Below are 72,089 nucleotides of genomic sequence, written 5' to 3'. Positions count from 1 at the left end.
CATTCTTACACACGGGAATAGACTACGCTGGGCCAGTAACACTGAAGACATTTCAAGGTCGAGGTGCGAAAACCTATAAAGGTTGGATCGCTGTTTTTGTATGTCTCGCTACATCCGCTATACACATTGAAATTGTCACCGACTATTCTACTGACGCTTTCGTCGCAGCATTCAGAAGATTTACTAGTAGGAGAGGCGCCTGCAGTACCCTATACTCGGACTGTGGTACAAATTTTGTAGGAGCAGACGCTACGCTAAAGAGAGAATTCGCAGCAGGATCGAGACAGCTACGGGAACTTCAGTATTTACTCGCTACAGATGGCACAGACTGGAAGTTCAACCCACCAAGTGCTCCCCACTTTGGTGGCAAGTGGGAAGCAGCCGTCAAGTCAATCAAGTTCCATCTCATTCGAACCATTGGTGAATCGCTATTGACTTACGACCAACTCGCTACAGTTTTAACGCAGATTGAGGCTGTATTAAACTCAAGACCGATCGCTCCGCTATCCGAAGATCCTGCAGACTTAACCGCTTTGACTCCTGGACACTTTCTCATCGGTGAACCTCTAATCGCTGTGCCAGGACCTTCGCTACTGGAAAACAATACCGCTACGTTGTCACGCTGGCAACAATTACAACAAATGTTCCAGACATTTTGGACAAGATGGTCGTCTGAGTACTTACAACGACACCAATCAATATCAAAGTGGCATCATCCATCTAATATCATCAAAGTGGGCTCATTAGTCCTGCTGACTGATGAGAGGTTCCCACCATCAAAATGGCCACTCGCTAGAGTACTCGCATTAAATCCAGGACGAGATGGGTTGACTCGAGTAGTCACCCTGAAGACCGCTACAACTGAACTTGTTCGACCAATCGCTAAACTGTGCGTGCTGCCAGTTCACTCTCCAGATGACAATCCTGTCGACACCGTCGCCAGCGCTGGGGAGAATGTTCAGTCAAGACCCAATTCGCTACCACCTGAGAACGCCGAGCCTCACCAATAGGTCGGCAGCACTATCGCCGTTTGAATAAACGCGCGAGATCTTGGACAATGAGAGAATTCCATCATTTGAATAATTAGTTCCAACTTTGAATAAAAGAGTTGCGACATGAAACGCACTCATTGGCTCAAGATCTCAACGAGCTACGTGGATTTTCGCTATTGGCTGAAATTTCGTCAGCGTCGGCTATTAATTTTCTTATTGGTCTACCGCTCTGACGTCACAAAGAAACCGTTGTGAGCTTTCACTTTACGACGTTTCCTCATTAATTCACAACGTGCTCTTCAAAAGTTCACCTCGTGCTTAAAACCGCTTCGCATTTATAAACGTTTTATTGAGTAATTAAATAAATCTTGTGCTGAATTATATTCAATAATTAGTCAGTATATCAAGGCTGCTATTTGTTGAATATAAATAAATTGTCATCCGCGGATAATTAATTGTAAATTAATTTCCGGGAAGTAACCGCTATCAACCACGTGTTGAGTCTTAATACGTGCTTATTACGTTGCATTCGCTCTCGCGTATTAATTAAGTTGAATTCGCTAATAATAATAATTATTTCTCACAATAATTCTGTACAAAGTGTAAATAAATAGTTAATTTATTTTACCTAAAAAGTGTTTAATTTTTAGTTGTTAAAATTACCATCACCTACACCAGATCCAATTAGTTTATCCTCTTATTTAACATTAATTATTTAAACAGTGTGACTATTAACACGCAATTTTATTCATAAATTGATTTGTAACATTGAATTTTTCAGGCCATGGATTATCGGCCAAAACGTCATCAGTTGCTATAAATTTTTACAAAGACGATGAAATGAGCAGTCTTATGCCAGGGAAAACAGATTTTGTTTCATTGAGTGACGATGATGGTACAAAAGTTCAAATTCAAAAACGTTTAGTACTTTGTAATTCGAAAGAGTTGCATAAGATATTTAAATCAAGATTTCCCCAAATTGAAATTTGATTTTCTTCGTTTGCATCTTTACGCCCAAAACACTGTATTCTAGCTGGTGGATCTGGTCTCACAGTGTGCGTTTGCTTTATTCATCAGATTATTAAACTTATAATTTCAGGCGGAAAGTTACTTCGATTAACTGAAGGCTCAAATTTGCCATTGGTAACTTATAGCGACTGTTTAAATGCAAATGTATGTGAAAATCCAATGACTGAGTGCTACTTTAATACATGTCCTTATTGTCCTGTCGTTGAAAATATAAAACAATTATTACTTACGGAAATGGATAATGATGCGATTGGTGAAGTTAGGTATAAACAATGGGTGTCCACTCCTAAAGTAACTCTTGAAACAACCATTAAATGTACTTCGTATTTTTTGAATACTTCTGTGAAAAACTCGTTGCTCTATTACCATATAATTTCATTGCAAAAAACAAGCGGCTAATTCGAGAGCTCTCAAAGAATCTATAACAGAAAACGAATTTATAGTGATTGTTGACTTTGCTGAAAATTATGCATATGTTGTTCAAGATGCTGCTCCGGGATTTCACTGGTATAACGATCAAGCAACAGTTTATACGGACATTATTTATTATAAGGTGAATAATCAACTTACTGATCAGAGTATGGTTATCATTTTGAATTGCCTGAACCATGATTCTATTGCTGTCCATGTTTATTCTGGGATTATTTTCGATTTTATTGAAATTCTCTCTTCCACGATTGCTAACGTTTATTTTTTTTCGCATGGTGCACCTCAGCAGTATAAAAATTACAAACATTTCAGTAATTTATCACATTATTGTGAAGAGTTCGGTGTAACAGTTGATTGGAATTTTTTCGCAACAGCCCATGGCAAATGGCCTTGTGACGGAGTAGGTGGGACAATTAAAAAAAAGGTCTCGCCAGCAAGATTGCAGTTACCACCTGATCAGCAAATATTAACCTATACAATTGTTTGAATGGGCGTCCAAACTTTGGCAAAGACAAATGTTCGATTCTCAAAAACTGAAGACTACAATTTTATGAAATAAAAATTAGAAGATCGTTTCGAAAATGCAAAAACAATACCAGCAACACAAAAAATACATGAAATTTCGCCGTTAGAAGATTGTATAGTGGAAGTTAGGTCACTTTCTTCTTCAGAAAGTGCGTAAATTACAGTACAGTGAAGAAAAAAAGACAGTCTTCAAGTAAAAATAAATAAAAATAAACATTTAATTTTGAATATTAGAATCAAAGAAAACTGAAATGTTTAATATAAAATAAATTGACTTAAACAGATACAAAGAAATTATTTTTCATTTATTTAGAGGTATTAGGTTAGAACTATGAATTTATTTTAGAGTGCAGATCGTCCTTCTCTTTGTTCCTTACTTATTTAAAAGAATAAAACAATTTTTCGGACGATAACCACTTAAAATTTTCGAATACAATTTTATTTTTCAACTTCTGAAGTTTTACGAAGAAGCCAATAAAATTTCATAATAAATTCACATAAAATAAGCTAAATTCGAAAAAACTTTTTTTTTAACACGGTTTATCAAATATTTTTGGCTGAGTTTTTTCCGCAAACGAAATCTCTAATTACAAAATACAGGCTGTACATCGATGTATTACTGTCTAATCTAGCAAAGTGCGCTTCATTTATTTGATAATATTCGTTTGTTGAAGAGAAAAACCCGGCCAAAGTTTCCATTTATTGCACAAGTGCAACAAAGATAGTACTGTTCGTGGACTTGAGTGTAACAGAGAGATAAGTGCGAACCCCAGTTAATTAAAAACAAAATTAGAAGCGATCGTCGGCACATCTTGAAACTAGCGCAGATTTCTGCAGAATTAGTTGAAGTTTTTTTTGAGTAAAAAAATAAATAAAAGGGGTCGGACTTCGAGAAAATGACGGTTGTTTCGAAAAAATTGAAATATTTCATAGATCCGGACTTCTGAAATTTTTTTCGTATTTTTTTTCTCAAACTACAATAAACAACAAAAATTTTCAATTTGGTGTGGTTCCAATCGGTCAATTTTTGAAAAAGTTCTAGCGATTTAAAAAAAAAGAGCGGTTTTTTCAAAAAATCGTACCATTCTTTAAGTTGGGTAACAAAATTTGAAATAATTTCTACAAATGTCTTTTAGGGGGTAGAAAAAGATAGAAAACAGTGAGCAAAATCGAAGGGGTTCGTGTAAAAAATTTGTCGATGTCGCATGAAATGACCCGTATGATAAACACAAAATCGAACGATCGCGTAGACACTCCAAGCTCTGTAGACCTCTTCTTCCGATATGCCGGAAAAGGTATAATCTGGTGACTGAGGACTTCGGGTGCGTGCTCCGATTCATATTCATGACTGTGCGTGTCTTGATATCGAGGTTTCTAAGCTCTTTTCGGATCCATTAGAGGACACCGAATGAGTAGAGTACTTCGGGGACAGACTTTTCGGAAAGTTCTGATGACCAGATTTTCCGGAGTCTCCGGACATACTCGCTACAGAGAGTCGTTTTAATTTTAGAGACGTCCTGCATAGGACTCTCGTCAATACCTAGATATTTGTACGACCCTCCGGCGTCAAGACGATCAGTGACGCTCCCATCTACTAACTCGATATTTTCACGCAAATCAGAACACTAACCCTTCACCAGATCACCGACCGCGCATTTATCCAACCCAAAAGCCATGCTGACATCCCGTGTATACTCCCCCACAATGTTCAAGGCTATCTGAAGGTGATCCTCATCAGGAGCATATTCCTTCAGATCATCCATGTAGAGTCAGTGGGTGATCGAATACTTTCGATCAGTCGGTGGGTTCACTGAGTATCCACCAGTATAGTGTAGTGCAACAGATATTGGCAGCAGTGAGATGCAAAACAACACAGGGCTCAAAGAATCTCCCTGAACGACTCCTCTTTTGAACTGTACAACTTCAGTCTCACGTTTGTCGATGTCACATAAAATGTGGAACAGTGTTCGCTAAAGCTGCATCGTACACTGTATGCGTCCCACTGTATCACGATTGACCCCAAGGTATTTAAGCAAAAAGAAAATAAGCTCATAAGGTGTTGAGTCAAATGCATTACGGTAGTCGATCCAGGCCTTTCACAGGTTCCGCTGATAGTGGCTCACGTCTTGAATGACACAACGATCCACTAACAGATTCTCTTTGCAACCTGTCAAGCCTCTTTTGCTGCTACGTTGTTCGTATACCTGCTGCCACACAGGTTCTATCATTTCCAAAATGCAATTATTTAAGATTTTAGAGAAAATCTTATGAACCGCATTCAAACAGGTGATAGGCCCGCAGTCCTTTGGGTCAGACAAATCACCTTTCTTGGAGATGAGCACGGTTCACCCTTTTACAAGCCAGCATGGAATGAGCCTTTTTCCTGAGAGTAGTACAGCGAACGTGTCACGAGAGGCAGCACTCGTAGTAGGGACAAACATAAAATATTTTCATTTAAGACAGTGTTATTTACGCTATATTATTTTATTATCTAAAAATAATATTTAAACACAAAAAAATTTTTTTAATAACCACTATGCCAACAAAACATTGTAGTTTTGCGAGGTGTACGTTGGATAACCGTTATCCAGAGGAAAATGTGTTTTTTATACCATTTGTGAAACCTCATATTGACAAGGTTAGATGCAATAAATGGATACATGCGTCAAGGAGAGTGGATTTAACACTGAACTTGGAATCATCAATTACATGTTTTTAAAATTATTTTTGAAATTAAATTAATGAATAAAAAATGAATAGCAAATTTTTTTCACAGTTATATTGGATATAAATCAGAATGACATATAACCTCTATCTGTTACTTAGTCGTATTCATTCATTATATTATTTATTTACTACCATTCATATTTCATTCATGTTTCACTCTGAAATAGATCTTAAATTTATAATTATTTTCAATTTTTCTTGTTACAGTTTGAATTTACCGCTATTTTTTTACCAGAATTTGTATACTAACCTGTCCATTAATTCATTTTTTTCCGGTAACTTTTAAGTTACGGCACGCAAGCCAACGTTTTAATGTGACAACATTATTGTCTTTTACGGTTGAAAATTTTAATTTTGCTCCAGGTACGTCGTCTTCGGTCAAAAACATGTTTTTTATAAGTCCACTTTACTATGTGTTTAAATGGAGCTCTGACAGTGTTTGTCCCTACCGAACTACTAGCGCTGCTAGTGAGTAATTTTTCGTACTTCAGGAAAAAGGATCATTGGTTCGTTGCCTCTGATAAGCGCTGTAAATATCTAGGCCAGATGACTATGTGTGGAAGTTAGTTTCTTCAACCAAAATATGTTTATGCCATCAGGATCTGAAGCAACACAGTTCTTACCATTATTCAGAGCTGAACGAACTTCTTTCACGCTGACTTTAGGGCTATCTTCATCAGCATTGTCGTTTCGGTGTTCTCGACAAAATGCTTCGATGTCGTTGAGAGCTGGAGTGTCACGGTTCACATTCGGTTGATCACCAATCAGCTCGGACTAGGAAGCTTCTACTCGCTCGATGGATGGGGGATCACTAGATACAAATGTCTTAGGTGTCAGAAAGCGTGAAGGACTCAACCGAAACAGAGAGTTATGGGTAAGTCGCTTCCGCTCTTTCTCTCGTGACCTTTTAGCAGTCACTATAGCCTGCCACCTGTTAAGGTAATCTTCTTTAATAATGAGAAGATTTTCCTTATTAAGTGTATGATGCTGATTTCTTAGTTCAGCCGCAATACGGTGGACTTTAGACATAAACGCTTTACGAGCATTTACATATTCAATCACACACTAACTGTGGAAGACATGTTTCCGAAGATCATCAATCGTCATTGAAAGCTGCCCAATGCGCCCTCTCATCTTAGCCTAAGGAGATGAAGTATTTCTCCTTGCTTGAGGTAAGAGTGAGGACGCAGCATCGTGGACAGCTTGATTGATGATGAGTAGAATAGAATATCCGTGAATCCGCGCAGATAGTTCTTGGTTCTCCGTGTCAAGTAGATATTTTGGGTAGTGTATCTTTTTTGAGATACATACTTGCCGTGCGTCAAAATCATTGTCAGCGCCTTCGGAAGAACAACGTCTCTTCTGAAACAGCTATGCTAGAAATGACAGACGGTGAGATAGCATGTTTGTTAACAGTGATCTTCGTGTTCACTGGAGATGAGAGGCATAATCGAAAAGATGTTGGTGTGAAAAATGGCCATGGTGAGGCTGCATATCGCTTCAGAAAGCATGCATCCTGGCCATGTAGCCTCGCCACTCCGGATCACTGTTATAATAGCACATCAAGAGATCAGCTCGTAATTCCACCATCCACCTTAATGCAGTCCGTTGTTCGCCAAGGTCGTCATCATTTGGAATCTCGGTGCTCCGCCCAGCTAATGGGTAGCCCTCATCCAAGAAGGGCTGGTTGTGGGGAGCACTTCCTGGTTCAGCATGATCTTGAGCTCAGTTTTACTTTACATTACGGAGTTAACCTAATGCAAAGGTTGTTGTGCGATTGGTAGTTCAGCAGGTGGAAGGCTGACCTACACTGCCCACGGTGCGCCACGGGGTAACCAGAATCCCCGTTGGCTGCACAACATGCACAACCGCATTGTTATTATTATTATTAGTAGATTTCATATAAATCTAACTATTGCATTTGTCCTCATGATGAAATTTTCGGAAAATTTTGCTACCTCTAAACTCAGCTCGACGAGCTGAGTCAGGATATACATTTGGTTCAAAAGTTTATACATGTATTTGTATATATATATATATATATATATATATATATATATGGGGCATTCCACGCCAAATCAACACTTTTGAATTCGACCCCTTTAATTTGGCTGAAAATTTTTTCTCTTTTTCTACCCTATCAAAAACATTTCACATAATTTTTTCAAATTTTTTCACCCAACCGAAAAAAAGTTATAAATTTTTGAAAAAAATGGCTTTTTTATTTTAAATAGCTATAACTTTTTCAAAATTCGACTGATTGGAACGTTTTTTTTTTTTTTAAATTTTTGTTTTTAAATGTCCTTTTTGAAAAAAAATACAAAAAAATTATTGCAACCTATTTTCATTGTTTTTTTGTAGATTTTTAGAAAAAATCCAACAACCGATTATATGTGCGAGTTACGACAGATGTACTAATGTCTAGACAATCCCCAACTTCTTGGTAAGTGTACCCTTTCACTAGAGTTACTACCTGAGCGGCTTGTGGCGCGGATAAATGCCGCCTAGGCATTATAAAAAATTTAAAAAAACTAACGTTTGCAAAAACTCACAGTGAATTTGTTTTAGTCAGAATTCAAAAATACGGTAGTTTTGAGAAAAACTGTCGATCGGTTCGATTACCAGAAAGCAGGATAGTTTCAAGGAGAACTGTTTTTTTTCAGACACCTTTTAGCTTCGCATAAAAAATAACTGTCCCAATATTCGTAGACCGAATATTCGATTTGCCATGGGGGTACCAACTTTTAATTTATTCAATTAATTTGTGACTAGGGAAATTAAAGTGCGGAAGAGAAAAGTCGGTGAGAAAGTGAGTCACTATATTTTTTTAATTTTCAGCCAATTAAAGAAAAATTTAGAAAAAAAAAAAATTTTACTCTAATTTTCGAATTTTTTTTTTGTAATTGTCGATTTTTTTTTTAAATTCACCAAGTTACTGTTACAGAATTGATGAAAAAATTAAAAAAAAATTTTTTCTTTCATTTTTAATAACAATTATGAACTTTTCGGAGCGAAATTCTTGCTTCTTTAATTTTTTCAAAAATTCAATCAAGTAGGACAAAAAAAACGGTTGGCTGGATTAAATTGAAACTGTGTAAGGTTTTTGTGGGAATATTGAACAGTAAATGGCAGACTTACCATTAGTGGTTTCCGCAATATTTTCGAGTAGGCGCTTGATTTTCCAAAAAACCACGAGAAGCCCTTTTTTGGTTGCTTTTCGAAATTCATGTAATGATTGAAAAAATTTTTTTTTCAAAAAATCACTAGCTAATCCTTGTAGAGAGTTTATTTAAGTTTTCGAAACCAACCTTAAATTTTCTGTGCGATCATCGGTTGCTGAGATATTAATTATCAACGACAAAATGATCTTTTTCCATTTGAACACCGATATCTCAGCGAGAAATGCTCGTATCGAAATCTTTAAAAAAAGCAAATTAAAGCTTGTCACGATATTTAAATATCGCGGCATCTTCGCATTAGGTCGGAGAAGGGCAACAGGTGGCAGCACACGCTGCTCAGCATGTCTCATATATTATTATTATTATCTTACTATTATTATTATTATTTATGTATTATCTTATTTTATTTACTGTGTGTTTATTATTTGTTTAATTTCCTAGGCGAAAATTGCGGCTACATCAGTAAAAATTACTGCATTTTATAGCCGCCGGGATAAATAATTGCGTATTTAGTTATTTTATTATATGATTATTATTATTATTATTATTTTGGTTGGTTGACGCATGCGCGTCAACGCAACAGTTGGCATCGGTAAATTTATTTATTTAAAATAAATTTACTATTTTTATAAATAAACCAAGGCGAAATTTACCTGTAAAATGTATGCATAATTGGCTCTGAAATATGGGAATGGTCATTCAATGTCGGGAATATACAAATTACATGCCAAACAAGTCATGCATCATGTTGGTGTCGATGAGTAAATTAACATGCGACAGGTATATTGCTCCATTGGTTGAAATGAGAAAACATTATAAGATGACGCCGGCCGAGGTGCCGGCATGGGACTCACGTGCTGCCATGGTCAGACGTGGATAATCTCTTGTGAGAGTAAGGTGTGCTGTTATTGCTGTTGCCGCAAAATTTTATAAATTGAGACGCCATTTGGAATTGCCAAGCGTTACAAAGTTGTATTGGCTGTTATAAAGTGCTTGAGACACTTAACAATTATTATTGAAAATACTTCTGGCATTGTTTAATATTATATTGGAAATTCAAACCAATAGAGCCCATCAGCGTGTTATATTACAACGATGACTGTGAGTACCTTTGTGTGTAATACATTGGCGAGTAATTTGTCCCGCGTTGGTGGCCATTCGGGTATATCTCACGTGTGAGTGAGAGAGAGCGTCCAATATATAGATATATTTGCGTACTTAGTTGTCCTGGCGACAAACTTGAATCCAAAACTTGGAGGTAAATCTATGCTATTCTTATTAATAATTATTGGTGACCGTATATGTTGTTGACGGTAAATAATTATTAATATTCACGTTGTTATATTATAAATAATTATTGGTGACCGTGTATATGATTGACGGTAAATAATTGGTGATATTTACAGTTATTGTCTTATATTATTTAATAATTATTGGTGACCGTTCATGTGCTGTTGGCGGTAAATAATTATTAATATTTACAATTATTATTTTACATTTTTAATAATTATTGGCGACCGCCTGTATGTTTTGTCGGTAAATAATTATTACCATTTACGTTTATCATATTTTATTAACTAATTATTGGTGACCGTTTGAGTGGATTGACGGTAAATAATTATTGATATTTACAAGTATTATAGTATATTAGTTAATAATTATTGGTGACCGTGTATATGATTGACGGTAAATAATTACTGATATTTACAATTATTGTTTGTTATTGGTTAATAATTATTGGTAACCGTTCATATGTTTTGTCGGTAATTAATTATAAACATTTATGTTAGTTAGTTATCATATTTTGGGTGCTTTATTATTTTGCGATAACGATTTAATTTATTATCAGTGCTAATTTATTTTGATTTTAATGATTAATATGGGAAAAAAATTGTATGTGTGCGCATAATAATTATGATTTATAATTATTATATTGGCTATCACGTGCGAGTGATAGCAAGCCGGATATTGTTCATTATTTGCGTTATTTGACTATTGGTCAATAATTTATATTGTGAAGTGACTATTATTTTTTTATATTATTGTTTATTGTTTATTATACCCGCAGTAACATAATAATTTAAAATATATCGGGTTAAATGGCTACCAACCCGGGATTTATTTAAATTTTATTATTTATTTATTGCATACTATCTCTTTCTTGCTTTCCTTTTCCAACACCTGAAACTGCTCTCTGTAGTTTCTTTTATTATTTCTTTTTCATTTTCATTTTTCTTGTTTATTATTTATTTTGTTATTTTGTTCGTGGGGTACACGAACTGGCGCCCGATTCGGTTATCTAACCCAGCCTGAGACGAGCTGTGTATCCAGTGGAGATCGTGGGGATCTCCAAGGGATATTTTTTGGTTTTGTTTTATTATTTTTATTTTCAGTTTTACCATCGGTGGGCCATAACGGCTATTCTGCACACACCACACTCCGCCGTGGGTTGTGACAAATAGTAGGAAACGTTATAAGCTGTCTAAATGAGTTATTCGGTACATATAGAGGTTAAGTCAAAATAATTTCTCCAAGTCCGTAGGATACAAATAAAAAACAACAAAATTTCGAAAATTTTTTTAACTTCCCGCTGAGAAAATCGACGATTTTCAAAAAATTCGGGAAGTTATTGGTTTCACCCCGATTTTCAAAAACCGGGTTTTTATCATATGACGACATTTGAAGGTGCTAGGATGCTCTTCTGAATTTTCAGAGCGATGTCTGTATGTATGCATGTATGTGTGTGTGTGTGTGTGTGTGTGTGTGTGTGTGTGTGTGTGTGTGTGTGTGTGTGTGTGTGTGTGTGTGTGTGTGTGTGTGTGTGTGTGTGTGTGTGTGTGTGTGTGTGTGTGTGTGTGTGTGTGTGTGTGTGTGTGTGTGTGTGTGTGTGTGTGTGTGTGTGTGTGTGTGTGTGTGTGTGTGTGTGTGTGTGTGTGTGTGTGTGTGTGTGTGTGTGTGTGTGTGTGTGTGTGTGTGTGTGTGTGTGTGTGTGTGTGTGTGTGTGTGTGTGTGTGTGTGTGTGTGTGTGTGTGTGTGTGTGTGTGTGTGTGTGTGTGTGTGTGTGTGTGTGTGTGTGTGTGTGTGTGTGTGTGTGTGTGTGTGTGTGTGTGTGTGTGTGTGTGTGTGTGTGTGTGTGTGTGTGTGTGTGTGTGTGTGTGTGTGTGTGTGTGTGTGTGTGTGTGTGTGTGTGTGTGTGTGTGTGTGTGTGTGTGTGTGTGTGTGTGTGTGTGTGTGTGTGTGTGTGTGTGTGTGTGTGTGTGTGTGTGTGTGTGTGTGTGTGTGTGTGTGTGTGTGTGTGTGTGTGTGTGTGTGTGTGTGTGTGTGTGTTTCTTATTTTTTTTCTTATATTTATAAGTTTACACGACACAAAGGTTACACGCACTTCTGACACCAAATTGTAGTGGTTGGCATCTTTAATTAAAATCACTTATACACTACAATGATAACACACTTATATTAGAAATAATAACATCACAATTAACAGCAGTAAAAGAAAGCAAGGGCAATATATAGTTTATTGAGATACAATGTTTGCTGTTTAACTGTCAATATAAGACTGACTGACTTTAATCGCGCATCTATAAAACAAGAGAAGAAGGCATTCGTTTTCTAGCTATTCAAAAATTTAAAAGATCAGTTTCACATTCGTTACAATATTAATAAGCGAAAATGAAAAATCGATATCTTTAACTTCATACGAGCTAAATTTGTCATTATTAACAGATTATGATTTTAAACAATTATTTCTTATGAATGTATGTAAAGGGAGCTCGTAATTATTCCGTAGTCAATATAAATGTTCAAGTATAAAAAACCTAACTTCTCTATGTATTAGTAATTTTTTTTATAATTAATATGTTCTGAAATTTCCCTTCGGAACGAAATTCACTCCGGGAGATTAAAGAAATAGAAAATCATTCACTCCACGTTTACTCCGTATTTATTCCGCAAATTTTTTTACAGTGTGGGCATAGTAATTAATCATCTAAGAAAAACGAGTTACATATGCCTATCCATGGTCATATATAGAGCCTATATACTTTTTAAACGATTTTATATATAATTATACACTGTAAAAAGAGCGGTGTTAAAAATGGACTCGTTTTAATTCCGCCCGGTGTAAAAATGAAATTACACCGGGGTAGGAAGAGTAATACACCGGTGTTAAAAATACCGGTGTTAAAGCGGGGTAACCGGTGTGGAAGCGGAGTAAAACCGGTGCAAAAGCGGGGTGACCAGGTAAAAGCGGAGTAATACCGGTGTAAAAGCGGGGTAAATTGCGTCCGCTTGGAGTATTAACTTCAAAGATTATAAAACACAAAAAATGTCAGTTCTTTATGAAAATTAATAAAAAATATCATTTATTAACAAGTATAGTGATCGAATAAGTAAAAATATTCACAAAGTAAAATATTTTAACACCAGTAAAGAATATTTACACCGGCGGCGGCGTTATTTTAACACCGGTCTAGAATATTTACACCGGTGGCGGCGTTATTTTAACACCGGCACTGAATATTTAAACTGGTGGTGGCGTTATTTTTACACCGCTTTCGGGGGTAAATTTAACACCGATAATTTTAACACCTACACCGCTTGGACTTACCCCGGTGATTTTTTACAGTGTATAACCAAAATCACACATATCACAATTCCTTACATATAGGATTTTACAGCGCACGAAAAAAAAAATAAGAAATTTTTTTGTTATTACACTGTAAAAAATCACCGGGGTAAGTCCAAGCGGTGTAGGTGTTAAAATTATCGGTGTTAAAATTACCCCCGAAAGCGGTGTGAAAATAACGCCGCCACCGGTGTGAATATTCTGTACCGGTGTTTAAATAACGCCGCCACCGGTGTAGATATTCTTTACCGGTGTTAAAATATTTTATTTTGTGAATATTTTTACTTACTCGATCACTATACTAGTTGATAAACGATATTTTTTATTAATTATCATAAAGAACTGACATTTTTTGTGTTTTATAATCTTTAAAGTTAATACTCCAATTGACCCCGCTTTTACACCGGCATTAGTCCGCTTTTACACCTGTTACCCCGCTTTTACACCGATATTACTCCGCTTCTACTCCGGTTACCCCGCTTTAACACCGGTATTTTTAACACCGGTGTATTACTCTTCCTACACCGGTGTAATTTCATTTTTACACCGGGCGGAGTTAAAACGAGTCCATTTTTAACACCACTCTTTTTACAGTGTACTAATAATAGATTTTTAATTATATTTTGCTGTTTTAAAAGTGATGTATTCTTTAAATCTCATATAGCACAAGTAAACATAGTAGTCATTGTCGGTAGCGTTTTTTTTTTTTTAATTTAGTTGAAATTACTATACATAGCTATGTATATATTGGAAATTTTAATATATGGTCATATATAATTTACTTTTCCCGGACAATTAAATAACTATTTGATAAATACAATTATTTCTATTCTATTCAATCAAATAGAATAATAATAATAGTAATAATAATAATAATAATAATAATAATAATAATAATAATAATAATAATAATAATAATAGTCCATATCCTCGTGTCTAAGGTCAACCATTTTCAAGCTTCGTTGTCGGCCTTTTCTCGGCCCAGCGAGTTTCGGCCTTATGTTCACTACCTGGGCCTCTTTTTGGCCGAGAAAAAAAATTATTTTTTTTTCAGTTTGAAATATTTTCACCCGAAGCAAGCATGAGAAATTACTAATGAATAAATATTATTATATGAATATTCAATAAATATTACTAATTATGTTAAATGTCATAAAGACTATGTCAATTATAAAAAGTTTCCTTATTACATTTACTTACGTCAGTGAATTTCGCTTTATTTTTTAAAATATGTAACACAATTTGATAATTTGTTATTTATTGTATTAGTTAAAATTCTGTAGTCGATGATTATAGTTCAGAATAAACTAATTCGAATTCACAATAAGGAACTTCGAATTTCAGTAAAATGTTGGTACAGTAGTTTAGCATTTTTAACTTCCCGCTGAGAAAATCGACGATTTTCAAAAAATTCGGGAAGTTATTGGTTTCACCCCGATTTTCAAAAATCGGGTTTTCATCATATGTCGACGTTTGAAGGTGCTAAGATGCTATTCTGAAATTTTTAGAGCGGTGTGTGTGTGTGTGTGTGTGTGTGTGTGTGTGTGGATGTAAACCTCTCATATCTTTTCGATAAATGATCCGATTTAGATGGGTCTTGCGGCATTCGAAAGATACCTTCTGAACTTAGATTTTCAAAAGAATTTTAGACCATTTAGTCAAATAGACTCTGAGATATTTAAGAAATACGAAAAAAAAAAAAATTTTTTTTTTTTTTTTTTTGATATTTTGAAAACTGTGGAATTGATCAATTCCAAAATCTTATCAGCTCTAGAACTTGATAAAACGCGTCGATTGCCGCCTCAACCATCAAAATCGGATAATTCGTTCGCGAGATATCGTGGGAGAAAGAAATGCCAAAAAATGGTTTTTTATAAAACAATGGCATACAAAAGTATTTTCGAGCTCGAAAATGTATACACAATAATGTTTTCGAGCTCAAGGAGCTCGGAAACAGCTGGAAGTTTTAGGGCTGGCCCGCAGGGTTAACCGATAGACCGATTTTTTTGGTGGTTTTCTTAAGATTACTCAAAAAAAATGTTGAAACAAATTTTTCAAACTCAGTTCCGAAGACTAGACACTTAGAGCTACAATTTGGTTTTTTTAATTTGCTGTACGAGCATTTTTCTACAAGTTACAGCCTGTTGAACATCCCCAAAAAATTTGAATTTTCTTCTTGCTTCCTTAATTTTTGTGAGGAGTGTATCTCATGTTTCGACCTACCTTTGGACTGACTCATCCACCCCACTAGCCTGGGTTACTAGTGAAACTACAAGATGGAAGGAATTTGTCTAAAATCGAGTTGAAGCGATTCAGCAACATTCTCCAGAAGCTCAGTGGAGATACATCTGAGGGAAGCAATACCCTGCTGACTGAGCTTCCCGGGGCCTCACCGCGTCTCAACTTATCAATCATCAGCTGTGGTGGTCAGGACCCAGCTGGCTAGCTGATCCTCCTACTCAATGGCCATCTCATCAAGTTCTTAGCTCGATACCAGTTGAAACCGAGCAAGTAAACTCAGAAATGAGACCTTGCAAGTCTCACTTGCTGGTTCGAAAATCAGCATCTCACCCCTCTCTCCTGCTGAACTACAAGCAGCTCTTGTCTACTGGATAAAAACTACTCATCAGCAACTTTTCTTATCAGAAATCTCATCACTATCTTAAGATAAAGCTCTTAAGAAATCTCATTTTTTCACACCACTCACGGCATTCATCGACCAAGCTGGTCTCATCAGAGTCGAAGGACGTCTCCAGAACTCTACTTTGGATTCTGACAGCAAACATCCAGCGATCCTTCCCAAGAATCGTACACTCTCACGTCTCATCATCGCAGACTCTTATATATGCACTTTCCATGGAGGTAACCAGCTCACACTGTCTTATGTTCGCAAAAAGTGCTGGATCCTGGGTGAAAGAGCACCTATCAAGAACTTTATTAATCGCTGTCTTACATGCGCGCGCATGCGGGGAGTCAGATCTCGACAGCTTATGGGTTAACTTCCATCTCATCGGGTCTCACCATCTCTCGTCTTCGAGAACACTGGAGTCGATTACGCAGGTCCAGTGTCTCTGAAGTTTTACCAAGGCCGCGGTACCCGATGCTGCAAGGGCTGGATCGCTGTCTTTGTGTGTCTCGCAACATCAGCCGTTCATCTAGAGGTTGTCAGTGACTACTCCGCTGAAGGTATTCTCAAGGCGTTCCGCCGTTTCACCAGTCAACGGAGAATTCGCCGCACACTTTGAAGTGATTGTAGAACAAACTTCAAGGGTGCTGATTTACTTCTCAAGCAACTTCTCACCGGCGCTCTCAAAGAATCATCTCCTCTATAGCAACATCTTGCCAATGACAACACTGAACAGTATAACGTACTACTACTTGCAATTCAACCGCTCAACTTACGTTAAAATATTCTCAATAATTAGCTAGTACATCAAGGCTACTATTTCTTGAAAATATAAAATTTGTTGCTTGCGTATAGTTCATAATATATTAATTAACGTGTTCTGACCAGCTACCGATCACGAGTCGAGTTTTCATCCGTGACATTCGTATAGTTGCATTCGCTATCACGCATAATTGACAGTCGCATTCGCTATAAATATTATATCTTGCGCTTTTTCAGTGTAAATATTGTAAGTAAAGCAGCTAATTTATTCATCTTTGTTTTTGTGTTAATCTTTTATTATTGAATTAACCACACTTATACCAGAATCTTTTTATTCATTCGCTCGTTTTCTTTCACCTTAAAACTTCTCCACCTAAAATATCTCTATCGCAAAATGAAACTATTCTTGAAATTATTTATTCCGAAACATCTCTACTCAGAACAAGTTTCCTCGGGTTAAACTCAAAACTGCAAAACTTTCATATTCAATGACATGACTATCCGAAATAACACTATCCATTATCGACTTAGCCAAACCATAACTGATGAATAATGAAACGCGATTATTATCATGTGTCGACATATAAAAGGATAAAGCGATGAAGATGATAATAAATCTCACTGGAATTATCTTTTTCAATTATAACATGGCGAACAATTCAAATTTTCAAAGGTTTAGTTTTATTTATAGCGCTAAAATGTAAAGTCGATTAATTTTAATTTTTCATTGGTTAAGATTTAAGTGGAATTCAAAACTACGAATCGGATGTATTTAGCTTAATACGACTTCAAAATAAATTTAAAACAAGTAAATTATTAAATAAAAATGTTGAAACTTTAAAAACAGATTTTAATAATTATACTCTAGTTCTTGTCTTGATAGATTTATTATTATGTTTGTGACTCGCATCGTGTACAGACGTGTAAAAAAAAATGGTCAGGGACAAGCAACTGTGAATTAAACCCACAGGTATATTTAATTAACAATAAATAATCCTACGATTCAGTTTTATTATTATAATAAATATTATTTTTCATCACATGTACATAAATTATACTGACAAACAACAATTTGTTTAATTTAGATCATAACAAACAATAAAGATTTTTTATGATTAATATTAATTAATCATAACAATATGAAAAAATTTTTTTTTTCTGCAACCTACCAATCGAATACATGCAGCTCAACTTGACTTTAGGAATAAAATGAAAGAAAAAAAAATATAAATGAATAGAAATGTTGGCACTTGGAAAGTAAATTTCAATAATTTTACTCAAGATATCGTTTTGATAGATTTATAATCATGACTGGTACATCAAATACAAAGTTAAGAAAAAAAGTCATTAGTGACAAGTAACTGCGAATTAAAATTAATTGAAAATAAAAATCATTACGATTGGATTGTACCATTGATCATGTGTATGTAAATTAATTTTAGCAACCACAATAAGTTTAATTGATAACATAATGACCAGTATAAATTTAGAAGGATTTATTATTATTAATAATAATAAAATCGTAAAGTCTGCCAATTTTAATTTTTAACTTCCCGCTAAGAAAATTGCAAATTTTCAAAAAAGGAAAGTTATTGGTTTCGGTCCGATTTTCGAAAATCGAGTTTTCATCAGATGTCGACGTTTTGAGGTCCTAGGAAACTATTCTGACTATTCCCTGGTGGACGTCCTAGGTGTGTGTGTGTGTGTGTGTGTGTGTGCGTGTGTGTGTGTGTGTGTGTGTGTGTGTGTGTGTGTGTGTGTGTGTGTGTGCGTGTGTGTGTGTGTGTGTGTGTGTGTGTGTGTGTGTGTGTGCGTGTGTGTGTGTGTGTGTGTGTGTGTGTGTGTGTGTGTGTGTGTGTGTGTGTGTGTGTGTGTGTGTGTGTGTGTGTGAACTTCTTTTTGTCCGACGATATCTTTGGAACGGATAAACCGATTTGAACATACTTGGTGGCGATCGAAAGAGCTCACCAAAACTTAGCCTTGATTAGATTTTGGGGTAAATCGGTCATGTAGTTTACAAGTTATACTAAAAATAAGAATTAAAATTTTTTTTTTTATTTTAGTTTTTTATTGATTTCTCAGAAACGACTTATACGATCAACTTCAAAATCTAATCAGCTCTAGAACTCAATAAAACACGTCGATTGCCGCCTCAATCATCAAAATCAGATAATTCGTTCGAGAGTTATCACGGGAGAAAGAAATGGTAAAAAACAGTTTTTTGCGAATATCTTCGAAACAACTGAACCAAACAATTTCAAAATTTTATCAGTTCTAGAACCCAATAAAATACGCCGATTGCCGCCGCAACCATCAAAATCGGTCGATTCATTCCTGAGATATCAAGGGAGAAAGAAATGCTAAAATCGGTTTTTTTTTAAACAATGGCACACTAAAGTATTTTCGAGCCCGAGGAGCTCGAAAACAGCGGGAAGTTTTGGGGCTGGCCCGCAGGGTCAACCGATAGACAGATTTTTTAATTAGTTACGGAATTTTGAGTAGATCGTGAACTACAAGTCGAAGGTATCTGAAGTTATTCAATTTCAAAATCAAAAAACAAAAAATTGAGCACGTAACAATTAGATTTTAATAATCGTACTTAACTAATCGTATATAAAGATTCATATACGATTTATAATCATATGACTACTGCACGCATGAAACTTAAAATATAAAGAAAAAATTTTCAGTGACAAGTAATTGCAAATTAAACTTAATTAAAAATTAAAATTATTACAACTCAATCGTATCATTCATCATGTGTACGTAAATTAAACTCAGAAACCACAATAGGATTAATCTATAATATGATTACCAGTATAATAATAAAATAAAAAAGTTAATCAATTTTAATTTTTAATTAGTTGTGAATTTTATGTAGTTTGTAAACTTTAAATCAAATGCATACAAAATTATTCAACTTTAAAATTAAAAAAAATAATATAATTTCAGCACTCAATATTTCTATTTTAATAATCATACTTAACTAATCGTATATAAAAAAGATGCATAATTCTCATTGTAGTTATTTAATTGTAGATTATAAAAAATGTTCAGTACTATTTATAGATACAATCAAACTATACTGTCAGAAGTTACCTTACATAGTGAACATTTTAACGAGTAAAACAACGGGTTTCAATTAAAATTATTAATTAAACATTAAATATAAGCCGAATTAATTATGACAAATCATTTTAAATACCAGACAATCAGAACTTAGATGAATAAGTGATTTGTTATCAATTATACATCACCACATTGATAATTTCAAATAAACAGTTACCCCTTTTTGCTCGGTTTAGCTCGCCGGAGTCCAAGGTTCAAAAGGGGTTTTTAATTTATAGACAGTTTTATAAATAAACAAATAATTAAAACTTTATTTAAACAAGAAACAAAACAAAACCTTTTCACATGAGCTCCGATGCTCAGTTCTACTACCCTTACAATAAATAATATCCATAATTTTTAACGCGGGTTAATAACAAAATGTCGCTGGTTATTAATATTCCCACGCGGTCCCGTAACACACAAAATACACACACACACACATCCTTTACCAAAATTTACGCGGCCTAACATCGCGGTCTACCTCTTCCCGGTTGCTTCAGGGGAGTCTGGTCGACTACCCCATCGGCCCTACACAAGTTCCTTTCCCCCCCATGAGGGTAAGTGGTCTCCAACAGACCCTCACCTACTCGCCTCACCAATACCTACCACCCCTTGGCAGAAGGCCTCAGGGTGGAGTCCCTCAACCCTCCATGAGAAATAAAAACTGCACTTACCTGGTCCGGTCAGACGCCTGGTACGAGAATTTCCGTTTGTTGTCCGGGAATGGTCTTCTCAGACAACGTCTCTGGAGAACTAGGTTGCCTCTACGGGCTTAAATGCGCGGTTTTATCATTATATCTATCCGCTGTAACTGTGGACGGGAATAAATTCCATCGCCCTCGTTTGTTGACATCGAGAGTATATTGTTTGTGAAATTTTTCTAAGTCCCGAGTTATAAAGTCAAAGGAAATCGAGTAAAAATAATTTTATCAAATGTAAAAATTGAATTTAAAGGAAAAGAATTCGTTTAAGATGTTAAGTAAACACTAACTACCGAGAACTTAGCCGTGCGAGCGACGGTAATCCGGGCGGACGGATAGAAAATGAAAGAATGAACGATTGAAATATTAGAGTTTGATTCATTTTCAGCTAATATTTCTCGTATTTCAGTTTATTTTATAATTCTTTCAATCTCTTGAATCTTTTAAACGATTCATTTGAAATCTCTATAAGCGTTTTTATTTTATTTCCTTTGATTTTGCCTGCTCAGGACTTAGAATAATTTTCGCTCGGGCGCGCATTCACATACTTATATAGTACATCCATATACTTTTATACCTCGCTACATTCATCCAACTTAAACTTTAAAAACACAGCCATATAAGTATAAATAATAATAATAACTTATTGCTAAAGGAAAATAATGATGTTTATAATAAGAAAAATAAACCCAATAGCGTATAAAAAATAATACAAGAAATTAGGCGTAAACAAAGTATGAGTTTTAATAATAATAGTATAAGAAAATTAATAGTCATATAAATAAGAAATAGTATTTAAGTCAGAATAGTAATAAGAAATAGTAATAGTAAAGTAGTAATTAGTTTGTTTAAGCAAAAACACATATAGTATTAGAATTTTAGTCCTAGTTTTAAGTATAGTAATCATACTAGTTTTTAAGTAATTATAGTAACAATAAGCATAGTAACATATAAACGATAAGTAGTCATATTAATAAGAATATTAGATTAAGCACAAATTATCACAATCACAAATCACAGGTGCCCTCAAATACTGGTCATCTCCATCCCACCATCACAACATTCATATTTTAATGTCGGATGTGTTCTGCGATTGTGTATCATTCTTAGTTTAACTTCAGCTTTGCAATAACTGCAGATACAAACATGCCTGCAGGTTGAATAGGCTGATTTCGGCGTATTTGATTGGCAAGTAAGGCAAGGTGTTTTACCCACTTCAGCAGGAACGTCTCCAAAATTTCTTGTACTTAATTCAGTATCATCAAAAGGTTCATCACTTTCAGACTCTGATAAGAGCCCAATTTCTCCAGCTGAGAAGAAAAAAAAACTAATTAATCGTAGGTATTAACAATTTTCTTTCCGTAAATAAAATTATATTAAAGATATTTGAAATTGACGTCACAACCATAATATACTATCTCATCGTCAGGCGATGAAGTATGAAGAGTTAAAATATTTCTGACGTTCACAGCAATTAAATCTACATGAGAACTACCTCTGTCAAGTAGTTCATTGACTGAAGCTATAATAATAATAAATGAAATAATTTTTAGTTCGTACAAAAAAACTTTTTTAAAATTGAATCGAGATTGGAAGAATATAAAAGTAGTACCAATCAAGCACCCGTTAACAGTAGTACACCCAGAGGCCCGGGAATGGGGGACTCGGTCCTTCGTCAAACATGTCGAGATGATTCATTACTTGTAGTTATTGAACTTGATGGATTAAATTCTGGTACACGATGATTTAAATCATCTAGTTCATCGTCACCATTTTCGTACTCATTATAACGTTATATTTCAGGTAGATGAGCTGCAATGTCAGGATCCTGAAGATCTGCTGAACGGGAAGCGTCTTGTTGTGTATGGTCATCATTGTTGGCTAAAAAAGAAAAAATCAAATTTTCCAGTATAATCAAAGTAAAATAATAACCAAGGCCATGATTGTTTCATGTGTAATTTTCGATAATAATACTTACGTTGTGGCCGAGTGACAGCAATCACAATCAGCTCATGAAAATAATCATCAACAGCTGAGTCTATAAATTCTCTTAACGTGTACCTGTAAGTTATTGACATAAAAAATAACTCTTCACCTTACTCTTTATCAGACTACGCTGTTCAAATTTTTTTTTTAATTTTCAAGAAATATTGTCATGGAAGTTGAATAAAATTCATCGATTTCACACACAATGTGATTATTTCAACGTACGTATTCTATATAATTTATCAAGATATTGAGTTAGATTTGAATTTGAAAAATTTTTGAAATACTGCACTCACTTTTTTAGGTAGATTTTTTTAAAAATCTAAATATCGTATTTGTCCTCATGGTCAATTTTTCAAGGAATTTCGTCATAAACTATCATAATTAGTTGAGTAGAGTTTAAAAATACCATTCGTTAAAAAATTTATATATGTATGTTGTGACGTTATTTTTCGTCAAATCAAAGTAGGCGTCACAGACACTATCGAGTTTTATTGTATTTACGAGCATGGTAACTCAAGACTTATAATTTAGCTTACAGTAATTCATGATTTTGATGCAGATTTTTGATTTAAGTTACAGTTTAAGAATTTAATATGGAGCAACGTCTGGCTACAGTTATGGGTTTTTGTAAGAAAAATTATAATAAAGAATTAGAATCAGAGTTATGGAAATCGAATATGGAATATAAGTTGCGATTAAAGTTTCGGAAATGATAAATGTTGGGTTTTGGATTTGGTATTTTGAGTATGTGGACGAGTCAGTGTTACCGTAGAGCGGGACTTTAATTAGTCACCTGGTATCATCCGGTGATAGAACCTAGTTCTATGCCTCTGAGACTTCTTGGCTGATTGCAGAAGTCTAGCTGAGATGCTAGCGCTCCAGTATATACGGAATTTGACGGATGCAGAATGGGATCAGTTTTGGAGTTTTAGTTTGGCAGGCCTCAACAGCAATTTTGTGACCGTTGCTGTTGTGGAAGCCGTTTGGTCATTCTTGAATTATTTAGTTTGACAGGCCTCAGAAGACAAGCCATGACCACTTGTACCGCTGAGAAAGTCATAGGTCACTTAGTTTAAGTTTTATGATCCCAGCTGAAAAGGATATCCATACTCAGAATGGGTTTAGTGAGTACGTTTGGTGAGGACTTGAGCCTCCAGTTACCGATATAGTTAAGATTGAGTTTGATTTAGGAATTTAGAATATAGAGGTCAGTTATTGATAACGATAAGATCGAGTTTGGGGTTATGAATTTGGAATTGAGAGAGAGAAGTCGAAGGGAGACCTTCGAATAGTACGGACGTGAGCAATCGACTCTAGTCGCTTGAAGCGAGTTACGTGTGCAGTAATGGCGCTATAGTTCAGGGCATTGCGGAAAGCTACAGATTAAGATTATTGTTACAGGAGTATTATTTGAACAGTGTAAGACGTTACTTGATATTTATTCATCAGTAATCAGGTATGAAATAATTATTATAATTAATTAATCGAGTTTGAGCCGAAGTCTTGAGGTATTATGCTACTGTTTTGATTAAAGAAAATGTTTAACATCTGAGAGAATTATGAGAATATTGTTACAATTTAGAGTCATGTCCACGATTCATTGTTACTATTGTTTTTATTAATAATCATAAGAAATGTGTTCAGTTATTAAACTAATTATTGACTAATTAACATCAAAATGAGACCCGTGAACGTTAGTTTTACGATTTAGTTAAAGAAAATGTTCTAGAGTATCGAATCCATAATTATTGTTCTAGCTTACCAAATATTATTTGATTATCGTTTAGTTCTAGTTAATTAAATAATTTATTTATAAAATATCGACACATATCATTTAGATGTCAATTTACTTTTTATTAAGATTAATTTTATTAGAGTCAGCATTTGTTATAGAGTGAAATTATTTGTATTAAGCTACAGTATTTTGTTTATTGTTAAATAGAGTTTTGAAATTATTGTTGTTAAATAAAAAATTGCAAATTCACGAATAATCTACATGACTTTAGAATGATGTGACCCGGACCACTCCCTCTCTCCATAAACCTACACACTGAGCGACACCATGGCATACCGTAACTCTGTTTTTAGTTGTCCGATCTCTGTTTTGTTTTTGCTTAAAAGTCTGAGCATTTAGTTAAGTTTTAGTTTTAATTATGCGTGGCTTTGGTGATAACTCCACAGATCAAAAAAATTTGGAAAATCCAAAAGTGCACGACTTGTAATGCTCATTTATTATGAAATAATAAATAACAATCAAAAAATTGCGGGAAGTGCAAATAAATTTAAAATATATACAATTCTCTTTCATTAAAATTTGTTATGTTTTTTTTTTTTTTTTTTTTTTTTTATATTAGTATTTTTTTATAATTATGAAAGAACTTATTTGAAATATCTCGATTAATAACAAGAAAAAAATATATGTAAATAAAAAAAAAAATAAAAAAAAATCGAATTGAAAAAATTCAGGCTTACCAATTAGCAAAAAAAAACAGCTGTACTAGGAAGGTAATGTGCAAGCGCCCCTGGTGCAATAAATGTACTTATAATGTATAGATATATCACCATTCATGTTAATTTTACATAGATATATATAGATATAGTTATCCAACCTTTTTAATTCTTTTATTAATTGTAATTAAACGACATTGAGTTACCTAGTCATTCGCAATTGGGGACCTACAAATCGTTCAAAGAATTGCAAAAAAAAAAAAAAATGATTAAATTACTGAATTTTTTTGCAAGTTATCATGTATATGGAATCCGTACTTGACAGGAAATTTTTTGAAACTATTTTGATGTTTTTTCCGGTTTTATTGAACTAAATCAATTTTTGAAAAGTATGGAACTAATCTCCATTAAATTATCTTTAAAGTAGTATGCAAAATGTCTTAATTCCGTGAACTAACAAGGGTATAATAATTGAAATAGTCGCCGAAGTGAGGCGAAAAAAATTTTTCGATTGTAAAGCACGAGTCGTGCAATTATGCAGTTTTATTTATGCGTGGTTTTGAGATAATTCCACAGATCAAAAATTTATCTAATTCCATGATTTACTGGTTTGGTGATTCCAGTGATAAAAATGACCTGGCGCCCTGTCAGTATTGAGGTTGGGGGCTAAAGGCAGAGAACGAAGTTGTAACGCAGAAATCAGCGTCTAGTTTTTGTGTTATAATGTATATTATATATTATTATATATAGTATATAGTGTAGATGTACATCTTATGGTGATCCAAAAAATAACAAATTTATTTAACTTCCCGCTGAGAAAATCGACGATTTTCCAAAAATTCGGGAAGTTATTGGTTTCACCCCGATTTTCAAAAACCGGGTTTTCATCATGTCGACATTTGAAGGTTCTAGGATGCTATTCTGACATTTTCAGAGCGATGTGTGTGTGTGTGTGTGTGTGTGTGTGTGTGTGTGTGTGTGTGTGTGTGTGTGTGTGTGTGTGTGTGTGTGTGTGTGTGTGTGTGTGTGTGTGTGTGGATGTGTGTGTGTGGATGTAATCCTCTCATATCTTTTTGATGAATGAACCGATTTAGATGGTTCTTGCAGCATTCGAATGATATCTTCTGAACTTAGATTTTCAAAAAAAATTAGGACCATTTAGTCTAATAAACTCTGAGATATTTAAGAAATACGAAAAAAAAAAACTTTTTTTTTCGATTCTTTTGGATATTGTGAAAACTGTTAGATCGGTTACGTAACAAATGATTCAAAGACATATGATCCGACGACGTTTGGTCCACATGACATTTGGTCTGCACGACATTATATCCACGGACAAATAAACCTTAAGACATTTTATCCAAAGATAACTCATACATGTAAATTAACAATAGATTACCAATAAACATTGATAATAATAATAATAATAATATAAATAATCAAATCTTACTTCATCACAATAATTTTATGAAAATATTTATTCACATTTATTAACATTAATTAACACAAATGATTTGATTATTAATGACAAAACATTTGATAATAATACCTATTTAATTGAGATCACAGGAACATATAATTTTTACCTTATCGTTAGATCCAATGTAAAAAATAATTAATTAATATTTTGTTACGTCCAGCTAAAATGCTGAACGCTGTATTTTATTAATAATTTCTGTTTTATTTTGTAAAATTGAGCCGACGACCAGATTTTATTTTTTTTATTATCATTTTTATGTTTCGATAATATTTAGTGATAAGACATGACGAATGTAAAATGCTCTTAAGGGATTTAGACTTGTTTGCTTTGACATTTTTTTTGAAATGCTAGAGCAAACACCTAAATGTAATTACAATGACCCCTCAGGCAATTGTAAAGGCCCAAAGGCCAGCTGAAAACACTTTTCGTAGAAACCCAAAAATATTTTTATCAAAAAAGTGTACGTGGAATATATTTTTAGTTATAAAAAAAAATAATCTTAATCCCTCACTTTATCTTTGAGTGCACTTTTGTCGAGACATCTTGGCATCATGAAACAAATAGAAAAATTAAATTTTGACGACGAAATAGTCATGACATAAAATATAAAAAAATATTCAAATAAACAATTTAAAAGAATAAATAACAATCGAACAAATAATTTTTGAAACGTAATATCCAAATAATAAAATTCTAAAAAAAATAATTAATAACCAAATAAATAATTTCTAAAACGTAATATTTCTTAGATTCAAATATTAAAAGAATAACTAATAATCAAATAAATAGAGTCGGCTGCTAGCCACCTATTTTAAATTCAAATTAGGATTTAATTGATTAACAAAAATAGTAGAAAACTTATAACAATAAATAAATAAAATAGGCTCAACGCCAATCAAAAAAATGTAATGTTAATTAAAATGAATATTTTAAGTTAACAAATCATAATATTACAAAGAATAATAAATAAATTTAAACATTTAAATTTAAAATATTGTTATAAGTAAAAATTTGTACATGTGGATGGATGTGTGGGTGCGCACGCACATAGGCCCACATAGGGGTGTGCCCTTACCGCTTTCCTAAGGTGAAAATCTTAGAGAAAGGGAAAGGACCCATAGGAACTGTGTTCCGATTGGACACAGTTTCCCCCAAACAATAGACGAAATAGGATCCGATAAGAAATTATAAAAACGGTCGTAAAACAAAAAAAAAAGGCCATTCGGCAGCCGAAATGGAAGGTAGATTTTCCAATTAATCTATATAAAAAGTTTCATACATACATATCTTGTGATACATGTTAGTGTATAATAGCCATGATATGAAATTAGGCTCGTTTTCTAAGAGTGAGAGTAAAAAAAGACAACGACTATTTTCGATAGAGAACTTCAGATAGTTGATTTGACAAAACATTATATAGGTAATGTACTAAACTAACCTTCACGTAAACAAAGTATAGAAATTTTAATTAGTATGAGATCATAATTGTAATTACTATTACGATGGCAAGATCAGTTATAATTATCGGACGTACAGGTACGATTGAAACAGCATAAATAATAAAAAAAATACTTTTGAAATATAAAATAGCAGTGAAATTTACAGGTTATTTTCTTCACACTATAATACAACTGACAAAATTGTATTATAATGGGAAATGCATAAGTTATGTGAAATGAAAACCATATTTTCAACATTTTTTGATTCCATTAAAATTTTTAAGGCTATCAAATTATTGGAAGAAATGGTCAAAACATTAAGTTTAAGGTATTTAATTAAAGCTTATTAGACAAGCTTTCAAATACTTTTTACTGAAATTGTCTATCAGTTTTAGTTTTAATGTTATATGAACTTCAACAGTGAATAAAAACTGATTTTTTCGAAAATTCGTGGAAATTTCAAACAGCCATAACTTCACAACTATTCGAACGATTCAGCCCATCTTTGAACTTGATCAAGATAATCGCCTATAGAATAAGTGTGGAAAATTTCATTGAGATCCGATAAGAACTGTAGGTGCTATCGTAATGACAAGACCAGTTATAATCATACGTCGTAGAGGTACATTTGATACATCATAAGTAATAAAAGAAATACTTTTAAAATATAAAATAGCTGTGAAATTTACAGGTTATTTTGTGAACAATAAAATACAACTGACGAAATTTGATTATAATGGGAAATGCATAAATGATGTTGAATGAAAACCATATTTTCAACATTTTTTGATTCCATTAAAATTTTCAAGGCTATCAAATTATTTGAAGAAATGGTCAAAACATCAAGTTTAAGGTCACAAATTAAAGCTTATTAGACAAGCTTTCGAATACTTTTTACGGAAATTATCTATGAGTTTTAGTTTTAAAGTTATATGAACTTGAAAGTGGATAAAATTTTTTTTTTTGAAAAATCGTGGGAATTTGAAAGAGCTATATCTTCTAAACTAATCGAACGATTTAGCCCATCTTCGAACTTAACCGTGGTAATCGCCCATAGAATAAGTGTAAAAAATTTCATTAGGATCCGATAAGGATTCTAGGCGCAATCGTGTTCTCAAAACTTGGTTCTATTACATATATACATATATATATATATATATATATATATATATATATATATATATATATATATACATACATATATAAATTTTTCAACGAATGGTATTTTCGAACTCTACTCAACTAATTATGGTAGGTTGTGACAAAATTCCTTGAAAAATCGACCATGAGGACAAATACAATACCTAGATTTTTAAAAAAATCTACCTAATAGTTAGTCCCAGACAAGAGGTCCATTGAGGCAGTGAAGTTCAAGTCACAGTGTCTTCACAAAATTTAAGTTACACTAGTTCCGTACTAGTTCAGCTTTATACAAGTGTTCTCACACTTAAATTTTATTTACGCTAGTTCCGTACTAGTTCAGTTCTATATACAGCGTCCTCACGCTTCCACACTTGTTCCGTACTAGTTTATATTATACAAGTGTCCGCACACTTACATTATTAAGAATTTTCTTTAAATTAGTGGTTTTATAAGTTTGAATTCAACTGTTAAAGTAAATTGTTAGCAAAGGTAATACCTAGAGTCAGTGAAAATTACGATCGTACAAACATCCAGTTGCTGCGACTACAGGTACTGTAAATTTTAAGTTTATGTTGAATTAAAATCAAGAACATTTCCAACACACGGAAATACCGAAAAAATGTATTGTATTCAAAATTCTGTAGTCCTCTCTAGTTATTAGAACGAATCTTATTGTAAATTAGAGTCGGCTGACTAGCCACCTAATACTTTCAGAAAATAATATCAAGTTTATTGTATTCATATTATCGAATTTTTCAATTTTATAATATATAGTAATTTAATTTGTACATCAAACATCTTTTATTTCAACACACCTCCCAGATAATTACACTCAGTGTGATCCCGGTGTATTGGTCGAAAGACTAGGGCCGAAAATAATAAAAATAATAAATTATGTCCAAAATCACGATACACACCACATTTTGGACGTAACAATTTATCAATATAAATTATATAGTAATTAATCATAAAATTATAGAATTGCAAAGTAAACAACATATGATTCTTAGTATTTATAAAATATCAATAATTATGTCAATGAAACCACAGAAGCGAAATTTTTTAAATATTTCAATTTATGCTTAAAATCACATTGTTCAACCATTTTTTTCAGCCGTTCATCTTTATCAGCATATATTTTACGACGTTTTGTGATGACATTTGCTCCAGTATTAATTTGTAATATATTTGTTTCCGTAATAACCTGTTCAGCTTTTATTACACGAATCAACGCACTGAAAATTTCATGATTGACGCCGACTTTTTTATTAAACGAATGGTGCCAACCCTCAACACCGTTGTTCGAACGCAAATCATCTTCAATGACTACTTGATAGTAATTCCACGTGGTTATTGAGAATAATGGCTTCTTACGATTATTACCATTACGTCGAAGTTCACCGATCCATGTTCGCTAAAAATATACCATGAAATCATTTAATACATCGTCATTATCATCAAAAAATTTAGTTGCAGTAATTTCTTCGTATCCAGCAATTACATTATCTGGAGGCAAAAATGCTAATGACATGAGCATTTTAATATTCAATGAAAATTTCAGGTCAGCATTGTAATTTACTTTTTAACCACACGATTGTATGTGTCTCCATACACATTGTGTGAAATGAAATAGACATCCAGATATCTTACAATTAGGAAAATTTTTTTCAACTGCTAGCATAAAAGCACGCTCGAAATCAATTAAAATCCGTTGTGGATTTAAATTTGGGTTACGATCTTTCAACACTGACAACGCTGCATCATACATTTTTGTGATTTATTTGGCGCTAAAATGTACACCAACGGTAACAATTTACCTTGGTACATACCATGTATCGTATAGAGCTGTGTAAATAGTAATGGCACAGCATTAAAAGTCCCATCACAACACCATTGCGCACAATCCTCCAACAACTCTAAATTTTCAGCTGTACTGTATATGAGAAAACGATCACGACCTCTACCACTATCATGTAATAAAAAAGATTTTCCACTTTCAGTTAACTTATACTCTTCAGGAATGATTAATTCTTCAATAGAATTTGGATTCACTTCAACGATATTATCATTTTTTTTCGCTCGCTGAACTGTCCGTGTCATAGATTTAATAGATGGTAATTTAGCTTTTACAGGTGATGATATTTTAGACAGTACATTAGCAATCGTGATTGAATTACAAGTATTACTTCGAGTAGCTTTTTTTTTAATGTTTCCTCGACTTTTTTTCCAGCAACTTCAGCAACATCGACAGCATGAGTATGTTTAGGAATATCACTATAGATTTCACCTATAATGTTTCGAAGTTAAATACTATTTATTGCGAATACTATTTATAGTAATGATATTTATACAAATAATAATAATAACAACATTAATAATAATATGAATAACAAAATTAAATTACCGGTGCGCTTCTCGCTTGTTGTGTGTGTAATGGCTGAACATGACAAACGCCGGTATTCGTAACAACGCCAAGTCACGGTTGTTTTATTTGTACTTTTTTTGTGTACAAATATCCTTCATGTATGAGCATCGGTACACCACGCTGTGATCGTACAAATTTAAGGACCATTTCAATAAATAAATACTAATATTAATTAGAAATAGTTAGGAATAATATCAACTTCTTCAATGTACAACTAGGAACACGTGTATACGTTAATAATTCAATTGCACAAATTAACATGTTTATGATTAGATGTGTGGGGCCTCCGGCGGGATATATTTTCACTTGGATCAATTGTCGCAAGGATCAATTGTCGGCAGATCAATTATCGACGGATCAAATGTCGCACGGATAGAATGTCGCGGATCATTTGTCGTCGGATCATCGGTCGTGTCACCGTTGGATCGATCAATTCCAAAATCTAATCAGCTCTAGACCTCAATAGAACGCGCCGATTGCCACCTCAACCGTCTCAATCGGATAATCCGTTCGAGAGATATCGTCGACGAAAGAATGAAAAGAAATCGTTTTTTTTTCGTTTTTCGTGAATATTTCGGAAACTATCGAATCAATCGATTAAAAGATCTTATCAGCTCCAGAACTCGATAAAAGCATCCAATTGCTGCCAAAAACGTCTCAATGAGATAATCAATGCGAGAGATATCGTCAACGAAATAATAAATGTAAAATCTACATCAGCTATTTTCATTGAATAACATTACAATCACTGAACAAGATTACTCAAAACTAATATATTCTGTTCTATGTAAAGATGTGGCGAGAAAGCTGAATTTAGTTGAGCTTTTCTTGCCGGGTTATATCAGCGTCAAAGTCACTTGAACAATTACATCGATTATAACCCTGGTGAAAATTTTTCGGACTTCTGTCTCAAAAACTCAATTCTAGAGTCATAAAGACTTTTTTAGACAAAAGTCCGAAAAATTTTCACCAGGGAATCAATCTTTTCAAAACAACAATCAGCTGTTACTTTTTGATTTCATAAATGTAGCGAGTGCAAACATTAATATTGAGAAATATCAGATAGGTTTTTGTTTTACGTTACCAGTTATAATATCGACTGTTTCTTTGATTTTTTGACTCTTGATTGCCAAGTTGGCCGCAACTTGGCGACAATCAATCTACTGCCGCAACCTGTCACCAAGTTGACATTTCCATAAGTTGATGGCAACTTGCTGCGAAAGTTGTCAACAGCTTTCACCTTTTGTTACCGTTGACTGCAAGTAGACTACAAGTTTCTCATAAAGTTTTCGACAGATTGCAGCGGTAGATTGTCGCCAAATTTCTGGTAGACTTGGAGTTTATTTGCAGTCAACAGTTACAAAAGCTGAAAGTTGTCGACAACTCATCGTCAAGTTGATTGCAACTCATCTACACCAACTTTCTGATCAGAAACTCTCGTTATCGAGGGAAATATTTACAATGGGTTTTGAAGTAAATATCAATTATAAGGTACAAAGATAATACGTCAACTTTGTAGTATAGTACCATATAAAAGACTTGACATCGATACATCAACTATCGATATTCGTGTTTTATTCATCGCTCAAATTTGACGGTAAATGCGGCAGGTATCCGACCTAGCCATAAGCAACCCTACCAAAAATAAAACCCTTCCCAATTAAAGTCAGCCGCATCATACCTACCTAGAAAATTCCCGCTCCATTAAAATATTCTACCATCTCAAAATCTCTACCAATGTAAAAATCTACCACGATATCACTACCAGAAAGAAACTCTACCGCATTGCATTTATGAATAAACTCTACCGTTTGAAAATCCCTACCATCAACTTTAAAACGTATATTTACAAACAATAAATTTATTTTTAATTAATTGAGAATCATTTAGGAAGATTTAGGAGTATAATTTTATAATTCAGCACTAATTAATTGAAAGGTAATTATTCAATATTGTTTGAGCGTTTAGTGCACATGTTAGAAAATATAATTAACACGATTTTTTCGTTAGTTAATAGAAAACTATTTGGGAAGAAAGTTATGAATTGTTTTGATTTTAAAATCCCAGATGCTAATTATTCATTAATAATTTAATTAGTCCTAAATAATAAAGTCATATTCCTAAATCTTCCCAAATGATTCCCAATTAATTAAAAATAAATTTGATGTCTGTAAAATATACATTCTAAAGTTGATGGTATGGATTTTAAACGGTAAAGTGTATTCATTAATGCAACTTGGTAGTATTTTTCTTTCTAGCAGTGATTATATCATGGCAGATTTTTAGGTAGATATTTCTAAAATCTAACAATTGTATTTGTCCTCATAATCACTTTTTCAAGGAATTTTGTCACAATCATAATGAGTTGAGTAGGGCTCGAAAATACTATCCGTTAAAAAATTTATATATGTATGTACATACAGGGTGATTCAGGATGAGCTTCACAGCGGAAAAATTTGAATAGAGGAGACGATTCTAAGCATAAAGTTCTTTAGCCATTTTTCAAAATTCTCAATAGTTTTTGAGTTATTGAAAATCTAGATTGACCAATCACAGACATGCTTTGAGATTTAAAAAAAATAAAAAAGAATAATAAATAAGTTTGGCAACGCCGCAACAGTAAACTTCAAGTTATACACTATTTATTTAATTTAAAAAGTTCGATTTGTCACAGAAGAGAAACAAAACACACAATTACAAGATAGAATATATTCGTATATTTTGTTTTATCTTTTCTCTTTTTATAGAAAGAATTATTAATGGAAAATAATGCTTTCATTGAAAATAAAGCTTTTGTAAATTCGACAAAAAAAACATTACAGATTTTTAATTATATGATGAGCAACCCAGATTAAAATCTTTTATTTCGCTTGCTCTGTCTCGTTCAAGACTTTACTAAGCGCTCATTGTACGTCATACTAAACATATTAGTAAAGATCTCGCGGATTGTCTTGTTAAAGATCTTCCAAGTGATCTTTCTCGATGATTAGCTATCTGACTATCTCGCTAATGGTCTTGCTGGTGATCTTTCTTAGAATTTTGCTGGTCATCTTGCTGATGGTCTTGATTGTGATTTTGCGGATGGTCTTGCAGGTCATTTTTTACAACATTTTGCTGGTTGCCCCGCGGGACATTTCGCTGGAAGTCTGGATTATTGGCTCAGTGAACATCTCGTTAGGTATTTGTTAGACATGCTTGCAAGTTTGTCAACCTAAAAAGAAAATTGCGAAAGAAGCAAGCAAACCTTTGCCTGACTTAGCCAGTATATTGCTTTATACGAACAGGATACAGCAAGAGGCAATTCTTGCTTAGAATCCACTATTTTCTCGTATTGTACAGATCCGATATTTGAGCTGAACACTCCGGACGAGAAGTTGTTACGAAGTTGCCTCGTGCGCCTCCGCCATCATGTGACCCCAGGTAATGTCACGTGAGACAGTGCGTCGGCACGACTATATAAACGGAGCGCAATCAATCAAAATCAGTTTTAAAGGTTTGGACACCTAGAATCCTTGTAATATTCTAACGTGTTCTTATCAGTCAATCCAGCAGTACTGTATTACATTTAGTTAATCAGTAATAAAGTTAACATTTAGTTTAACTTTATCTCAGATTGATCCAATTTACACTTAGTTAAATTGCGTAAACTCCCGTTATTAATTACGGTTATTATTTAAATATACCGATAAGTGTGTGTGAAGTGGCGTTAATTAAGCTTTTCCCTTAATAAAATCTTAATTAACAATTGATACCAGTGTTTGAGTGAATTCACCTGCTATCCTGCCCACCTTTAGTGTTAAGGTGTTATAATCACATATTCATCAGGTCCAGTCAGTCCAAGGTCATCAGGGACATCACCATCTCACCGAACTACGATCTAGGCTAAGTACTAGAGTTAGTTTAGATTTGTAAGGCCAGTTCGGGTATATTCCTAAAAAGAATATAAAATAAGAGTCTCATGGGTCTGAGTTAACTAGGGTAACCCACGAAAAGGCTGTTCCACCATCTCGTACAGTTTTGAACGGCAACCTACCGTTTCAAAGTGTATTGAAAAAGTTTTTTTATGCCAAGAAGAACAAGATTGCATCAAACGAACGACCACTAAGAAGCTATGAATTTTTAATACACTAGTATGATTGTAGAATCGTAGATAAATATAAAAATATTTAGTATTGAGTTTTAAAAATTATTGGCAGTGATCTTTCTGGTAGTCTTTCTGGTGGTCTTGCTGAAGGTCTTGCTGGTGGTCTTGCTGGAGGTCTTGCTGGTGGTCTTGCTGGAGTTCTTGCTAGTGATCTTGCTTGTGGTCTTGCTGATGGTCTTGTTGAAGGTCTTGTTGGTGGTCTTGCTGAAGGTCTTGCTTGTGGTCTTGCTGGTGGTCTCGCTGGTGGACTTGCTGGTGGTCTTGCTGGTGGTCTTGCTGGAGGTCTTGCTAGTGATCTTGCTTGTGGTCTTGCTGGTGGTCTTGTTGAAGGTCTTGTTGGTGGTCTTGCTGAAGGTCTTGCTTGTGGTCTTGCTGGTGGTCTCGCTGGTGGACTTGCTGGTGGTCTTGCTGAAGGTCTTGCCTGTGATTTTGCTGAAGATCTTGCTGGTGGTCTCGCTGGTGATCTTTCTGATGGTCTTGCTGAAGGTCTTGCTGGCGATAAATAAATGGCTTGTTGAAAATGTTATCCTCAATTTTAGCTTGCTAAGCAGTCCTAATGACCTAGGTCTAGCTAGGAACAACGTACGCGCATATTTTGGTTGGAACTGTTAATTTCGTTGCCTATCAAATCAACTTTGATAACTGAATTTTTCTCGCCCAACCCCCTAAGAGTAATCGTTGGTTCTCTTTTATAGCAAAAAATTAGCCGATCTAAATTGAGTAGAGATGTTTTTAACTTGCTGGTAACAGAATGATGGGAACCGCAACTCACTTTTAGACCAATCTAAAAACGTAACATCTTTGTATTTTTCTTTAGCCAATTTTTTCCTCTCCAATTCCCCCTCAATTATATAGGACAGAGCAATCATGCTAGAAATTTTGACATTGAACCGTGTGTTTATAATAAAATTGTTTTTATCAAGATTAATTTGCAACTTTTTCTGGGTCATTGTTGAGTAAAAACAGTCCTTCTATATCAGGGATGGGCAAAATAGGATTTAGTAAATACTGAGTATTTCATTAAAATTAGACTTGAAACCCAAATTAATTCTTGGTACGTGTCTAAAAAATACATCCTCAAAAACAGAAAAAGTACTAAATAGTTTGTAACTTAGTATTTTTGACGATTTATCTATACTAAATACATTGTTCTTGGTACTTGAAAGTTGTAGTAACCCAGGTAGGAATCGCCAAGGCTGACTATAGGCCGAGCCTTGGCCCTGTTGTCACTTGCCAAGCTTCGGCAGTTGACCACTGGCCTAAGCCTCAACCAGGGCTTGGCCCAATGGTTTGATTACGTTAAGCCAAGTCTTGGCAGCTACCTATTGGCCCAAGTCTAGGCCGAGGCTTGGCCCAATGGTTTCATTAAATTAAGTCGAGCCTTGGGTAGTGACTATTGGCCCGAGCCTCAAGACTGGGTTAAATTTTTATTTAATATCAAAATTAGCAACTTTACATGTATCTATACATATATGTATATAGAGAACACCAGGGCATAACGGTCCACCGAGTATACGATTAATATCTAGAGTTGAAATTTTTTTAAAAGTAACATTATTTGATATACAATAATTTTTATTTAATTAGTTATTGCTATGTACATAACTTTATAGTAGTGCAACTTGATCTTACTCTTAATTTATTCATTTCTATCAAATCATAAAATTACAAATTAATAAATGTATGTCATTACCCATGAGACAATTTTAAGTTCATCAAATAAAACTACATTTCACCTCATCTTTACGATCTAATATTTCTGAATTAAATTGTATTTAAACAATTAACAAGCAAAAAAATCATTATTACATGAACATCAGATTTAGCGCAGTGGATAGCGTCCTGGCCTAGTAACTAGAAGGATCTCAGTTCAAACTCAGGTAGCCGCAAAATAATGTTATTCGTTATTTCCCATTAATTCAGTAATCAGTTAATTACACTCCAATGTAATGTCGATAAAAGTGTGATCAAAATTTTTGTTTCATTATATTCATTAATTTAAATAGTAATATTTTTCATCGAGCATTGGGTAAGCCTTACAGATTTTTTGCTCCCCGAGGTTTGGCCGATGCTTGATTTTTTGTTTCCCAAGCTTTGGAACATGGACATCATCCAAGGCTTGGACCAATGCTCACCCAATGGTTCAGCCAAGACTTGACCAAGGCTTGGAACTCGGTTTCGTCACTCGTAATCCGAAGACATTAAATCCGTGACAAAATATCCGAAGACATTTTATACGATAGACAAAATATCCCCGGACTAAACACTCGACAGATAAAACATCCTCGACAAAATATCTTATAATATAAATAGTACGGTACTCTTTCATCAGAAATGTTTAATATATTTTCACATAAAATTTGAGTGTGTGATATTAAAAATAGATCAACACATATGCTTGAAATCGTATTGTGCCCTTTTTTCACAGATTTTCGGTGGCTATGATTTTGAAAATAGGTCAACACATATGCCTGGTATGGTACTGTATCCATTTATCGAAAACCATTAATTATTTTTTCACTGAAAATATATTTTTCTGAATAAGATTTATCGACAGGATATTTTGTCACGGATTTTTTGTCTCTTGAATATTGAGTCCAAGGACATTTTGTCTATCGGATAAAATATCTTCGGCTTTCATGTCGCGAATTTTACGTCGCGGATCGATTATGATTTGTGTTAACATGGAACTCTGGCATGACGACTGGCCAATGCCTGGTCCAAGCTCTGTCCAAAGGTCCCTTCCTACCAGGGTAAGTACTAAAGACTATTGTACTTTTTACTTAAATTTGATGTAAGCACTATAATTGTAATTAGGACTTAAAATTGAACAAGTCCTATTATTAAAAATTAAAGCAAAAAATTAAAGGAGCAGAAAAATCTTATAAATTTTTTAGTGATTTTTGGAAGGCTGTAACTTGGTGAACAATAATCGTATTAAGATTTTAAAAAAAGCATTTCATAGATTAAAATCTCTAGTTTTAGTGCATTTTTTCCGAAATTTTTTAAAAGCTCCGGTTATTGTGCAAACATGAAAAATACCGCGAGACAAAAAATTTATAAAAATTTTTTGTTCCGAAGAGCCCACGGACCGCCGAAAAATTCTTTCAACTAAACGAATGCATAGCTCGTTTAGCAAATTTATTCAGCTTCAATTTTGATTTTTTTCTTAACCTTGATCATCGATATTTCAGGTAACAATGATCGCACAAAAAGTTGAAGGGCGGCGTTGAAAACTTGAATAAATTCCCTACAAGACCCTGTCATCATTTTTTCGAAAAAAAAGTTTTTTTTTATTTTTAACATTCATTAGAAGTAAGCACAACAAAATGACTTTTTTTTGGTTTTTTAGTAAATCAACCGCTACTCTGCAAATATGGATAAAAAAAATAATGTTGCCAGGGGCTTTTTTAGCTTAATGTACCCTCAAGACCCCTGTAAATTTTTAAATTGATCTGTTGAACCGTTTTTTGGGAATCATCGATCAAAGTTTTGCTAAACAATTAAAGGAGCAAGTTTTGTTCCTTTAATTGTGTAATCACAATCAAAATGAAAAAATTATTTTTTTTGGACTTTTCGAAAATTTTTGCGTTGGTGACTCAGCAAATGCAAAAAAATGACAAAAAAAAAAATTTCCAAAAAATGTAAAAAAAAATTTAGAACACAAAAAAAAAGTTTCAAATTTTTTTTTCTTATATTTTTTTTATTAATTTACTAGATTTATTAACATTTGAATTCAACTGTTTAATACCAGTTGTTTCGATATTAGTACGTAGCGATCACATGTTTTTCTGTCATTAGTGTTGACGCTTTACATTAAAAGTTATCTCTTTAATCTCAAGCTCTCTTTCTGTTTTCTGCTGCGATGTTCGCTCTAATTTTTTTTCCTCGGGACCAATCCACTGGTGTTATATCCTCCAAGTTAATCCGGAGAAGATTGGATTTCAATCGTGTGACCGTTAGATAGAAGAGAAAATTTGTGTTTGCTTTTATCATCTCTGAAAATGGTAAGCTTCGTATTTTATTATTTTTCTAATCGTTTTTATTTTCTTTGACTTATTATTATTTTTTAATGTGTAGAAGACGTCAATTGGTTGGAAAGTTTCATGGTAAATACTGATGGCATAATTATTGGGTACGAGAAGACCACGGAAACTGCCCCTGCTGCAAATACTACGACTACTGCGGATGATGATTCTGATGCCGCTGCTGATGATGACATTTGTCACGCTGGTGCTGTTGCTGCTGTTAGTGCTACGTCTGGTGCTAGTGCTTATGGTACTCCTGGTGCCGCTGCTGCTGCTGCTAATGCTACTCCTGATGCCACTGCTGCTACTTCTGCTGCTGGTGCCGCTGCTGCTGTCGCGGATCCCGGAGCTGTCGCTGGTACTGTTGCCGATGTAGAAGTTGTCGACGAAATAATAGCAATTTCTGGGAATGTTGCCAGTACTTGTAATAGTGATAATATTGGTTCAACTGTTGGTGCTGGCATTGATAGTACTGTTGATGCTGGAGTCGCTGATGCTGGTACGGGTTCAGGTGCTGCTGTGGGTGTCACGTTCGGCGCTAGTGCTGCTGCTGCTGGTGCTACAATGGGTGCTGTTGCTGATGCTGGTGCTAATGCTACTCCTAGTGCAGCTGCTGTAGCTGAAATTGATGATGGTGGAGCTGTCGTTGGTGCTTTTGCTGCTACGGGTACTGCTGTTGGTGCTGTTACTGATGCTGTTGGTGCTAGTGCTGGTGCTACTGCGGGTGCAGCTGCTGCTGCTAGTGTTGATGATGGTGGAGCTATCACTGGTGCTGTTGCTGATGCTAGTACTGCTATGGGTGCTGCTGCAGGTGCTGTTGCTGATGCTGCTGTTGGTGCCACGTTTGGCGCTGGTGCCGATGCCACTCCGAGTGCAGCTGAGGAACCTTTTAATGTTAATATTAAGAGCTCTAATTTTCACAGGCGTCTTTTTTTACGTATATGAAACTTTAGAACCTGTTTGCGAGATAGAAAAAAAAGTTTCTTATTTTTTGGATCACCCTAATATGTATATATATATATATATATATATATATATTGTGACGTTATTTTTCGTATGGGGGTCAAATCAAAGTGAACGTCACAAACACCAACGAATTTTATTGTATTTACGAGCATGGTAATTCAAGACTTATAATTTAGCTTACAGTAATTTACGATTTTTATACAGATTTTTTGATTAAGTTATAGTTTAAGAATTAAATATGGAGTAACGTCTGGCTACAGTTATGGATTTTTGGGATAAAGAAAATAAGAATTAGAATCAGAATTATGGGAAATTATTATGGGATATGATTTGAGATTAAAGTTTTGGAAAATGATTGTTTGAGTTTTGGATTTTTAGTATTTTGAGCATGTTGACGAGTCAGTGTTACCGTGGAGCGGGACTTAAATAAGTCGCCCGGTATCATCTGATGATAGAACCTAGTTCTATCCTTCGGAGACTTCTTGGTTGATTGCAGAGGTCTAGCTGAGATGCTAGTGCTCCAGTATATAAGGAATTTGAAGGATGCAGAATGGGATCAGTTTTAGAGTTTTGGTTTGGCAGGCCTCAACAGTAATTTTGTGACCGTTGCTGTTGTGGAAGCCGTTCGGTCATTTTTAAATTATTAGTCTGACAGGCCTCAGAGGACAAGTCATGACCACTTGTACCGCTGAGGAAGTCATAGGTCACTTAGTTTATAAGTTTTATGATCCCAGCTGAAGTCTGTTCCAGGAGAGCAACTGCCAAGGATATCCATACTCAGAATGGGTTAGTGAGTACGTTTGGTGAGGACTTGAGCCTCCAGTTACCGTTATAGTAAAGATTGAGTTGGATTTGAGAATTTAGAATATAGAGGTCAGATATTGATAACGATAAGATTGAGTTGGGGTTTAGAATTGAGAATTGAGAGAGAGAAGTCGTAGGGAGACCTTCGAGGAGTACGGACGTGGGCATTCGACTCTAGTCGCTTGACGCGAGTAGACGTGTGCAGTAATGGCGCTACAGTTCAAGGCATTGCGGAAAGCTACAGGTTAAGATTATTGCTACAGAAGTATTGTTTAAAACAGTGTAAGACGTTACTTGATATTTATTTACCAGACATCAGGTATGAAGTAATTATTATAAATAATTAATCGAGTTCGAATCAAAAGTCTTGAGGTATTATGCTCCTGTTTTAGTTAAGTTGTTAAGAAAAAATTCAATATCTGAGAGAATTATGAGAATAATGTTACATTTTTTAGAGTCACGATCATGTTCCATTGTTAATATTATTTTATAAAAGAATTATAAGAAATATGTTTGATTGTTAAACCAATTAGTGTCTAATTAACATCGAAATGAGACCCATGTACGTTAGTTTTACGATTTTGCTAAAGAGAATGTTCTAAAGTATCGAGTCTATAATTATCGTTCTAGTTTACCCAATTATTATTTGATTATAATCTAGTTCTAGTTAATTAATTGATTTATTTGTAAGATGTCGATACGTATCATTTAGATGTCAATTCACCTTCTGTTAAGATTAATTTTATTATATTCAGCATTCGTTATAGAGAAACATATTATTTGTACTGAGCTACCGTATTTTATTTATTGAATAGAGTTTTGAGATTATTTGTTGTTAAATAAAAGTTGCAAATTTAAAATGAATCTACATGACTTTGGGGAATGATGTAACCCGGACCACTCCCTCTCTCCATAAACCTACACACTGAGCGACACCATGGCATACCGTAACTCTGTTTTTAGTTTTCCAGTCTCCGTTTTGTTTTGCTAATAAGTTCTGAGCATTTTGTTAAGTTTTAATTCTAGTTTTGTTTATGCGTGGTTTTGGTGATAATTCCACAGATCAAAAATTATCCAAAATTTCATGATTTACTGGTTTGGTGATTCCAGTGATAAAAATTACCTGGCGCCCTCTCGTATTGAGACTGGATGCTAAAGGCAGAGAACGAAGTTATAGCGCAGAAATTAGCGTCCAGTTTTTGTGTTATAATATATATAGCGCAGTTAATGTGAAGATTGAGTTTATCGAGCTTAATAGAATACAATTTTACTATAATTTTACACGGCACCGTACACGTGAATTAATATAATTATATAGAGCGCAGTAATGAATAAAATTATTAACAATTAATAATTCACAAATTTCACAAATATTCCAGTATAATTTTTAAGTCACAAGTAATTTTATTACGCGACATGTAGAGTACGAGTAAGAACCGAGTAATCTGGTTAGATGCGTCGAGAGCCGAGTCTGAACGTACATTATACCTTTGCAGTCACAAATAAAATTTGATATTTATTTTAGAGATTAAGTATGACTGGATGACTGAATAATGACATCAGTCACACCAGTTGGCATCGAGTACGAGTAAATAATTAAGCAATGAGTAATGAATGGAGACTGTATTAGAAAGTAAATTGTAAAATTGATATAAATTATTTGTGGCTGCAAAGTCACGTGATGGCGAGTATGTGTATAGATATAGCCCGCAGGTTAGTTTAACACGTGGTCACCACAAAAATGATCACAGAGTTTATATATTAAAATAAAGATATAATTGAAAAATATAGATGATAAAAAATATATGATGAATCAGCGAGTTACAATTAGAATGATGTAATTGATAACGTAGAGTAATTAGCACGATGTAATTGAATTATAATAAAGGCTGGTAGCACGTGGTGTTCTATAACAAGTGATGTAAAATAATGGCAGTTGCCGTGTAGCTGGCTATCGAGTTGAAATTCCGAGTATCAGAGGGCGCGTCGATAGCAGCACCTCTGGTATAGTAGAGCGTAGAGTAATCAAGTGTTCTGGCGCGAACATTTAATATTTACGCAACGAGTACCCAAAGATTTGATTCCTTTTTATCATCAATAACTGAAATATGCTTTGATGCTTAGTGCATCACCGAGAACTCAGCACATTACATTCGAACCATTGCACATGACAAGAATTCAAAGGTAAGTGGGCCCTGGCTAGTCTTTTATTCCTGCCGTCTATGCAGTTAAAGATAACGATAAATTATAAAAAAAATTGCACTTGTAGTTTTATTAATTTTCTCCAAGTGCTTTTTTTTGTAATTGATTTGCTGAAAAAAAAATTTGAAATTTATTAATTGTCTGTTAACTTGAGGATCATGAAAAAATTTGTTTGAAATAAACAATTAAATTTAAAAAAATGCGTGTACTGATTTTTCAAATATTTAAATGCGCATTGTTAAATTTATTCTACTTAAATTTTATTTGTTTATTTAAAAATTACAAAAATTTTCAATTGTCAGCCACATTTACACTCATCTTTAAGTTTCGTTCTCATGTATAACGATCTTCAGTTTCATGAATTTTACCCCTCGTAATTTTATCGTTATGTCCTGTGAGGTTACTAGGATCGGAGCTGACGCCACCTCCCGGACAGTGAGCAGTTCGTTGTCACGCGGGACCAATTTTGAATTCGATAACAGTGATAGATCTAATGTTGACTATGATGATGATGATTATGATTATAATTTAATGGAATTATGGATAAGGATAGATGTAATTGATAAAACAACTTTTATCTGAAGCATGAGTTTTATTATAAAGTATAGATACGATTTGATCAGCAATAACAGTTGTGCTCGTTAATAGTTCTCGGAGAGAATTGAAGTTACATCAGATGGCAGAAAGATCTCTGACTCGCCACTCTTCGACTTCTCCCACCATTCTCATACTCACACATATACTTTAGGGTGTGTCATTTTAATGCTATATTTTTTTTTTTACTGCTATACCAGAAAATCTGGTAGTATATAGAAAATAAGAAATTATGCCGCTGGACTAAAGGGTTTAAGTCCAATAGCGGCTTAGCTCATCAAAAAATTCGATTTCCCATTCAAATAACAAGGGAATTTTTTTTTTTAACTTTAAGTATTTTTAACTCGTGAACAAATCAATAGATCAAATTGACTAATACATATTTTTGTAGGAAATTGAACGCTCTACAAAAAAGGTCTCTTATCATTTTTCGATCAATCCATCTTGTTGTAATAATAATTAAATAAAGACATGCCAGGACTGGTTGGTGGTTGGGATGTTTGAAAAATACGCATATTTAGAAATATAACAATATTTTTATTTGTCACAGCACAAAATATCACTGGGTTGCAAATTGAATAGTTTATTTAATTTATAAATACTGTTAAATGTCTGAGCTCATGAATACGTGAATAATTGAATACAAATTATTGAGTTGAGCTCGAGTAAATAATGAATTAAAAATAATCAAGTTGAGTTTAATTGAACACTGAGTTGAATGCAAAAATGTCATGATAATAAGTAACATGATGTCAGAGGTTACTGAGCGAAGTGAACACATTAATTACTATTTTTAATAGCACTGAATACATAAATATTTTTGTTATTGAGTTTTAATAGTGATGATCACTTAATTGAATTGAATTTAATGAGCTCATGATAAATTACACTGATTTTAATTTATTTGTTGAACACGTGGTAGCATGATAGCAGAGGCTACTGAGCGAAATATAACTTTTAAATTAATTAAGAAATTGAGCATAATAATAATTAAATAAATAATAAAACTGAGTCTTTTAAATTAATTGAGCACTGATAGCAAGTAAATGTTTAATAAATAATGCACCTGTTGCTTTCTCGATGATATAACCTCGTCAGGAACAGGTTGTAGAACGCTGGATTTCTTGAAGTTGTTTTATATTTATTTTTTGAGCTCTGAGCTCGCAATTATAAAAATAATTATATTTTTTGATATAGTTATGAACCCTTAACGTAGTTTATTGACTACTTTTAATGATTTACTCGAGATGAGCGCAATTTTAATAGATTATACAAAACACGTGGTGACACTTGAAATTGTATAAACGAATAGATAATGGCGTCGGTCTTCTTGCCACGAGGCAGGAAAAATCCATGCGCATGCGTCGCACAGCGCAAGTCAAGTTCTCATAGATGGACACTAGGCCCCAGTAGGTGCTGCCTCTATTTGCCGGAAGTTCAACTACATTTAAATTTGAATGTAGTTGTGATTACGCAACATTCCGCCCGCCATCAGCAACAGAGTTGATGATTGATGAGTTCTTGAGTACTTGATCTTTTTGGTGAGCATGTCATTGAACCAGTGAAGTTATTCTTCGTCATCTTCTTGTGGTTCTGGTTCAATTGGTAGGAGTGCAAGCTTCGTGATTGGACGAGTGAGTGTTGAGTTCACTGTTTTAAGCGTAGCAACCCTGGTCAATCCATCTTTACCAGGGTGGAGTGCGATAATGCGAGCGAGAGGCCACCTGGTTGGTGGAAACCTTTCGTCGGTGAGTAATACAAGTGACCCAACTTGAATTTGATGAGTTGGACGTTGCCACTTGGTAATTGCCAGTTGTCTTTGGAGATAACTTGCAGACCAATGATTCCAGAACTGTTGAACACGTTGTTGTAGAAATTGCCATCTGGACAATCGAGAACTATTTGTATCGATGAGTGCTGGTTCAGGAATCATGTTGAGTGCTCGTCCAATTAAGAAGTGACCAGGAGTGAGTGCATTCATGTCATCTGGATCTTCCGTGAGTGGCTCCAATGGTCTTGAATTCAATATAGCTTCAATTTGCGTAAGAAGAGTCGTAAATTCTTCAAACGTAAATGAAGACTCTCCCACTGCTCGAGTAAGATGATGTTTGAGTGATTTGACAGCAGCTTCCCACTTTCCACCCATATGTGGAGCTGCTGGTGGATTGAAATGCCAGGTAATACTGTTCACAGTGATGTGATCCAGTATTTCTCTTGACTCTTGAGTTCCTTGAGTGAACAGACGGTTGAGATCAGTTTCAGCGCCTTTGAACGTCGTTCCACAATCGCTGTAGAGTGCTGTGCAGATGCCTCGTCGGCTGATAAATCTGCGGAGTGCTGCGATGAACCCACTAGAGCTGTAGTCGCTGACTACCTCTAGATGTACTGCTGACGTAGAAAGGCAGACAAAAACACAAATCCAGCCTTTGTATGTTTTTGCTCCTCTGCGTCTCCAATTTTTGAGTGTTATTGGACCAGCATAGTCAACTCCAGTGTGAGTGAATGCAGATGATGGAGTGACTCGTGATACTGGTAGCTGACCCATGAGTTGTTGAGCTCTATCAGCACGATGTCGTGCACATTTTATACATTTAAGTATAATTGAGCGTACTGGTTGTCTACCGCCAATGATCCAGTACTTTTGTCGTATGAATGCCAGAGTAAGTTGAGTACCACCATGCACGGTACGCTGATGAGCATCAGAGATGATGAGTTTTGTGAGTGCCGCATTCCGTGGTAGAATAGCAGGATGCTTGCTTTGGTCTTGATTTGGAGAATTTTCCAACCGTCCACCTACTCGAATGATGCCGTCGGTGTCAATGAATGCAACCAATCGAGCAAATGGATGACCATTAGGCCATGGTGCGTGTTTGGAGTGCATGTTGATCTCGTTTGAAAAATGAATGCGTTGAGTTTCTTTGATACAGAAGTTGAGTGCAGAAATTACTTCGTCAGAAGTAATTGGAGTCTTGAGTGATGAGTTTGGTGATTTCTTGATCATGTCACGAAGTCTAAAGCAGATTGCAGTAGCTCGTAACATGCGTAGGAGTGGTATTGGCCGCTCCATGATAGGCCAATTTGATTTCAGCGATGAATTCGATGAGAACCGGGCCAGTCCAGGCCGTTCTTTTGCTTGAGCTCCTGTATCATCGATTGATGGACTTTTAGGCCAGGACGATGAACTCTTGAGTAACCATGGTGGGTTAGTCCACCATAGTTGATGATAACGGAGTTGAGAAGGTGTCAACCCTCGTGTTGCGCAGTCTGCTGGATTTTGTGTGCCCGGAATGAAATTCCAGTGGCCATCTGGAAGTAGATCTTGAATATGTGACACCCTATTCCGAGCAAACTCCTTCCAGCGAGACGGATGAGATTTAATCCACGTGAGTGTAATTGTTGAGTCCGTCCACAAGTATATTGGCGATTGAGTGAGATTTAGAGTGCTCTGGCAGTGTTTTGTGAGTTTTGCCAACATGTGAGCTGCGGTGAGTTCTAACCTTGGTATCGTTAGTCGTTTTAACGGAGCTACCTTGGTTTCGGAGCAGAGCAGCGTAACTCTGACTCCATGAGCAGGTGTGTGGACTTTGATGAACACGGCAGCTGCCATTGCCAATTGAAAGGCGTCCGAGAATCCATGGATTTCGGTGGTTGAGCACGTGGATGAGTGGATCCATCTTGGAATTTTGATTTCAGAGATAAGTTTGAGTTCATTTTTGAAGTTTCTTCATTTATGCCGTTGATTGGCTGCCAACGGAGTGTCCCAGCTGAGCTTTTCGAGCCAAAGCTCCTGCATGAATACCTTGGCTCGAATGAGTGGTGCGAGAAATCCAAGAGGATCAAAGATTTGAGCAATCTCTGATAAAATGATCCTTTTCGTAAATTTTTGAGTTGAGCATGGTGGTGAGTACGTAAAATAGAACTGATCTGAGTGTGAGGACCAGTACATGCCCAGAATCTTGGTGCTGGAGTCTGAATCCTCGAATTCATGAGTCTTGATTGCTTCCAAATGATTGATTTATTGTAATCTTGGGATGATTGCTTGCCCATTTAGCAAGAAGGAATCCGCCCGCCTTGCAGAGTGCTTCAATTTGTCAGAAACTTGTTGTAATGAGTTCATCTAACACGTGTGCGATGATGAATGAATCGTTTGAATGCTCAGATGAGAGTTTGATTGCGAATTGACATTTAGCTTTACCAGCATTGGATACACCGATACCAATGATCTGAATAGATGAGTGTGTGCGTTAGAGATTAAGTGAGTGCACCAAGGAATCTGAAACAAAAGATGATTCAGAACCTGGATCCAGCAATATACATACTGGATGAGTACTTTACTGATGATAAGGGCAAGTAGGCAAGTTGCGAGTGAAATTGCTGAGCGATAAGTACTAGTATGATGAATGCCGGACGTGTTTACAGACAAGTGCAGTAGATGAGTGCGTGGCTGGAGATGAGTCTGTAACAGCTGCAGCAGCATATGAAGCTGTTTTAGTGGATGAGCGCGGTGGTTTGGACGAAGACGCCTGTTCCACTCGTTCTTGAGCACGAGCACGACTGACCAAGAACTCAGTGAGTACTTTGAGGGTTGGGTATTCCGTGGAAGCACCCATATTGTTTTACCAGAGCTCCAGGTTGTGTGAGTCCAGTTTAGATATGATCAACTGCGTAAGCAGCGGATTCAAATCTGAGTTTAATTGTACCCCGAGTGCGTTGAGTGCGTTGATTACCTCTGAAACAGTGTTCAGAAGGTAATTGAGCTGCTCAGATGAGCGTGAAGTGAGCGCATGCATGTTCAGGAGCTTGTCCAATTGAGCACCGATGAGTAGGCGAGGGTTGTTGTACCTCTCCTTGAGCTGGTTCCACGCAGGTACAAATTGGTCGTCGCACATTTGTACACTGGCGAGGCTGAGTGCGGCTTGTCCTTGCAGACAGCTCTTCAGGTACTGAAGACGTTGAACTGGAGCAAGTTCTTGAGCATTGATCACCAATGAGGTGAATGAGTCCCTGAATTCAGGCCAGTTCTCGTAACGCCCACCGAACTTGGGAATTGCGAGTGCTGGCAGATGAGTTGGAGCCCGGGTTGAGTGCACGACAGCTGGAACAGCAGCTGGAACTGGGATGGAGTTAATGAGTGCGATTAGTTTGCCCTTGGCGTTGATATACGACCTATACACCGAATCGTATACTCCGTCCTTGACATATGAGCTCTCCAAGAACTCCTTGGTGCAGGTGAGTGCTAGTGAGTCGTGAGTTAGGTTGAACTGGTGCCATTCACCCTCGAGTAACTCAAGTCGAGACTTGAGTTGAGCTAAGCCGTCGGCGACGGTGAGTGTATCCGCCAGAGCTTCCCAGTCTGAGAAGACTCCGAGGCGTGAGTGCTGGCTGATGACTTTCAGCTCGAGTGCTGGGGAAATCGTCGATTTCCTGGGAGAGCGCTTGATTTTCTGCTTAGACTGGTCTCCTTCGCCGTGGATCCCAGTCTCGGTGGCGCTTGAGTCGCTGAGGCCTTGATTTTCGACCACGTTGATTACTGGAAAGAGGTGTTGGTCCCTGGGGGTACCTTCAGGAACCTCTGAGTGCTCCTGGTCCTTTGGAAGACCCTTCTTCTTCTCTTCATCCCCCATAGTGAGCTCCTTGACTTATTGATGGGTTTGTATGAGTACAGCTGCCCACTGATGATGCTACCGACACAACCAACCAACCATCCGGCTCGAAGGACCATAAAATGTTGTAATAATAATTAACTAAAGACATGCCAGGACTGGTTGGTGGTTGGGATGTTTGAAAAATACGCATATTTAAAAATATAACAATATTTTTATTTGTCACAGCACAAAATATCACTGGGTTGCAAATTAAATAGTTTATTTAATTTATAAATACTGTTAAATGTCTGAGCTCATGAATACGTGAATAATTGAATACAAATTATTGAGTTGAGCTCGAGTAAATAATGAATTAAAAATAATCAAGTTGAGTTTAATTGAACACTGAGTTGAATGCAAAAATGTCATAATAATAAGTAACATGATGTCAGAGGTTACTGAGCGAAGTGAACACATTAATTACTATTTTTAATCGCACTGAATACATAAATATTTTTGTTATTGAGTTTTAATAGTGATGATCACTTAATTGAATTGAATTTAATGAGCTCATGATAAATTACACTGATTTTAATTTATTTGTTGAACACGTGGTAGCATGATAGCAGAGGCTACTGAGCGAAATATAACTTTTAAATTAATTAAGAAATGGAGCATAATAATAATTAAATAAATAATAAAACTGAGTCTTTTAAATTAATTGAGCACTGATAGCAAGTAAATGTTTAATAAATAATGCACCTGTTGCTTTCTCGATGATATAACCTCGTCAGGAACAGGTTGTAGAACGCTGGATTTCTTGAAGTTGTTTTATATTTATTTTTTGAGCTCTGAGCTCGCAATTATAAAAATAATTACATTTTTTGATAGAGTTATGAACCCTTAACGTAGTTTATTGATTACTTTTAATGATTTACTCGAGATGAGCGCAATTTTAATAGATTATACAAAACACGTGGTGACACTTGAAATTGTTTAAACGAATAGATAATGGCGTCGGTCTTCTTGCCACGAGGCAGGAAAAATCCATGCGCATGCGTCGCACAGCGCAAGTCAAGTTCTCATAGATGAACACTAGGCCCCAGTAGGTGCTGCCTCTATTTGCCGGAAGTTCAACTACATTCAAATTTAAATGTAGTTGTGATTACGCAACACATCTGTTCTAAAGTTATTAGAGCTCGAAGTCAAGTTATAGTAAATTTCCAGATCTTTTTACTTTTTCGGCAAAACTATCAGACTTATCACAAAACATCTCAGGATATTTTTTGTAGACAATTTTATTTCCTACAAATTATTATTAGTAAAATTTTTTCAAATTCCGCATTGTTTTCTAGTTATTTTCATTTTAATTTCAAGCTCTTAAAAAAGTAGTGTTCTGATCGATTTCAAGAGCTCGACATTGAAATGAAAATAACTAGAAAACAATGCGAAATTTAAAAAAATTTTACTAATAATAATTTGTAGGAAATAAAATTGTCTACAAAAAAGATCCTGAGATGTTTTGTGATAAGTCTGATAGTTTTGCCGAAAAAGTAAAAAGATCTGGAAATTTACTATAACTTGACTTCGAGCTCTAATAACTTTAGAACAGATGGATTGATCGAAAAATGATAAGAGACCTTTTTTGTAGAGCGTTCAATTCCCTACAAAAATATGTATTAGTCAATTTGATCTATCGATTTGTTCACGAGTTAAAAATACTTAAAGTTAAAAAAAAAAATTCCCGTGTTATTTAAATGGGAAATCGAATTTTTTGATGAGCTAAGCCGCTATTGGACTTAAACCCTTTAGTCCAGCGGCATAATTTTTTATTTTCTATATACTACCAGATTTTCTAGTATAGCAGTAAAAAAAAAAATATAGCCTCAAAATGACACACCCTAATATACTTATGCAATATATGTACTTATACATATCAACGTTCTTTCTAATTATATACTTATACATTCATACTTCCTACTAATACACGTACGAGATATGAGCTTACACATCTCCGTTCTTTATTTATCGGTTCTATGATTTTACTTATTACTTATGATATTTATATTCCATTTTCCTGTACTTAAATACAATCTTTTCGTTAATTAGAATAATTTTTACTTATTTATATTTATTATTTATTTATTATATTTATTATAAATATTTAATTACTTAATACGATTGACATTATTATTTATCGTGAAACACCATTATAATTATTCTAATGCTATATTTCTATTAATTTATTTATTGTACCAAGTATGTTTCATTTTTAAATTTAACCAACACTTGCAATGAAAAAAATAATAATAATAATAATAAATAATGAATTTAAAAAATTATTTAATTATAAGTTAACATAAATTTGTGTTGTTATTTTTTAAATAGTTAATTACCGTTGCACTTTATCGTGTAATTGTTGAGATTTGACTTCGGGTATCGTCGGTTTTTAATCCCACTCTGGATGTTTGAATATTTTCCCGCTTTTCACTGCGCATGCGCAGTTCATAAGTGTTTGGTAGTGGGTGCGATTTCCGAGGTCCATTCTCTTACGGTGGGACCACGACACTAAGCCTTCGTCGCTACATGAGCATTGCCACCGTTGCCTGTGCAGCACTGCTCCTGCTTTCGATTCCGATTTCGACCACAAGTCACCATCCAATTCAGATGTACTTTGGGTAAGTTCCGTTTATATAATTCTTTTATTTAATAAATAGGAGTCTCCATTAATTATTATTTACCTTATTGAATAATTTAACATATTTGCATAATGATTATTAAAAATTTTATTCATGTAAATAAAATTTTATTATAATTTTTTAATGTAGAAATTGATTTTAAGTATTTATTGTATATCTATATATATACAAATTCTAGAAAATAGTAGAAACGGTTACTCTTTGTTTAGTGCTAGCCAATCACTGCACGCTGTCTAATATTTAAATGTATCACGCTATTGTTCCTCCCCCCTTTTAAAGTTCATACTTGTTTATTTCTAGTTAAAAATTATCGGTTACTTTTTTTTTCAACTTTTTTTTTTTAAATGTTTTTAAAAAAAAAATTTTAACCTATCCATAAGAATAGTAATTAATAATAAAAAAAAATTAATTATAAATTCAATTTAATAATATTTTTTTTTTGTTTCAGAACACTACTGGAGAGTTTTAAAATGCCGGTGCGTCATCAACCAGCTGCGCACACTCTTGAACCTGCCCGTGAATTCACACCGAAGAAAAAGAAGAAGAAAAAAAAAATTTGTGTGTGTTATTCTGAGTAAACAGTTTACGTAGATTTCCAACCCATGTAACAAATATTATTACAGGTATCAGTCGAAGGCGTTAGTCATCATATAAAATGCCGTAACCCCCTAGACTGATATATTCAAACTGTAGTAATATTTTTGGGATTGGATAATAAAATAAGTCCGGCAATGTCCTCGTGATGAATTGCTGGACACGGAAGTGGGGTCACACCTGCGTTGCCAAACTGTTCGAACAATCAAGTCCTCAGTTGTGATGACAATGTTCGTTCAGTGTTAAGTAGAATCAGATAAAAGAACAAATTTAATTTTGCCAGTAGACTATAGAGAGCTAAAGTATAATGGCTGCATGATGATGTTGTTAACCCATATTATGTATGACACGATCATCCATTTAACTATATAACAATCTCACTTGGTTATTATAAATCATGGATGGGAACGAAGAAAAAAAAAATAACTTCCTATTCTCAATTATTATAAACTAATTTTCGAGAACTGGAACACGAGATTCACGATCTTGATTTTATAGTATATTGTAACAATCAATAAATAGAACGAGACCGTGTGTAGTGTTTTTTATTTTTGAAATTATTTTTACTATTCTTGATACGCATCAATGGGTTTATTAGTATAGATTCCTGTCCCAGAGCCTTTTGTGAAAGTAAACTCGATAACTTTATTAATTATTTCATATTTAATTTCATTTTATTTAAATAACTGCGGTTTAACAGGTTGTCAATTGAGTTATTTATTGTTATATCATTTTATCTTTAGGTTACAAACTATTAAGGGGTCATATCCACTTGCGAGGCAGAAAAAACGCGTTTTTTTTTTGTGAATTTTTTCAAAGACGCATTTTATTTAATACATTAATGGAAAAAATGCACTTAAACAGAATTTAATGTACTATAACAATTAACGGTTTATTTAAAAAAATATTGGATCCCCTAGCTCCTGTAGATGATCTGCGGAGAGACCTCCAAAAAAAGGTGCTTGGCGGTGAGCAAGATATCTCTGGTCCAAATTATCTGAAAACCAAAAACCAAAAACCAAAAATATTTAGTTTTGTCATAAGTAAATACAGGTAATGATCGAAGGTCTAGTCAAAATTTTGATTTTTGACAAAATTAACCTTTGAATATTTTTATTTTTACAACCCGACTATCGAGAAAATTAAAAAAAAAAAAAATTTAACGATACATTTACTTTTATTTAAATTACATATCTTTTATTTTTTTTTTAATTTCTAGTGCTCTAGAATTTTTTTTTTTTAAATTAATATAAAAAAAATCTATATTGAGAAATAAATATAACGATTCATTTGAGCATGGAATTTACTTATGAAAAAATGATTATACCAAAGCGCAATGTAACTTTACGAAATATATATATATATATATATATATACGGGTAAATTATAGTTTGTAACTAAGTACCTGTCTGTCGGTAAATATTAAATGGTCTTTTCATTATTACTATCTGAAAGTGTAAGATAATTATTTATTCTATAACAATTAAAAAATTATTATTCTATCTTTCTTTAATTTTAAATTTAAACGCGGGTCTATATAGTACAATTGTTTATATGACTTTAAAAAAAAAAAGAAAACGAAAAAGCTTGAATAATAATGCGATTTATATGTAAAATAATATTGACATTCGGATCTCGTAAAAGTTTAAATCGTTTAAAGAATAGCTGATAAAAGTGACAAGAAAGTCAACCCGAATACAGAGAGAGTGAACTAGGATAGTATTAATCAGAAGACAATAAACTTATAGTTGGTATCACAAACAAGGAGAATGGCACTGGAAACTGAAAAGCTGAAAAGCTGCAAAGCTGAAAATCTACAAGTAGAAGTCTCTATGTGCTGAGTATAAACTTGGGATAAGAAAGGATAAGAAAGACAAGGAGGAATAAAACTATATTCACTTGCATGACCTTGAATTCAAATGCGTACAACGTAAGAGGTCGTCGATCGTATTCCAGTAGTAGTCGCAGTAGCAGTAGCAGAGAATTGCAGTCGCAATAGCAGGAATAGTTTCAATATAGAATAGAAAATCCTTATTGAGACAAAATCATTTGTCAAATTGTTATATATATTATCTTGGCTCTTGTAAATATCAATCCAAAAAGTTATTACTGATCTTAAATCATTAATCATTCATTATCATTTAAAATAAAAAAATCTTTTGACTTACCAATTATTAAAAATATAATAGTACATTTTAAAAGGGCCACTGGGAATCAAATACTTAAATATTATTTATGGATAAAGTTTAACGCACTCTCTAAATACTGAGGACTCTGAACATTTAAACGTTAGAGATACTTTGTTGTTTTACGCTCAGCTTAACTCAACAACAATCAGCACGTTGTGCACCAAGTCTTACTAGTACAGGCTACGGTACAGACGGTACAGACCAAAGTTGTAATCTTTCTCGCCACAAAGACTTTACTGCTTAGCAATAGCTATAAGCTATGTACTAAGTATTAAGAAAATAACAGCCAACAGATTGCCGCCGACAGGTTCTCCCTTTTACTTGTTGTAAATACTTTTATATATCTTTACATAAACCACCACCATCACCACCAGCTAAATATTATGCCAATTATTAGCACGTGCAACGGTGTAATAATTACAGTAGATAAAAAAAAAGAAAAGTAAAAAAAAAAATCTGGGCGTCGGTTGACCCTGCGGGCCAGCCCCAAAACTTCCCGCTGTTTTCGAGCGCAAGGAGCTTGAAAACATCACTGTGAATATATTTTTTTATGAGCTTTTCAAGCTCTAACAAGTTACGTTTTATGCTAGAATTAGAAAAGTTAAGAATCGAAAATCATTAATGAAGGTGAGGCTTTTAAATTTTTATTATCGATTATGTTCTCTGAAATAAATGTGTTAAGGCAGAAATTAATATCAGTGATCAAAATCAAGATTTGAGTGAGTTTTGACTTAGATCAGAGCAATATTAAATGGAATATTCGAGAAGAACATTAAAGTCTGGGTTTTTCAATTTTTTGATGATAATATGTTTAAAACTAAGGAACAAGTTATATGACATTATCTGATGATCGGAAGAGACTATAAAGAGAAAGAGTTGGTATGATTTCAGACACATTTTAGCACATTATGTTTCGATTTATCTGGAAAAAATAACTTGAAATGTTATTTTTTTAACTTTTCAGTGCCGATATCTTTTGAACTAATCAACCGATTTTGACGTTTGAGGTGGCAATCAGCGCGTTTGCTTCAATTCTAGAGCTGATTAAATTTTGAAATTGATCGGATGAGTCACTTCACAGACAATCGAAAAATACCGTTTTTTATCATTTTTTTCGCCAACTATATCTGTCGAATAAATTAACCGATTGAGATGGTTGAGGTGGCATTTGACGCGGCTTATAAGATCGTTTAAGTCGTTTCTAAGAAATCGCTAAAAACCTAAAAAAAAATTTTTTTTTTTTCGTAATTCGCCAATATTTTCGAGTCTGCTTGATCAAATAATCTGAAATTTTCAGGAAAGTTGAGGGTCAACAAACTCTTTCGATTGCCACCTCAACCACCCAAATCGATTCATTAGTTAAAAAGTTACAACACACACACACACACACACACACACACACACACACACACAAACACACACACACACACACACACACACACACACACACACACACACACACACACACACACACACACACACACACACACACACACACACACACACACACACACAACTCGACTTTCGAAAATCGGGGTGAAAACAATAACTTCCCAATTTTTCGAGAATCGTTGATTTTCTAAGCGGGAAGTTAAAAAACAATTTTCCATCTCAAGTACTGAGACAAATCGCTTTTCGCCTTCGCGATTTTCACCAGCAGCCACCAGAATTCGCGGGTTAAACCCTGGCTTAGGCTGGCCCCTAACAAATTTTATTTTACTTGGACAGAGCAGTGAGCTGGGGTTCTTGCAAAGCAAAGACCCGCACTTATTCAAACTCGGCAACGCATGAGAAAACTGATCAACTTACCTCACCGCTGATAACTTGTATGCTGCTTTCTTACAGCTGACTTACTTATTGTTTCTAACTTAATTAATAACAATTTTATCGTATTAAATAATCCTACCAGCAAATTAAAATATAGATAGAATAAGGTGATAAATAGAATAAGGAATTTATTAGGACAATGTGCAAGTTTATTGCCAATTATAATAAGTTCAATTACTTACAATAACGTTTTACGCAGAATACAATATCAATAGTCCTGGCTGGAACGCAGGATACGCAGTAGTAGCCACGTGGAATAAATCCTTGTTATACACTGATTTTATTGCTTAATTCTAATATTATTACCGCGAATATGTCACCGGTAACGTATAATGCTTTCAATACACTTAAATTTAATTATAATTAATAACTAATGAACAATAAAAGTATTACTTTGCAAGTTAATTGCCAGAATGAAATATAAGATTGTTACGAAGTTGCCTCGTGCGCCTCCGCCATCATGTGACTCAGGTAATATCACGTGAGACAGTGCGTCGGCACGACTATATAAGGGAGCGCGGTCAATCAAATACGAGCTTTTAAGGTTTGAACGTCTAAACTCCTTGTAATAGTTTATTCGGTCATTACCAGTCAATCCAGTAGTACTGCATTACATTTAGTTAATCAGTAATAAAGTTAACATTTAGTTTAACTTTATCTCAGGTTGATCCAATTCACACTTAGTTGAATTGCGTAAGCTTCCCGTTATTAATTTCGGTTATTAATTAAAGTTACTGATAAGTGTGTGTGAAGTGGCGTTAATTAAGCATTTTCTCTTAATAAAATCTTAATTAACAATTGATATCAGCGTTTGAGTGAATTCACCTGCTATCCTGCCCACCTTTAGTGTTAAGGTGTTATAATCACATATTCATCAGTTATCCAGCCAGTCCAAGGTCATCAGGGACATCACCAACTCACCGAACACGGATCTAGGCTAAGTACTAGTGTTAGTTTAGATTTGTAAGGCCAGTTCGGGTATATTCCTAAAAAGAATATAAAATAAGAGTTTCATGGGTCTGAGTTACCAGGATAACCCACGAAAAGGCTGATTATAATCGATACTAAATAATAAAGACGTCTGAACGCTAATTGATCCAGGATCGAAGTGGTGACTGATAATTTTTGGGGATAGGGCTAGCCTCCTGACTGTCCCCACCTCCTCCTGACAGACATGCGTCGACGTAACAAGTTGTCATGTGACCACGGCACTATGACGTATAACATTAGACGGCAACGAGACGGATAAAAGCAGGAACCGCGAGGCTGAGGGCGACGAAGACAATCCACATTGTCTCAATCCCCCCCACCAAGCCAAGGTTACCCTTTTGGATTTCCGTCTAGGTTGTCCGACGGTAACAATTGTAAAAATAATTAAAAAATATTTACATTAAATTATTTACAGTGGTGCGAATAGATCGCCCAAAATTGCAAGTTACTTGCCAGTATAAAAGAGAAATATTTAACTGATAAATTATTTACAACGGTGCGAATAAATCGCCCGAGGATTGCAAGTGACTTGCCAGCATAAAAAAATTCTTAATTGCCGGAATACTGCCAGATAGAAATTAAAGAAAATTACTGGTCTAGCACCAGTAATGCAAGTAATTTGCCAGTTATTTTTATTTTTAATTTACGAGTCAATCGCCAGCTGAGCTAGTAGATTGCCAGTATAAATTTGAAAAAAGATCGCACCCGTTAGGGGTATTGTGACCAAATTTCCCAGCCCAGTCCCCCTAATCTCAAGCCCACTTCGATCCTGGGACTTCGACCTGGATCTGCAATCTTTCCAACTTATAAACTAAAAAAATAGAAATAAAAATATTTATATTTTAACTTAAAATAAATGTAAAAAATAACATAATTTTAAATATTTATGTTCCACAGCCTCTGGGCTGTAAAAAAAAGAATAATAATTTTCTGCTGCCAACTGCTATAGGACTCGGAGCTGTAATTGAAAATTATTACAATTGGCAACAATAATAAAAATGAATCAATGAGATGAATATGATTAAATGTATGTGTTTTATTTAGATTTACAATCTAAATCGATAACGTAGCAGAGTAAATAATTTTAGTCGGTTTTCTTAACAGCTCGTAGATGACCTCGATGAAACTGTTCGATTTCTTCTTGGGTATACTTCGTTGAAATCTAATCCTTGTACCCTGGGTATCTTCGGTTGCAGGAATTACAGTGAGGGTCGAACATCTGGGATACCACAGCCTTGACAACGTCCCCGAAGATAGTCCTTATACTGTTTATCATGGGGACGGAAGCACGTTGCCGTTGTTACTTGGTCTTGGTAGCAGACATGACACATGTCAGGCCGCCATGGTAACAGACATTCGGCAATTTTATGATCCCGTTGCCGACAGTTTTGACACGCATTACTTATATACAACGACTGAGCTTGTGTCGTTATTGTTTGTGTCCAGGATTCTCTCAGTTCAGTGTGACATATACGAGGCTTGACGGTGACGCAGATCCTCTCAATAGCCTTGCAGAAGGTGGCAAAGTCCATGAAATGGATACCGTTGTGAATTACAACCTGTTGTGACGTATCAGCTGCTGTAGAGTTCGATGATGAAGTAGAATTTAGGCCAGACAAGAATTGTTTGTATGCTTCTTTCGGTGGCAGTGAAACTTCATATCTTGGAGCTGGAGTAGTCTGCAAATACGGTAACGAATTGGCGAACGTTAGCATTTGGATCTTGGTGTGGATGTCCTTGGGAATAGCACCAGAAGCTCTCAGTGTCGTTACTTCCTTCTCAGTCAACTCTTGGCGGGCCATTCGTCTAGCAAGCAGTGATGATAGTGGAAATCTGACATTTCCTGGTGATGGACGTTGATAAGCGCCCTGATGAATTTTAAGTCCTGGATTTGGACCACAGGCTGATGCTTGTTGAGCCAGTAACGGTATCATCGACTTATTATTTGGAGTGATACCAATATCATACTCCACTGGAATTGCAGACTGTGTCGGTAACGTCTGACAACTAATCGTAGTAGTTGTTGGTGGTATTCTGACGGTGACGGCTTGAAGCTTCTGCATAATTGCTTCTGGACTCGGCAGCTTGATTTCGGAGATCATCTGCTGACTTTTCTGAACTTGCTCCGATAACTGTTGAAGTTGAGCCGTCGTGTTGGTTATGGTAGTTGATTCTGGAACCGTTGCAGGTGATTTTAAAGACTCAAGCAGTGACTTTAGCTCTGCGACCTGATCGGTATTGGTTTGGACCACTATTTGCAGATCTTCGAGTCTCTCATCGATACGCTCTATCCACTGGGTATCAAATCTTGATATCGCGGATGATGTTGACGAGACCGTAGGACGTTGACAGGTGGCACGGTCAATACGAGCATGTAATTTACTAAATTCATCTTTCATGAATTTAGTAAGTGTCTCAAACATTGCTGACGTAGGAGTTGTAGTACTCGGTACATATAGTACGGATGATAGCCGACCAAACTCGATACCAGTAGTTGTTTGCCATGGTAGCAAAGAAGTTCCGGACTCAGCTGATGATACTAGCCCAGTAGACCACGTTGGTAATGATGTAACGGTTGTTGTTGTCACTGGTGCAGCGGGTGACGGGATTGACGGTGTTGTGTCAGTAATGTGTGATAACTCTGATGTGGTATTTAATGAGAGTGATAATGAAGCAGATGGTGGTGTAACTGGATGAGTTGATGATGTTTCAACATCAGATACTTCAACCCAGACTCATGGAGTGAGGTTTCGGTATCTGAGTCGCCAGGTAATTTGACTCTCATGATGAATGATCTGAAATATATCGATAATAATCAGTTGCGTCTTCGAGACCGTCTAGGAATTTTTAAGTCATTGTAATAATATGTGCCAATATCTTTACTGGTATCATCTTGTAACTGGACTACTAGAGGACTTAAAATTTTTAATACAATGGCGGGTCCCGAATATTTTGGTGCTAATTTAGCACTGTAACCATCCACTTTTTTATTCAATTTTTTATTTAAATAGTAAACTTCATCACCGATTTTTAAGTCTATTGGAGTATCAGAGAATATTTGTTTATTTTGTTTACGCGTACGTTCCCGAGCTTTCAACATATTTTGTTCAACAAAATGTCTTAATTCAATCGCACGTTCTATTCGGGCTTGCCAAACTGTAACGTCAGATACGTCTAGATTTTCGAGAGGATCGGTATCGTTAATTAGTCGTGCGTCACGTCCGTGATTTAAATAAAATGGTGACACTCCTAAGGCAGTGTGTACCGAGGTATTGAATGCGAATTTTTAATCATCGAGATGTTCATTCTAATCTTTTTGATTTTTACTCGTAAACGCGACAATCATAGGTTTAATTGTACGATTACAACGTTCAACGGGATTTGCGCAGGGATGACCGATAGGAGTTGGTGTAAATTTGATGTTCAATTGACTAATTAAATTAATTATGTCTTTGTTTATGAGTTCTTTACCGTTGTCGGAAATAATTTGACAGGGAGGGCCCCAACGATTGAATACAGCCGTTAGGTGATGTTTAATGAGTTTACCGGATTGTTGTTTCAGCGGAAAGATCTCGAGATAGCGTGTATAAAGGTCTCCAACAACGAGAGCATATTGATTCCCCATAGTTGATCGAGTATAGGGACTAATAGTGTCAATTGAAATAATTGACCAAGGCTGAGTTGGTGGTCTCGTTCTAATATATCCAAGATTCCAAGATGACCTGATTGGGCTTCACAGTGGGCTTTCTCGATAGCTGGACGAATTTCTGGCTCACTTAAGACAATTTTCCAAGGATTTAATTCACCGAGTATTTTCTTGACAGCTAGTGGACGGTAAAAATACAATTTATCATTCTCACATTTCCACTCACGATAATTATCCGGATATTTTTGAACAACGCGGACTTTTTCATCATACCAAGCGGAATTTTGCGCAATTAGGCACAGCGATGGAGAATTAGAATCTGAAACGTGTAAATTGGCAGCCTCTGGTTCTTCATATCGACGTGAAAGTGCGTCTGGAGCTTCATTCTGCGTACCCCGATAGTGAACAACTTCAATATCGTAAGCAGAAATGTCAATAGCCCACCTGGCTAATCTACCTGCAGGATCTTTTAGCGAGTGAAGCCATTTCATTGCGGAATGATCAGTGTAAACTGTGACTGGTAAACCCTTGATGTAACCGCGTAGTTTCCGTAAGGACCATACAACCGCAAGACGTTCTTTCTCTGTTGTTGTGTAATTTATTTCAGCTTTATTCAAAGGTCGACTCAAACAAATAATTAAATTTTCTCGATCAAGTTGTGAATCATACTGAGTTAAAACAGAACCTAATCCAGTGCTGCTAGCATCGGTATATAAACGATACGATGAATCTGAATGAGGTAATGACAATATTGCAGCCTGTACCAGAGCTCCTTTCGTTTCAACGAAAGCTTTCTCTCCAACATCTGTCCATTCCCAAGGAACTCGAGTACTTGTCAGCTTGTTCAAAGGACCTTAAACTTGTGCAACGTTTTTAAGATGTTTATGGTACCAGTTAACTAATCCATTAAATCTTCGCAGTTCCTTACGGTTGGTAAGTCGTTTATAATCTGCAATCAGTTCCAACCGAGCTGGATCGGGTTTCAAACCATCTTCATTAATGATGAAGCCCAGAAAATGAACTTCAGAGCATCCCAAATGACTCTTTTCTTCATTCATTTTTATTTTAGCCTCGCGAAATCTTTCAAAAACAGCTTGAAGATGAATTTTGTGTTCTATTAAGTCATCACTGATAATTATCCAGTCGTCGAGGTACGCAAAAATTTTATTTTCAGCTTCAATGTAAGAAAATTGTGTTTTTAACGACTCAACAATTTCTCGTCGTACCGTATCCGAGACTTCTTGATAGGTGCTGGGGGCATTTGTAAGACCAAATGGCATCCGGATCCATTCAAATAGACCTCGTCCATCTACGCAAAATGCTGTATATTGACGGCTATTTGGCTCAACTAAAACATGATGAAAAGCATCACTGACATCAAGTACCGAAATTACTTTAGCACCTTGAAGACTTGATAAGATGCGGTGCATAATCGGTAACGTATAAGCGGATTTTTTCGTGACTTTATTAAGTGGCCGGTAATCGATGCACATGCGCCAAGTATTGTTTTTCTTCGATACCATTACCGGTGAACATGCCCAAGCACTATTCAAAGGCTGAATATAACCCTTTGCGAGTAGCTCGTCTACTCTGTCATGCATCGCTTTCATTACTGGAGGACTTCTACGATAAGGTTTGGTACGCACTGGCGTGTCATCTGTTAGTTCGATTCGATGTTGCACCACGTGTGTTAGACCCAACTGAACGTTTGTTTTTCCCAAATTCGGTTGTTGAAAATTTTTCAAGATCATCACGTTCAGCTGAAGATAATGCATTCAATGTTGCGAGATTAGTGAATCCAGACCGAGAGAAAAATGAATGAAGGACATTACTGGTATTTAATTTCCAAGTATTCTCCTTGGAATTTACTTGAATATCTGCTAGCTGCCAGAAATCAAGACCAAGAATAACTGGAGTAGATAATTCAGATAAGACACTCAACCAAGTAATGATATAGTGACCGTCAAATGTTATTTTAAATGGCGCTCCGCCACGTGTTTGCGTGGACTTAGAATTAGCCATTGTTACTCCATGAGTGCTAGTGGGATCAGGCGTGAGGTCTTGCAGTTGATATTCTTTGATTTGTACATAAGCAATCTCAGAAATATAACTGCGCTCACTCCCACTATCCAGTACTGCTTCCAATTCATATTTACCGATAGAAATTTTAGCAATCATGCGACTGACTGTCGAAGGTGCTTTATGACTCGCTGAAGACGTCATGAGACTGTAATTATTATCATTACTGAGCATTGGCAGTAATGGACTTTGTTTTGTGTCTGCATTCAGTGATATCGTGAATTTTGGGGCATAAGCAATTTCTTCGCTTGAATCAGGGCGATACTCATCAATCTCTGAGTCATATAGAGGACTAGTATCCTCTCTTAGATCACAGAGAGGGGTATCGTCTGTATCTGAGTCATTCTCGAGATTTAAGACCGTTTGCCGTTGCCGTTTTTCAATGTCAAAGTCAATTAATGAATTTTCGATTGAAACTTTTGGTCGATTTTTATTAATGTTATTTTAAGAATTACGCGAGGGATTTATGGACTTTTTAAGTTTAGATTTTAAGTTTTTTATCGGATTTTTACTTCTTAATTTTTTAACATGTCGCACTTGTTGAGATGCTTCGGAACTCGTCTGCTAATTGGACTCTCCATCTGCCGGCTTGTCAATAATTTGATCGAGAGGAGTTGTAGAATCAATTAAATCAACGTTGAGATTTTCCGAAACGTGACCGACCAATTCTGGAGCATCCGCAGCAATAGGATAATTTAAAAAGAATTTCCTATTACTGATCATGAATTCAAGAGCATCAGGATTTAATTTAGACGATTCAGGTGTGACGTTACCAATTTCAATCGATTTATCCGAATTTTTAATTGACACAGAGGCCCTGGTAACGTGATTGGTGTCTACCAGGGCACTTACTCGTTTTTTGGAGATGAAGGACGAGAACGAAGGGGCAATCCCACCTTGATACGCAGTTCATCCGTTACTAGACCACAACAAACCTCGGCAACGTGACCAATTCTCCCACAACGACCGCAGACAGGAGCTTTTGGTGTAATGTTTGGTGATACTGGGCTTGAATTGACTTTTCCCGGTGACGTATTTGCAGTAGTCTGATCTAGCTTTTCTAGGATGGTTTTCATCATAGACTCAAAGTTACTTAATAAGGTGAGAGACTCAGAATTTGAATTTTTACTAGATAAATCTAACTGTTCTGGATTTTGAGGGTATTTAGAATTATGAAAACTTTTATTGTTGTTAAAATTATTATTTCTATTAAAATTGTTGTTTCTATTAAAATTATTTCTGTTAGAATTATTGGTTGCAAAATTATTATTACCGGGTGGAGTGGAAGACTGTAAAGTCTCGACACTGAATTTAATTTATTTGTTGAACACGTGGTAGCATGATTGCAGATGCTACTGAGCGAAATATAACTTTTAATTTATTCGAAAGTTTGAGCATAATGAGAATTAATTAATTGTAATATTGAGTCCTTTCATTATTTGAGCACTGGTAACAAGTAAATATTTATTAAAAAATGCACCTGTTGCTTTCCCGATGAATAACCTCGTGGTCGATGATCGCTAATTTAGTTGATTTCTTTGTTAATTTATAAATAAGTTTTTATGTTAGCAATTATAGAAATAATTCTTTTTTTTAGAAAGCTTACTGATCACTGTTTGCTTTCAATTAATTACTTTTATTTAATTACTCGTGATGAACGCAAAATGAATAGATTTGATATAACACGTGTTGTTACATGAATACGTAAACCGAAAAGAGAATGGTGTCGGTCTTTTTTACACGAGGCAGGGATATTTGTTGCGCATGCGCCGCACTGCGCTAGTCAAGTTTGAATTGACAGACACTAGGCCTCAGTAGGTCTGCCTCTATTTGCCGGAAGTGCAACAACATTCAAATTTGGATGTAGTTGTGATTACGCAACAATGTGAATTATATGAGGCTTTTCCCGCCAAATCGACCAGTTTTGACCCTAAACCCTTTCGATTTGGCTGAAATTTTTTTTTCCTTTTCTACCCCATTTAAATCATTTTTCAGGAAATTCTCAAATTTTTTTAGCCAACCTAAAAGAAGTTATGAGTTTCTCCTAAATAAGGCTTTTGTTTTTTCAAATAGCTAAAACTTCTTCAAAAATTGACAGATTAGGACGTTTTTTTTTTTTTTTGAAATTTTCGTCTTCGACTGTACTTAACCGAAAAAATCTGTCAATCGGTTGACCCTGTGGGCCAGCCCTAAAAATTCCCGCTGTTTTCGAGCTCCTTGAGCGCGAAAACGTTGTCTTGGATACATTTTCGAGCTCTTCGAGCTCGAAAATACTTTTGTATGCCGTTCTTTCCGAAAAAAATAGTTTTTCAACATTTTTTCTCCAACGATATCTCTCAAACGAATAAGCCGATTGAGACGGTTGAGGTGGCAATCGACGCGTTTTATCAAGTTCGAAAGCTGATCGAATTTTTAACTCGATTTATTGAGTCGTTTTTGAGATATTTAAAAAAAAATAAAAAATAAATTTTTTTTAATTCTTTCGACAACGGTTACCCTTGAACGAATGAACCGATTTCAATGGTTGAGGTGGCATTCGACGCAGCTTATAAAGCTCTAGAGCCCAGTCTATTTTGGAATCAGTCCATTGAGCACATTAAAAGTTATTCAAAAAAAACATTTTTAAAAAACTTTCATTTTTGGAATATCTCTGAACCAGTCCTACCGATCAAGCTCAATTTCTCACAGCTTCAAAATATTGACAAGCCACGTCGAATGACACCTTAAAGTTAAAAATCGGTTCATCCGTTCAAAAGATACAGGTATTTACATACGTACATATGTACGTACATACAAACATACATACATACATACACTCGGACATCATCTTGAAATTAGCCAGAATAGCTTCCTAGGACCTCAAAACGTCGATATCTGATGAAAATTTGATTTTCGTAAATCGGACCGAAACTAATAACTTCCCGAATTTTTGAAAATCTTCAATTTTCTTAGCGGGAAGTTAAAAATACGAAACCATTTTAAAATGATAAACACGATGAAGTTTTCGGCTTTTTTTGAGAAAAAACCGTTATTTTCGTAAAGTTCGCCATTTTTTAATTTTTTTTTATTTTCTCACAAATAACTTCAATTTATTTTGCGATTTTTTCCGCCGATCCCCGAGCTGGCGGACTGGCCATTCTATTTTTTTATTGATCAATCGAAAAAAAAAATTTTGCCCAATTGGGCTTATTTTACAAAACATCACTCTTGAAATTTTTGAGGATTTATAGACGACTTCAGTGTTTGAAAAATTGAGATGAAAAAATAAATTGAAAGGGGTAATCCTCGAAAAAATTTTGATTTTCTTAAAAAAATGGAAAAAAAGTAGAAGATACCTATAAATAATTTTACTCGTAATTTTTTCAATATCTCAACCTAAAAACAAAAAAAATAAAAAAAAATTGCCACTCCGTTTATTTTTGATTAAGTCGCAGGCTATGGTAAAATTAAATCTAACGCACATCGCTATTTCCCAAGCCTATAACTTGGTTAAAAATAAATCAAACCGCAATTTTTTCTTCATTTTGCACGATTCACGATGCGAAGCGTCAGAGTGTGCTTTACGATCGAAAAAATTTTTTTCCCTTTCACTTCTGCAACTGTTCAATTATTATACTCCTGTTAGTTCACGGAATTAAGGTATTTTGCATACTATTTTAAAGATAATAGTAGTGTAATGATGAGAGTTCTGGGACAGCAGCACTTGTAGGTGCCTGCCGTACCGACCGAGCAGATACCGACTTTCGTACTGTTTTACCATTTATTCGGTCTGTTTTACCAACTGTTTTACTGGCGGTCGGTATGCTCTGATTGATTGATTTTTTGGCCATTTTGTGCATATTTACGGCCATTCTGTGCATATTATGGCCATTTTGTGTACATTAACGGCCATTTCGTTACGTCATACCTACTGCTGACTCGGTAAGTTTTTATCGATATTACCATTGGATATCGACATGGTTCGTGTCCATGCTAAGCGTACTGTAAACATGCACTCGCTGTATGTTTACAATAATTTTAATACGACGCAATTCAATGACGTCATATTCTAGGTATTCCATTTATAGAGCAACAGGTTCAAACTTGTTTAATGACGTCATATTCTTGGTATTCCATTTTTAATATAACAGGTTTTAACGACGTCGTATTTTTGGTATTCTATTTATATCATAACAGGTTCAAACTTGTTTAAAAACGTCATATTATCGCAAATCTATTTATAGCATAACAGGTTCAAACTTGTTTAATAACGTCATATTATCGTAAATCTATTTATAGCATAACAGGTTCAAACTTGTTTAACGACATCATATTTTATTTATAGAATAACAGGTTTAAACTTGTTTAACGACATCATATTTTATTTATAGAATAACAGGTTTAAACCTGTATCATTACGTCACATTCTTGGAAATCTATTTATAGAACGACAAGTCGAAACCTGTTTAATGACGTCATATTCCCGGAAGTTATGTTACGACGCAATTAAAACCGATTTTAACTGCACCGTTGACTTAAGATTTTGAGGTTAGCGTCTTTCCGAAACGTTCTTTGTAACGTCATCGTGCAGGTTCAGACTTGCATCAGCCAATCAACATCGATGAGGGTGCGGTGGGGGTAAATTAGAATACCAATCAGAGGCAAGTCAATGGTGGAGGGGATAAGCACATATAAACGAGCTCGTTCTCTCGGAGCTCAACAGTCTCCTAAAAATCATAAGCTAAATCAGTATAATTTGTCAACAAAAAAATTTATAACCTAAAAAATCAGTGCTGTGCATTACCTAAAAATTTAAAATATTGTGTCTAACAATTAAAGGTATGTACAACCTCAAAAGTCTTTATCAGAAATTAACTAATTATAAATCTTAAAAATTAATGAATTTAATTACAGAACAAAGGAGTTTTTTTATAGACTTTGAATTTCTTCAAAACGCACGCGGTGAACAGATCGTCATGGAATTTTGTGCAGTTGGACATTTTTATGACCATGAAGAACCATCATGGCGATGTTCTTTGTTTTCACCACCATGTCACTGGGATTCATTGCCTGCTAAAATTACAAGCAGTAATCAGTGGGCGATCAGAAATCGCACAGGCGTTCCGTGCGATGCTGGACATGTACCCCACGAACAGGTAGAACATGTAATCAAGTTAGCTATATCTACAGACAAACCCTTTTACATTTTCGTCAATGGAGAGGCAAAAAAACATTGGCTTGAAAAAAAAATCGGTACATCGGTTCCAGATGGAATATCGAGGATTCAAAAAATCTTTAAACAGCAACTACAACATGTACCATAAATGCATAAAAATTCCGGAGTGTGCATGTCGAAATGCTTATGGTATGTACGAATGGTACAAACGTCGCTGGGGTACCGACATCTGATACAAATCATTCGTTCTTTACCTGCTATCGGGAGAGAGTATCTTAAAAATGGCCCCCCAAAGACATTACTCAACTATCAAACGACTTTATACATCTATTTGTAAAAGGATATGTTGAAGATGCTTGGGAATTGTTGTCAGAAGATATGAAGAATGATAAAAAAATCAGAGGGTTTCGAAAATGTCAAGAACACGTTAATTTTGATACTGGTGACGTTGCGAAAGGTCGCAAACCTCTAAAACGTGATTGTTCTCAATGTCAATCTGTCGACGACAATAGTCCTTCATTGTATATAAAGAAATAAAATTAATTTCTTTTCTTAATTATGTGTTTTTATTTCTATTTAAAAAACACAGTCCCGTCTGTTTGACAGGTTAAGAGATTCGAACCTACATACTTACCTACATACAAATAATTAACAAACGCTTTACCTGTCAAGCCAACGGGACTGTATTTACTTATGACTAAATTTAAAAGGTATAAATAATAAATCATTCATTATATAATAGACAAAAATGTTTATTAATTCATAAAGTAATCAATATTTTTATACTAATTTTCATACGTTTCCACTAATCGGGTTATAATTAACAATTTGACCGTGTAAAATCAAACAATAAGCTGCAGTGTGAGCTACAAATGCTGCTGAAGATATAAACTCCAGACGTACATCTACTGATCCAGACTTGAGAGATTCGATTGCATTGAACAGTCAATAACAATCAACGGTGCTTTTGATAGAAAATCTTTTTCGACAATAGAGGTTGTGAGTTTCTATTATAATATGACTTTTGAAAATTAGTGTACATTTCGTACAATAGTGCATATTGATTGTGTGCAATATCAATATCTAAATTTCCATAAGGATAACACTGGAAATTTAAATATAATTTTACATCACGAATATTACAATGGTCGAATCACAAGCGTTCTTATCCAGTGCATTTTTTTGAGCATTTTGAAAACCCAGAATGACATAGCGAGGTTTCTACAGGTGGTTCGATGTTTTAACAGCCCACATCTGTTTTGTTGTAGCTGGCAGGAGTGTATTCGTAGAGTTTCCAAGTTCGATAGCTCATTGATATTGATAGATCACTAGCGATATAGTTTAGGAGATCAGCTACTTCAATATGAAGTATCATCCATTCAATTCTGTGCTGAGTAATATTTACGACTTCTGCTGCAGTTTGTAACAACGCATCGGCATCAGTTTGTGTTCTCGATATTACCAGTTGATGTTGACAGTTGGAAACAATTCGATGATAGTCTTCGGCAAATCCACTCAGTAAACTAAGTGAAATAGACACATCAAAGTATCCATTAGCATCCGTGCATGAATTTCCATCGCTTTCTAACTATCCAGCATTTTCCAATGTAGTCATTTGAGGGGGACTATATGATAGGTATCCTTTCATAGCACACGTTAACCCAACATTGTTCATGCGATCAATTTCTTCACCATTGAAAAGATAACGTATTTCTCTTAATAGGAAACATATACCCATATTAATCATGCTTATGGTTGCAACTGCAGTAGCTCCATCTCGTTGTGTTAGTCTACCATAGATATGCAAGGTACTTTTACTTGGTAATAAATAAAGATTTTGAGTTTGCACAACAATTCGAATCTCATCGTTATTGTTGAATGTTGAAGATACATATGGTTGATGCGCATGAACTTCACAATAAGCAATGGTTTCATCAAAGATGACACCATGTTGAATTCCTAAAATTTCCTCCATGGTATTATACAGACAAGGCAGCAGAATCGTATTTTTACTTTCTCCCACCACGTATTCGAAGGCCTAGACTCTTGAGGAATATTGTGCTTTAACGTGTTAACTCTCTGAGAGATGTGCAACGACTGATGGTTCGTCGCCATCCTCTCTGACTAATATAGCTTCTACCAACTTTGCAGTCATGTACAAAACCCATTATTTATCAAAAGATTTTATATGCAGACAAATATGTACTGTTTCTCAACGGAAATTAACTATTTTTCCAGCTTCATTAACAATTTTTAATTGAAGAGTATGTATTGCTTGCACTGTGACTGGAAGATAAATGATGTGTGAAGGTACTTCGTTGATCTTATATCCTGGTGAGGCTGTTGGACAGAACTCATGAATCGTGTGCACTTTGTTATCATTGGTGAATGCACCTGCTGTAATATTGCATTCATCTCGAAGCGCATTAACACTGAGTATTGTGACAGGCAAGTCGGATTGATGAGTTATATTTGGTTTAAGTTTTCTAGTGGAAAATCCTAGAATACGACCAATAGAGTCTGATGGTTGAAAATAGATTTGATAATTACACTTTATTTGACATCGAAGTTCATTCTTATTAGGTCTCAGACTTAGAGAGACATCTGGCAATGCTTCAATGAGATAATTTTCAATATCTTCAATTTCATAATTGTCCATTGGGATTGTAACTACTTTTCTATCAAGGGGTTTATATGCTTCTTTGCTAGATTTTTTATTATCCAATCTTGTAGTTATGTAGAGTTTATTATGACCAACATCGATATTAGGTATCGAGTTAAATGTTAACAGTTCAATGAGCCCTGGCCTATAATTTTTCGTTGGAGATAATTCAATTGGAGGGAAGTAATTTGCCTTCAAGATGGAGGACTCTCCTGATAGTGTTAACGTAAATGATTCATCCATGACTGATTGCTATTTAGTATGTAGTACCAATTTATAGCTTTCCACTCAAAAAT

At 35.0% G+C, this 72,089-nt stretch overlaps 4 protein-coding genes across 4 annotated transcripts in view; 2 read left to right on the top strand and 2 right to left on the bottom strand.

Annotated features, from left to right (window-relative positions):
• Positions 1 to 1,010, top strand: part of LOC130676900 (uncharacterized) — a 1,050-nt gene extending 40 nt beyond the window's left edge. The window contains exon 1 of the mRNA XM_057483409.1: positions 1 to 1,010. This exon is cut by the window's left edge and continues 40 nt beyond it. Coding sequence (XP_057339392.1) covers positions 1 to 1,010 — 1,010 coding nt within the window.
• Positions 1,011 to 22,497: 21,487 nt separating this feature from the next.
• LOC130676899 (uncharacterized) lies at positions 22,498 to 30,741 on the bottom strand. Its single transcript, XM_057483408.1, has 3 exons — positions 30,706 to 30,741; positions 30,297 to 30,618; positions 22,498 to 22,586 (listed from the first exon to the last, which is right to left on the bottom strand). The coding sequence occupies exons 1-3, from the start codon at positions 30,739 to 30,741 to the stop codon at positions 22,498 to 22,500; spliced, it is 447 nt and encodes a 148-aa protein (XP_057339391.1).
• Positions 30,742 to 39,879: 9,138 nt separating this feature from the next.
• LOC130676897 (glycine-rich protein 1-like) lies at positions 39,880 to 40,980 on the top strand. Its single transcript, XM_057483407.1, has 2 exons — positions 39,880 to 40,695; positions 40,972 to 40,980. Exons 1-2 carry the CDS (start codon positions 39,880 to 39,882, stop codon positions 40,978 to 40,980), a joined length of 825 nt encoding a protein of 274 aa, XP_057339390.1.
• A 4,954-nt stretch (positions 40,981 to 45,934) lies between these two features.
• Positions 45,935 to 47,974, bottom strand: LOC130676896 (uncharacterized). Its single transcript, XM_057483406.1, has one exon. The coding sequence runs from the start codon at positions 47,972 to 47,974 to the stop codon at positions 45,935 to 45,937; it is 2,040 nt and encodes a 679-aa protein (XP_057339389.1).
• Between the last annotated feature and the right edge of the window lie 24,115 nt (positions 47,975 to 72,089).

The sequence above is a fragment of the Microplitis mediator genome, chromosome 11, assembly GCF_029852145.1.
Source record: "Microplitis mediator isolate UGA2020A chromosome 11, iyMicMedi2.1, whole genome shotgun sequence".
In the NCBI taxonomy this organism is placed as follows: Eukaryota; Metazoa; Arthropoda; class Insecta; order Hymenoptera; family Braconidae; genus Microplitis; species Microplitis mediator.
Note: the sequence above shows the minus strand (reverse complement) of the source record. Positions and strands in the feature narration are given on the sequence as shown.

Excerpts from the sequence above, each read along its gene's own strand:
- LOC130676899 (XM_057483408.1), bottom strand. The coding sequence starts at position 30,741 with ATGCTCATGTCATTAGCATTTTTGCCTCCAGATAAT. Across the intron at positions 30,619-30,705 it reads CATTTTTGCCTCCAGATAAT|CGAACATGGATCGGTGAACT; the intron begins GTAATTGCTGGA and ends GTATATTTTTAG. Across the intron at positions 22,587-30,296 it reads GAAAAAAATGGTTGAACAAT|CCAACAATGATGACCATACA; the intron begins GTGATTTTAAGC and ends TTTCTTTTTTAG.
- LOC130676897 (XM_057483407.1), top strand. The coding sequence starts at position 39,880 with ATGGTAAATACTGATGGCATAATTATTGGGTACGAGAAGACCACGGAA.
- LOC130676896 (XM_057483406.1), bottom strand. The coding sequence starts at position 47,974 with ATGGCAGCTGCCGTGTTCATCAAAGTCCACACACCTGCTCATGGAGTC.